The sequence below is a fragment of the Streptopelia decaocto genome, assembly GCF_964273445.1.
Source record: "Streptopelia decaocto genome assembly, chromosome: 4".
Taxonomy (NCBI): Eukaryota; Metazoa; Chordata; class Aves; order Columbiformes; family Columbidae; genus Streptopelia; species Streptopelia decaocto.
Genome location: NC_138658.1, coordinates 49,540,996 through 49,591,640, shown reverse-complemented (window position 1 = coordinate 49,591,640; position 50,645 = coordinate 49,540,996). Strand labels below are relative to the sequence as shown.

Here is a 50,645-nt window from a genome sequence, read left to right as displayed (position 1 = left end):
TCCTGACCTTCATAAAACTGTGCCACCCACCGCAGTAAGAACCCCCCTTGATGTCACACACCATCTTCCTTCTCACTGCATACCCCAGTGACCTGGGACTTCATGCTTGCTACTCCTGGGTTTGGGCAGGCAGAGCAGTTTAGGGGCAAGGAGGGCACTGAGGAGAAGAGAAGAAATTAAGCTACCCATGAATTACAGCAGGCTTCATTCAGGCTCCAGTATACTCTTTGAGGGATCCAGTGTGTTTTTTTGAAAGTGAATTTGTTACATCCTTAATTCCAAATAATCCCTGCTACTGAAATGGGATGCAAACTTCCTCTTCTGTAATCCTGCTTCTTCCTTTACTCCTCAAAATAATTGAGGGGTGATAGTTACACAAGGTGACTGCCTACCCTAGCTCCTCTTGTTCCGCTTATCTCCATTCAGATGCTAATGATGGTTTAAACCAATGTTTGTGATTCATGAGCCTAAAGGAAAGCTTAGGCAGAAGGTCTGTAGAAAGTACAGGAGCTAGCTACTCTCCTTCTTTTTCCTAAGTCAATATTGGGATAGGCAGTAGTGAAAAAAGCCAACATACGGAGAAGGAATTTGAAGCCAGGAGAGCTTCAGAAGCCGTCAGAACAAGCAGCCCCACGGGGCAAAGGGCAACGGAGGGGCACTGGCAGGTGCTAAGTGGGCTGGGGGACCATTTGTCTTCCAGAAAAAAAAAGCACTCGACTCTTCAGATATTTACAATGGCTTCTGTCCACTCAAACTGTTGAACTACCTATATGTTTTAATCTCCCATAAGCACAACTGCGTGCTTATGACTCTCCTCCTAATGGCAGAGGCTACAGTTGTACTTCGGAGCACTATTTTGATCAGCCCCCAGCTGTACAGCTGCTGATGCTTCTGGAGTAAAACGTTTCCTTGCACCCTTCATCTTGTCAAACTGACTAAATCCTGCTATGTTTTGGAAAATGATAATCAGAGCAGGCCTCATAGATTCATTCAGACCACCAGAAACTCTGCTTGCAGCTTTCTTACCAAGAAAGTTCTACAGAGGCGTGGATTAAACTGTACTTTTTCCTTATAATAGTATAAAACATATTGGGAGAAAAACAACTAAGGAGAGAAAATATAAGTTCAGTGATGGATATGAATTGGAAGAATTTATTTGGATTGACTTTGGCTCTACAAATGTTTTCCCATCACAAAGACAGAGGGAAAGGAAATTCTGTATTCTCTGGACAGTGAGGAGAGCACGTTTCTATTCCCTCTGACTATGAAAATAGAAAATAGCAATGAAGTGACCTGTTCCTACTCTATTCCTTCTTTGTGGTGTCATCATTGATTGACAAAGAGAGCCAGCAAAGAGCATTGTTCTAATTTGGGCATTTTTTATATCCTTACAGCTATTTCTTCAGCACGTAGCCTGTTAATGTGGGACAAAGGAAGTAAAACATGGGTGGCAATAGGGTCCACGAAGGTGAGGGATAATCCCATTATTCCTTTCTATGAAAGAAACCTCAAATTGGTAAAATCAGACTGGGACCCATCTTCCTGGCTCTTGCAGTACAGGTCCTTTCAGAGCTGAGGTCTGGACTCTCCCACATTTGCTTCCTGCATCCCTCTGAGGCACCCATGCAGGGTGGAGGAAGGACGGTGGATGAGCTCATTGCATTGGGGCATGACGTGTGTCTCACTGCTCCCTAACTCTACAAACCTGCTCAACAAACACCTGAAAAGGTCGCTCTGTGAAAGAGACAGCTTCACCATGATGTCTTTGTTCACTGATTCAGCAAAGAGTACTTTAGCAAAAAGAAGGCAGACAAGGCTTGGTATTCCTGTATTTTTGAAATAACAAAAAAGATTTGCCTCCTCCTACATCCCAAGCACACTTAAAAAGAGCAAACCAAATTTTCCAAGTCAGTGCTTTTCATACGCCACAAGGAACCAAAGAGAGGTGTAGCTCATTCTCATTTTTGCCCTCTTTTCCTACAGACCCTGAAGACCAGGTTAACCTGGGACCACTCAAGAGAACAATATTTTGTTGGAGCTGAATGTTAGGCCTGAAAAAAATTGGCCAGTGTCTTCTCACCAACTATTATACAATCAAATTATGGTGAAATAGTTTCTATTAGGGACATGGGCCTAAGAAATTAAGTGATATTGGACATAGAAACTACTAAGGAACTTGTTGTCTGATCCACAGGAGCTAGAAAAATGTCTACTAATTTATGGATCTTCAGTTTTTCAGCATTCCTTTCGTGATTCTTTTCAGAGTTTGCTTCCCAGGGACACTAAGCCAGTGTGTTGAGTTTAGCATTCAGATAACAAGGTTTTCACCATAAAAAAACCTGTTGACAAGCGAGGTATAAATTCAGATTCATTGCCATGCCTGTGTTGTGGCTAGAACAGTGAAATGTTCACCAGCAAGAAGAAACTTGCTACTGCCACAGCAGCAATCACATAATTTTAACTGATTTTTTTTTTTTTTTTTGAGGAGGAAACGCCTGTAAAATGATAAACTTCTGTACATAACATATTGTAAACACAGTTGGTTATCAAGGGTTAACTTGGTTAGTGGAAACAAAGTGAAAGTTTTAAAATACTGCTGCCATGGAGAACAAATGCCTTCAAAGCTCCTATAGCATATGTTATTTAAAACAGCACTGAAACAATGTTCTGGTTTGAATTATTTTTCTTCACAGTACTTCTCTAAATTTATTGCCAAAGAAAAGACTTCCAGAGCCAATTTTTAATCGTAATTATACCAGATTCAATCTGGCATATTTCCCTTGAAGTTGGAGTTACACCAGATTTACACAAAGCAGAATCTGTCCCAGTTTCCACACTAGACACTTTCTCAAAAGACAGTTTAGGTTAAAAACTGGGGTATCTGACTAAAATAGCCAGTCCAAGGATCAACATCTACCTACATACTGCTGTATCCTCTCCTCATGAGTCATGCTAGAGGTCCCCCGGCTGAGCTGAGCCTGAGCTGTAGCTTCACTGCCATGGCTACAGAGAAGGGACCTATCTCTGCGTTTTCCTCTCATCTCACTTCTTCATTTCTTCCTCTTCAACCACCTTGCCCAACTGAAGTGCATATAACGGAGTACTCTAAAGGATTGTCAACAATGTGCAAACAAATAAACTTGTAACTGAAGTAACAAGTGTTCCTTGCAGGATTAGAGGAAGCTCGGCATGAAATCCGGTGACCTCAGACAAAAGGAAAAGCCAAAATAGCCTTTTCTAGAAGTGATAAAAAAGAGAGAAACAGTTTCCCCTGACTTTTCAGTATCAGTCCCTCCTGCATCCCAACTGAAGAAAGAAAACTGAATGTGCAGGCTTCAGTCACCGGCACTCTTGGAGTGGCTCTAGGTGTTATTGGCATCTGTTTGATTTCTTCCATCACAGATTACGGTTATGGAACCGACCTCAGTTTTGTGTCTGAGTACAGGAAACACACAGTGCTGCAAGAAGAATAACAATGTGATTCACACCTCCTGCCGACGCACCTCCAGCACTATCTTGGTAAAATGAAGACTTGAATTCAATAACTAAGAGGAATGACTAAATTTGTTTCTAGGTCTGGAGCTTTCTGCTGATTTTGTCAATGCTGATGCTGATCCTTGCAGTTCTTAATGGTGGATTAGGGGTTGGCCTGTATTGGGAAGTATTGGATGACTCAAAACCTCCACTGTTTCCACACAAACCCCAACTCTTCATTCTCTTAGGAGGCATTGATGGCTCTTCTTCCCCTTCATCCCTGGCATGAGGAGACTTATGCTCAGAATCTCCATGCCATAGAAACAGAGGAATAATGTTATGTTTGTCATGGTATTTTAGAGCATGAAATATGCAGGGAGGTAAGGGATTCTTTTAGAAAGCAAATTACAATTCAGAAACCTTGGCCATGTCTCTAGTTATTCTATGGCAAATCACAGAGGGATGTGTTGTTTATCGCCAAGCTTCAGAAGAAAATCTGTCCTGAGAAGAAGCAGAAAAATGACATCCCATGTCTGGAGCATGGGCAATTCAGGGTAGTCAGTAAAGAGGTGAGTCTCCCCACCTCATGATGCTCAGCCTACCTTGGCTTTTCTGTGCCCGCCAGAGGGATGTACAGTGGATGAGGTCAGCCATGGCATATGTGGGGTTGATGCTGACATGGACCAGGGCTGGCCTATGCCCATAGTGTCCAGGGTGACTGTGACCACTATGTCCAGGGTGGCCTCCGCACCAGCCAGGTTCCCCATGCAGATCTCAGGGATAGGTCCCTAAACGCAGCTGCCCGAGGGGGCAAAGCTGATACTAATAGTAAGTAGACAAAGAGCCAAAGCAGCCTGGTCTGGCTGTGCTTGTGTCCTGCTGTAATCCATTAATTGCCGCAGCTTGAAAGAACAAAGGCAGAGATAATGGTCTCGGGATTTACGAACCGAAATCAAACCTGGGCTGAATCAGCAGAGGAGGTCCTTTGATTTCAGAGAGAAAACTTTTCATTTGTGGCGCGGGAGGAATAGCTCTCTGTTCTTTACTTGCAGCATGTCACATCCCGAGCTGCTGAGCCCGGCCCACCACAGCTCGGGGCCGTACAGAGCTGGACCCGCGGGGACGAAGCCCTCAGATTCTCGGGGATGGGAGGGCGGCCCGTCTTCCCCGCCCTTTCCAAACCCAGTCGATTCCTTAATCAACAACAGAGACACCACAGACTGGCGGGGCGCCCGATGCCCCGGGCTCCGCCGGGCTCGCTGCTCCCGCGGGCTCCGCTGCCCTCTAGTGTTGCGGGCGGTGGCGCCGCTGCCCGGGCACCCTCGGCCGGTGGTGAAAGGGGGCTCCGGGAGCTCCCGGCCCCGGGGTTTGGGGGGCTGGGGCAGCGCGAAGGGCGGAGCAAGGCGCTAGTGAAGTGCTGGCGGGAGGAACAACCCGTCTTCCTTTCGCCTTTCTGGGCTGCCTTACCCTTAAACTGGGTTTGGGCCATTTCTGAATCAGAGTGGCCTTTTCATTCTGTCCCAGTTAAAAAGTCAGGGAGGGAGTAGAAGGAAAAACAAATTTTGTTTTTCAAACATTAAGGCTTCCACGGCTGTTTTGGCATCTTTTAATGTCAAGAGCCAAACACAACAATGAAAGCAAAACGCTGCAGCAGCAGCGGCCTCAGTGAGAAAACGATGGGCACGGGGAACTACGTTAACCAACCATGTGGGGAATCAAAATAAAGGTTACTGGGGGGAGAATGGGCAACTCAGGGCAGCCCATAATTTCTTTTGTCTGGCTTCCTGCTCTCCCGGTGACACGGAATCTCTGCTATTCAGAGTCACATCACTTTGAACAAACAGAATAAGGGAATTTGATGTTGTGGCAAGAGGGAAAGAAAAAAAATAACAAACTAACTAAAACACAAAACCCCCCTCCCAACAACTGGTAGGACTGTAAATGCACACAGTGACCTCCTGCAGGCAGCACACCTCTCCCGGGGGGGCTAGGGGGCTTGGCGGTCCCCTGACTTGCTCCTCTTCTGTAGCAGGAAGCCCTCACCGCTGTGTTCTCCTCCCTCCACGGTAGATGCGAGCACAGATTTATAGCGACGATGAGAGGCTGTTCTGCCTCCTTCCTCACTCAGGAGTTTGAGGGGTCTCTGCTCCAGGCTGGAGCTGCTCTTTACCAGGCTGGGGCTCCTGCTCCAAAAGCCTGAGCCGGCTGTAGCTGACCCCCGCACCGTGCATCGCTGCAACGTGGGTAACGATAATCAAACCCAGACTTGCCTTCCCACCGAGACAAAAGGCTGCGGCCCCATGACGGGGCTTCCCGCGGGGCGCCGAGCCGGGGCACCCCATCTCGCTCGCCCACGCCCCGCAGGAGGCCGTTCAGACCCCACATGAGCCACCTATTAGGCTGCCTAATAGCCTCAGGCAGCTAAACGCTGCCCGGCTCACCCTTGGGAGAGAGTTGCAGGGAAGGGCTCATTATTCGCAGCAAATTGGGACTCCTTGAGGATGGGGGGGCGCTCAACTGCTCCCAGCTCCCCTGGAAGCATCCGAGAGCAGAGCGAGCCGCCCTGCAAAAACCCGCCCCGTCGGAGCTCGCTGCCCGGACTCTGCGGGCGCTGCGGGGAGGAACACACCCCCGGGGGGGCAGGTTGGGAGCGTAAACAGGCAAGAGTGGCTCTAGCCCGGTCGCCGCAGTTTTGTTTAAGATGTGCAGCTTCCATCTGTTGCTGCATAAACACACGCTAGCGGGATGCCTTATGCTCCAGCCTTTCGGGGGAGGGGAAGGCGGGAGGAGAGGGGCGAGGAGAGGGGGCTGCAGTGGTGCAAATCCCCCCACCCCCAGCCTGTCCTCTCGCTAACCCCAAGTCTCCCGCTCCTCCCTGGACGGGACCCCCCTGAGCCGCACGGGGCGGGGGGTAGAGCTCAGGAACCGTCCTGTAGGGTTTATTTTAACTACCATCTCCTCTGCGCGGGACCAATCCATAGGCACCGCCGGCATTTCGGAGGGGAATCGGCCCAGCAGCTGCCCGTCCCGGGCCGTGCGGTCTCTCCCCGGTGCGGCGAGCGTGGGGACAGCGCGGCCCGGTCCTTTGCTTGGGAAAGGGTGAAGCCACGTCGGGGAAAGTGTCACTGCTCCCCGGAGAGGCCCTGAGGCGACGGCGACACCACCGTCCCTGTCCCCGCAGAGGCCGTCGGGCTCCCCGCCCGCAGCGCCAGGCTGGCCGGGCCGGCAGCTTTGCCAGTGCCCCAATTTGCAATTTTTGTTTTTCGCCGGGTCTTGTGAGATCCCACGTGGAAGCCGTTAACAACAGCTCGATAATGATCATGACAAAGACATTATTCAAATGAGGCAGGTAATTGCAACCAGAAGGCGCCTCCTCCTCTTCCTTTTGCTCCTTTCTTTTCGTAAGAGTAACTCTTGCATTACATCCCATCCTGACGGTACTTCGCCAAGAATCACCGCCACCACCTCGCACGTTAAACCAGATACGTTCACGCCGGTAAATCACGGCCCGAGCCACCACCTCGCACGTTAAACCAGATACGTTCACGCCGGTAAATCACGGCCCGAGCCTGGCAGGGCGGGGTCGCCTCGGAGCTCCCAGGCAGTTATTTGCCGCCAGTCTGAACCGCACGTCTTCGTGGGCCCTAAATCCATGAGAGCCTGCAACTCTGACCCAAGTCATGAGAGGACCTTGCCCTCCACAAATTAAGGGGTTCAGGTTGCTGGCTGTGCTCGCCCCCACTGCCCAGGTAGAGAGTTCCAGGGTGCAGGGTTGTTTGTTTGTTTGTTTCTTCCCCTCCCACCTTTTTTTTTTTGGCCATGTTTTTGACTCACTGGGAGCCTGTTGTTTATTCACAAGCATTACGGTATCCTGTTAGCATTCCGACCAGGGGCTGCTCACAGCTCCGACTCCAATGATTTCCTGGAGGAACATGTGGAAGCAATAGCGGAGCCGTGCACTCACCCGAGCCGAGGATGCACTAGTGGAGGGCGTGCAAAGGGCCGGGAGCACTGCCGGGGACCCTGCGAGCCCAGCCCGGGGCACCTCAGCCTGAGCGCGCTTTTCACGGGAGACGGTTTTACTTTCTGCCCCCATTCTCTTCGGGGCATCTTTGCTTCAGAGGCTTAATTCAGCTTCGCTTAAGAAAGAGAAAAAGCATCGGATCCTGCCGCTTGACTTCGAGGACAAATTTCTTTTGTTTAATACTAGAAATAATAAAGACTTGCAAGGGACGAGAGGTCGGGGGAAGGAGGGCCAGACTCGGGAGGAGAGGAAGCCGGAGAAGCCCCGGGGCGCAGCTCCGGGGCCGGTGCCCTCCCCAGGAGGCAGGCGGGCAGGCAGGGAGACAGGCGGGCAGGGCCTCCAGCGCTGAGCCTTTCCTGGGGCTGCAGTGCCCCCTCTCCCGCGGCCGCCGCATCGCCCCGCCGACCGCTTTCCGCACAGAGCCTGCAGCAGAAGGGCTGCGAGGGCAGCTTCCCCGGCCACCCCTTATCGCCAGCAGATAGCGACGGCCAACAAAGCAGAGATACCCGGTGCTGGCTCCCCAGCGGGGATCAAAGCTCCGTCTGCAGCGTGTTCAAACAGGACGGCCTCGGACGTGCGCTGCCTTCGCCTCCGCAGGCACCTCCGGCCCTCGCCGTGCCCTCTGTCTTGGTTATTACTGGGTTCTTTTTTGCGCTGAGGAAAGCAAAGGCAGAGAGGAACAGAAGAGCTTTCCCGGTGCCGGCGGAGCAGCGGGGTTTGGGGGGTCTGGGTCCTGTCGAAAGTTACCTTTCGTTGTGTCTTTCATTCCTAAATGTTAGTGATTCGTCTCTCCCCCTTTCTCAGTGCCTCCTGCTCCTGGCTGGCTCTCGGCCGTTCATCCAGCTCTCTAGCCCAAGCCCAAGATCAGTGGTGTACAAAGGACACGAGGAAGCCGCAAATTCGTTTCCAGATCAAACTCCCCATCCATAAACTCACACTGTGACCGTGAACACTGAGCCCGGCGCACGACCCACTGTCCTAGAGGGTTTGAGGAGGGAAGGCTCATTCATGAAATCGGGAGCATTCGGAGTTTTCATGAAAGTTTTTTGGGTTTGGTGTTGTGTTTGTTTTTTTTTTTTCTTTCTACCCCTGCAGTGCAAAACTCTCCCCTTTCCTCCCCCTCGCCCCTGCCATATGGCTAACCTCCCCCCTCCCCTGCAAGGCTGGTGAAATCTGGAGGCAGAGATTGGCCCCCCTGCCTGCGTAAGAGCCTCCCGCCGGCGCGCCCGCCTCCGGCCGCGGGGCTGGGGGCGCCGGGTGAGCCAGGGCGGCTCTTATTCTGAAGGGGCCGGAGGGGGGCTTCATTTCCTGACAGCTATTTACTTAAAGCAAATGATTAGTTTTGGAAGGATGGACTATAACATTGAATCAATTACGGGACGCGGTTTTTGAGACCATTACAGTCGGATCGGGAGGGAGGGCGAGCGGGAGGGAAGGAGCGCGGCTGAGTGGGGAAAGTCACGAAAGACGTGGACATATTTTGGATATTTTACAATCTGCAGGAGTGGGGCTGTGAATTATAAAGAAGAAGGTAAGATGTGAGTGGCAGTTTCTCTACCTTTTCATTTTTTTTTTCACTTTTTCTTCCGCTATTTTCCTCCTCTTTCCTTCTCCACTGTATTTTTTTTTAATTTTTATTTTATTTCCCCCCCCTCAATGCTTTGAGCCGGGCGTGGGGCTCTGTCCCGCTGGGCGCAGGCGGTGGCGGGCGCTAGTAGTCCCCGCGGAGGGAAGCGGCGAGCCGGCGCTCCGCGGACCGTCGGGGCGCGGCGGCGAGCAGCGCGGGCAGCGCTAATGACAAACACATTGGGATGGCGGGGGCCACCGCGCCGCATTCCTGCCGCGGGGGCGGGAGCGACTCGCTGGGGCTCTGCGGGAAGCGGCGGTGCCCGCCCGCGGGGACGTGGAGACACGCTCCGACAAAGTAAGGTACGGTCGCGCTCAGCCGCTCCCGCTCTTCTCGCATCCCTTGCTGCCTTCACCCCGCTACTCTCCCGTCCCTTCCCCCACCCTTTGTTTTTCACCACCTTGCTCTCTTCGAATTCCCCTTCCCACCTCACTCCCCCTGCCCGGGTAGCCTGAAATGCTCCGAGATCTCGGGAGGGGGCACGCACACAAACCTCCCCGCAAGCAGCCCGATCTCCATCTCTGCGCGCCCCGTCTTTTTTTTTACACGTCTCAGAGGAAGGGAAGATGCTGCATTTAGGCAGGACTGGTACCTGGAGCCTTTCCAGTTTACAGCCTTCTCTCGTAACGGGAACGCCAGCTCTGCCGCACGCCCGATGGACTGCTGGAGCCCACCGCCTCCTACCCTGAGGGTGGGCAAAATCTTCGCGGCCACCGTTTGGATTTTTGTGAAGCGCAAAGACTGCAAACTTGCCAGCCTCTGCCAGGCTGGAGTCCCCTGGAAAAGTCCTAGGAGCAAGTAGGAAATGGCTTTTTGGCTGTTTGCGGCGTTGCTCAACATTTTTGGACGCGGATCCCACAGGAGCCGTTCCAGAGAACAGGACTTGGACAGCTTTTTCTGGAGCCAGCATCGACAGATCTAGCGAGGCAGCAGCAGCCCCGGGGCTTGCCCGCACCCCGGCAGGAGGCTGCCCCCCGCGCGGGGGCCAGGTTTCCACCACCCCTCGACGGCATTTTCAGCGCGGTCTTTGCAAATGCTCCATCTCTCTGACGCTCCTCCGGGGCCCGAAGGTGCGCACCCGGGACGGACAGGGCATCACCTCGGCCCGAATGGGGACCGATGGACCTGTTCTCAGGGCTGTGGGCATGTCGCCCTCCCTTGGTCCCACAGCTTAGAGCCAGGGCACAACGTCTGGTCCCCCCGCCGAGACTCCCGCCTCCTCTTCCAGATCCCGCGCCCTCAGGGTCCATGCCTCGCCTGATGGAGAGGGCTGGAGAAGAAACCCGCGGGTAGCAGCGCCAGCAGAATTAGCCAGTCCCGGAGGGGAACAAGGTTTTGCTCTGCTCCTCTCCGTCCCCCTTACCCCACTTTTCTTTCTCCTGGCTACCTCGCATTAGAAAAAAAAAAAAAAAAATCGCTCCAGCTTGGCAAAGGCTTTCCTATTGTTTCCCAGACAAACAGCGGAGTGGCTGGGAGTTGCCATCTCTGCTAGGTTTGCTCGGTGTCCCGGGCAGCCTTTGATCAACAGCAGCTCCAGCCGTCGGGCTCCGCCGAGAGGCCGCGGATGGAGGGGCAGCCACGGCAGCGCTGCTGCCTCACTCCCTGGGGGCTGCTGCCCGGGCTCCCCGCGGGCAGGCAGTCTCTGGAAAGCCCCCGCAGGCTGATGGGGGCTCGAGAGTGTAAACGTAACCCTCCCCATCCTTCTCATGCCCATCCCTGCGGGCTGTAGGCTGTCCACTGTCTCCCCGACGGGGCGCACCAGAGGGAAGGGGGACTTGTTATGCCCTCGGCATCTCCCAGGGCCGATGCAGAGCCCAGTTGGGGTCCCAGTTTGGTTGCCTTAACTCCATGTCCCTGGATGGCACAAGAGATGGGATCAAAGCAAGGAGACAGGCATCAAAGGTTCCTCTGTCATCGGCTGATCAAAATCTGAACTGCTGAGATCCGACTTTTAACTCTGGGTCTGGAAACGTTAGGGAAAGATCTCCCAGCAAGGGACTTCAGTTTTAGCTTCTAGTTAACAAAGAGCATTTTGAAAAGGCCCTCAGCTAAACAGTGGTTTAAGCAACCTCAAAGCTTAAAAAAACCCCAAAAACAAAACTTCGAAGGAAAATGAGACTGCATGAAGCCCTGGGGTTTAGGAGTCCACAAGCAAACCAGCTCTCCCAGCCTGCAGGCGCTCTCCCACCACTTTAAAATGAGACCCCTTGTTCTAGTAGTCCTCTCCAGGCAGCAAGGGGCTGGAGGTGTGCCAGTCTGGCTACCACTGGGTACTGGGGCCATCTTCACTGTTATTTGCTCATTGATGTATGGGAAATCTTTGTGCAGCTGTGAGAATAATACATAGGTATTAGGTTTCAAGAAAGCAGGAAGTAATAAATAGTTTAATAAAATACCACTCTACAGTACTACAGTACCATGTTAGGATTTGAGTACAATGTATATAGGCAGAAAAATTCTTGCATACCCCAGACCTCACTGGTTATTTCCAGCTATACCAGTTGGTCTAAAAATGAGGGTGAAACGTATAACCTTGTACACTCCTTGCCTTGCTTGCATCCTTAGGTCATCATAGCCACAATGGCACTGCTTCTGTGCATGAACTGTGAAAATTTTAATAGAAGATGTTTGCTTCATTTATTTTAAAGACCAGGAAATGAGTTCTGAGAGGTTATTTTTTTCTGGTGGTGGCAAGAATTGCTGGTAATTTTTAAAAAGCAAGCAAGTAAGCAAATAATCCTTTCTCTCCCTCTTGCCTTGAGCTCCTGCTTGACTCATCTCTTTTAAGCCAATAAAGCTTTGCATGCACACCCAAGGGAAAAGTTTGCAACAGCTAGGCTTTCTAGCTCTTGTGGTCAACAGAGATGGATTGGTTTTTCCATGCAATGCTTCTGAGCACTTGAGCTTGGGTCTGAGGTGTTCTTTGGTTTGATCCTGAGAACTTAAGTGAGATGGAATACTTGTCTGTTTGCTGAGACAGTCTGGAAAGTCCTCTTTGGACTAAGTGAGGAAAGTTAAACTTTGCAAATTTCCCTCTACCTTTAGCTCCTTGACTGGTGGAGTCTGTCCTTGAGGGTTTGGCTAGAGAATCAGGCCTGACTGGAAGGCTTGTCGGGCAGCAGCCATCACCGTGTGTCCTGCAGAGCCTGAAGTGCTCTGCAGGAGCCCAGCACTGGGCTAGTCGTGGTGTGTAGTTATTCTTGCATACAGGCTATGCTGGATGCAAATACTTGTAAACGACTGTGGAACAAGCTTCATTTTAGGAAGACATTTGTGCCAGTCTTTTGCACTGAAGAAATTTTCTTTTGTCCTTTGTGCCTTTTCCCAGTGAAACCTTTAGACCCGCCTGTTAGTGCTGTGGGGCAGCCCTGCTCTTGTGGAGAACTAAGGTTGCAGTCTGGGAATTGAGAACCAACAAACGTTTCAGGCGGTCCTGTCTGAACCTTTACATTCAGCTAGTGACATATACCACAAGGTAGAAATGTCCCCCTCTTTTGTTGGGCTGGCCGTAGCTCTTCCTGGAAAAGATCAGTCTTCCCAGAAGGACCGACTGCCACTCTGACAAAATCACCACTGAAATTTTCCAGCCCTCTCATAACAAGCATAATCACATCATTATGTGCCAAGATTTGCAACCCAACTACTGTCCTAACACTTATGTAAATACAGAGCAATAGGGACCAGTTTGGTTTTATTACTTGTTTTTAAATCGGAGAACTCGCATGAAATTAAAATACAAGAATTTTGAATTTTTAACTTGATCCAGGAGACACAGTTTAGATTCCATCTGCTATGGAGACTAGCGTTGCCGTCTGTCTCATTAATGTGGATCAACATTGCCATCTTGTGGTCAAGAGGATTAACTGTAGTGACTGAGTAGCTGGCGGGAGAGAAGTCTGTAGAGTCTCCAGCCTCGTGGTAGGTCGCCTAGTTTACTGTTTTGAAAGAGGTCTCTGATTTACAGCAATATGAAAAAATATAGACCACTGGCTCTTCTTGGTCCACCACCGTACTTTCTCTCTAGGTCATGTAGAGCAATCATTTTCTGAAGACATATTTCCATCGGCTTTCTGGATATTGACTTGATTTTGCCTTCTACGGTGCAGTCAATTAAACCATTCTTGATAGGAAGCCAGCACTTGGCAGTGAGTGTTTAGAAGATTGAGTCTTTGCTGATAACAGTTCCTTAAATGTTCTTTTCCTGTTTTTTCTTTCATTGAAGCACGTGAGTGATACCAACTTTTCAGTCAGTTCCTTTCAAAATCCAGTGGTTAAAGTAGATGCAAGACTCTTTTACCTTGGGCAACGAGCCTCCCCTGCAGAGAATTTGGCAAACCCTTCATGGCATTATCTAGCTTTCACTATACACGTACAGGTTTCAACTTCAGCTAGCGATGTTCAAGGTATGCAAGGAATTAAGGTTGGCTCAAATTTATGTTGTATGTGTGCTGTCAATACTGGGCTTCAGCTTGCATAAATCTACTGGCTTCAGCAAGCTTATGCCAATATATGGTTTGATGGAGTGGTGTTAGGAACTGAACCTGATGCAGTTACTCAGAGCTGATTTAGGACAAAGAATGCTGCTTAACCGTAAGGAAAATAAAAAAGCCAAAGAACTGCATACAAAAAATTAGGTGATAGTAAATAAACAAAACTGTGGTAAGTGTAGCTGTTTGGTGTTGTGGAAATGAGAAGTGTGAAATTGTTCCCACATTAAACCTTGACTCTAGCACTGATGTGCAAGGTTATGCTCTAGATGGGACTCCAGCATGCTTAAGTTGGATGCACGTGTAGTTAAATCCAATTCAAATAGACTTTGAGTACAGATGATGGTGAATCCTTAGTACATTATTCTCTTTCACAGTGTGGAAGTGTTGCTCTGGGTCTTGATGAGATTAGTAGTTTATTGGAGAAAGATCAAAGCTCTGGGTTGTGAAAGAATAGCCAGCTGGAAAACACAGATTTAGTTAAGTCCTTGTGTTTTTAAACTGCAATGGTAGATTGAGGCACTCAGCTCTTACTGATTTCTATGGCAGCCCAACCAAGACAGCAAATTTGAAGTAGCACTTTGGAAATGACATCACCTGTACTTGCATCAGCATAGTCATGGGGCTTTACTCCTCGCTTACATGCACAGATAGCTCTGCAGCAATGGCAAGTCCACTTTGGCAGAGCTTCTGCAGACTGGTGTGCAAGAGCTGAGCTAGGTTTGTTTTTCTCCTTCTGTGCTGCATCACTTGCATTGAACAGCCTGCAAAACTGCACATTGTCTTGCAGATCTTGGGAAGCCAGGAGTCAAATCAATAAAGCAGACCTTGGTAAGTCTTTAAAGATTTACAGTGGGTTACTTTATCAGAAAAAAATAGTTACAGGATGTAAATTTGATAAAAATGTAAAAAGAGGCTGAGACTGAGGGACTTTGATGTCCAAGAGTCTGTTATCAATGGGAGACAGATACATAAACACATGGCAATTATCACTTATTGAAGAATCAGGCAAAATGCCTTTTCTCTGTTGGAATGTTGTCAGCTGAACTTCTGAAGTTGTTTGTACACATTTTTGAGGCTGGTAGTTTGTAAGTCTTCTAATCCTGCTTCTGAGACCTTTATGCCTGAGTCAAGTATCAAATACTTTTTTGCTTTTCAGAAGCATGCTGTCTGCTCCACGTGTTGCAAAGGGAAGGAGGGATTAATTCAGAAACACTCCTTGGCATGTTGTAATCATTTAACTCTCATACGGCACTGGCATAGTTGTGATAACTACATGTACCTGTGTGCTTTCGTAACTCAGCGTCATGAGCTGAATACCAGAGGGTGGATAGAAACTCTGCAGAACCTTTGAGAAGTGGTCCCTGTCTTGGCACATCATCCTTTATTTTGCTCCTTGGTCTGTGTTTCGGATTAGGGACTTTTCAGTGCAGTCTTTTTTTTTAATCTGTATTGGTTTTGGGCCAGATTCAGTTACTATTAAAGTAATCAAAAAAACATCCATTGATTTCAATGGGACCAGGGGTTGTAGGAGATTTTCCTTCGGAAATTATCTAGCAGGCTGCTTGAGGGTTTTAAGTAGAAATGTCATTAGATGGCACAAAAATTACATAAGTGCTTATTGTCATGGTTGCCTCTTCAAGACTGATGCCTTAGGATTATATGTTTGAAAGCTGAAATTATTGTATGTGATCTATGACTCTCCACACTGTTGGAGAGAAGAGATGCTCTGCGAATGGCAGTGCTGGCCTACAGTCTGTCATGGATTTATTCCATTCTAAAATTTCAGCACATGTTTTAAATAGCATGTCTCTCGATCAAGGGAATTCTTGCTAAGTAAGCAATAAACACTATTGTATTGTATTGTATTCAGTAAGCTATATATATACATATGTACAATGGCAAAACAAAAATATCACTCAGGATTGTATGATTTGTATGAAAAGTAGCTTTTAAATATGCTTTTTCTCCCACAAATGCTGCTTGCAGCTAAAAGGTCAGAACTTACTGCATAAAGCCATTGCATCCTCACCAATGCTTGTGAGGGTACTGCATCTGTGCAGGGGGGTTTTCGTGGCTCGGTCCTGGGGTGTTCTGTGGCTATCAGAGCTATTTGCAAGCTGTTGGGGACAGGGCTGTGTCAAGACTTTGCTTCTCTACATTGCCAGTGGAGAGAAGGGGTTGTGGTGCCTCTGCTGCATTTCCCATGCCAGTGGTGTGTCTGTGGCACCATGTACCTCCAGGGAGGTGTTTGCACATGTCTCAACAGACTGTGGGTGTGAGCCAGGGTCCCTGGGCCATTTCTCTTTGTGCCTCTATGCAGAGTGTGGCAGAGCTGTGCTAGGGCACTGCAGAAGGGGGGTCCTGCAACTCTCACACTGTTCTCAGTCCGTTAACTGGCTCCCTCTTGCCTTCTCCTTTCTGTTTCAGTTGTTGGTAGCTATGGGCACTTCCCCACGGACGTTCCTGATCCTGGGATGTTTTCTCACAGGTAATGTTCCTCAGTTCTCTAAGCCTTTCTGACTCTACTCCTTTGTAAATACTTATTTAAATTCACTTTCATTGTGCCTACAATAACAAATATCAAAAGGTCACCAGCTGGCTACAGGCTCAATTTTTCTGCCCTTTGCTAGGCCAAGACAAGAACTACTGAAAAGATGGTACTTTTTCTAGCCTGTGCTGGCTGACTCGGCATCCCTACAGCTGCAATAACCTCCTGCCCGGTTTGTCTGTCGCACAGGGAAAGTGAGCTTGCCTACCTCCAGTTGTCCTGGTCCTGTCCCACAGGGGTTTCTCCAGCAGTGTGGTGCAGGCGAGGCTGCCTGTGTGGGCTCCCTGCATCCTCCCACGCTGCAGCACCTCGCCACAGGGCTGCCTGCCGAACCTCCCGACATCTGCCGAGAGAATGGTGCCGGGAGGGGAGGGTTTGCCACAGAGTGCCAAATATAGAAAGGGTCTGTAGACTGAGGTAACATGTGCAGGAATGAGAAACTGGTTTCAAAGAGTCTGAATTCCTGCTGATGGCTTATTGCAAGGAGACCAATTTCACACTGGGCACCTAAGTGCTTGTTTATCATGAAGTGCCCTATATGTTTTGTTCAGGTCATTTGACAGACTGAAACAGCAAATCTGTCCCTGGTGAATTCCCCATTTTTAGGGAATGGATCCTCTAATTTTCCTTCTGGGAGCTGGACATGCACCAGCCCACCTACAAATTACCTAGGCTTGCAAATCTTTAACTGTAGATTGCAGTACCACCTATAACATCTATTTCAGTGAATTACAGCTTTATTTGATTATAAACATGTACATTTTGGCTAGAGGTAGACCTGATGCACAAATTTTGGATCTAAGCCCCCACTCTGGCCCTTTGCAAGAAATAGAAGCCAGATGTAAAATGCAGGTGTTGGTCTTGGGAAGTGGTTTCTAACTTTCAGTTGTGAGCTTATTTGAAGGCTGACAGAACTGTTGTTTTCCTGATCATTGCTGCGAGGACCTGTAAGATGCCCATGACCCAGCAGCCAGGGTATGGGATTCACTGGTCTGTAGCAGAGCAGTTCCCACATTTGGGGCTGGGAAGTTGAGGTGTGGATTGGGAGCCATCTCTAACTTCACCTCTGTCTTTCACCTCTTGATTTGACAAACAGAAGACAGCAAGCAGACACTTAGCATTTCAAAGTGAAGCCGTTTGCCATCCTTTGGGCAAAGCTCTGACTTTTAACAAGGACAAATTTGCGGGGACATCAACATGTCTGAAATGGTCAGAAAAACAACTGTTCTGGATCCACTTGGTTTTCTTTCACATCCTGTGCTGAGGCACTTCTGTGTGTTCATATGCTATTTATTCATGTCTTTTTGCAGGACCGTTCCTAACACTTTGCCAGCTTCCTCTGCCAACTATTGTTCCCAATAGGAATGAAATGGTGGTACAGCTGAATTCCAATTTCACACTCAAATGCTCCGGAGACAGTGAAGTGAGCTGGCAATACCCAGTGACTGAGGGAAGCCACAGGATAGACATTAGACATGAGGAAAACAACAGCGGCCTCTTCGTGACAGTGCTCGAAGTAGGAAATGCCTCAGCTGCTCATACAGGCTTGTATGTTTGCTATTATAACCACACTCAAGTGGAGGATGGGGAAGTGGAAGGGAAGAACATCTACATCTATGTTCCTGGTAAGTGGTGGATGCCACAGCCATACTGGGAAGTTTGGTTGGGAGGGCTGAACTGTGGATGTTAAGAAGAGGTGTATTTCTGGTGGCAATTTGCTGCCAGAGGAAGATAAATGGCCCCAGGGCTGTTTCCTAAAGTGTAAATCAAGACCAGCCCCTGTGAGTCTATGGATATGTTCCTCTTTCTTTCTGCCAGTTTTCACTTTTTTGGTAAGAGTTTTAGTTCTCAAGAAGAGGAATGAATTCACAACTCCAGGAGTGAGTTCTTCTGACGACCAGGTAGTAGACCTGGTGAGCTATGGGAGCATGTCTAGCCTTCAGGTTTGCCTGGCCCTGAGGTGGGGATTAATGTCAATTCCAGTCCTTCCAGGGGTCACTTGGGTGGATGTTTTGGGACGTGTACTGACCAAACCAGTGCTATGTCTGACACTAAAACAGTTGCCAGATGAGGAAGACCATTATCTTGTTCTTAACCCAAATTAGGCTTGAGCTGAGAATTGGAGAAAGCTCATGTGTGCACAGGGTCTGGGAAGCACAAGAAGTGGAGATGTCTTGGGAGTGGCTGTCACAAGGGAGGGTGAAACGCAAAGTGTTATTGCTGGCCAGTCTGATGCAAGATTAAAAATATGGTGCTACAATGCAGTGCCCTGTAATTTTCAAAGCAAACACAGCCTTCCCAGGCCCTGCGCTGCCTTTCTCTTTAGTGGTGGAAAACCTGTTGGACTCAGAAGAAATGGCATCTCTTCTTTTTGGAAGTACCTATCCCCTGTTTTGCCTTCCTACCCCCTCATTCCGACTGCAAGTCTGTTTAAAGGCTTTCCATGCTATCCATGGGATGAAGATCTTTATTGTCATAGCTGAGATAGGCACCAGAGGCTGAGCCACAACTGATTGCCTTTGTAAAGCCCCGTCTGGATGTTTCCTCGGCATTGGCTGGAGTTCAAGGTATTAAGTGGCACAACTACAGGGCCAGGAAAGATCAAGCCGGTAGATTTCCAGTAAATATTTTGAATAGGAAATGAAAGAGAGAAGAAAAGGTTGCAAATAATCCTGAAAACATACAGTATGTTGTGAAGATGATGTCTGCAATTGCAAGGAAGACTGTGGAAGAGGAAAAAGTCATGAAGCACTAATGGGGCTTGTTTTAAAGGCTATTTGGCAGCGACATTAAGTTTGTGCAGTTCAGAATGTGTGACTTGAGGACAGTGATTCTTCCAAAACTTTTTCTCCATTTTTCCTAACAAATGTAAAGTGTTTGCATTCATTCTTGAAGCAAGAAGATGCTCCAGCAGGGGCTGCAGGCTTTGGCACATGGATCTTGATTTTCACACAGCTCTAACCAAATCACTCAAAGATATTGTTGGTGTTAAGCAGTCTTGTAACTCACTCAGTGAAGGAATATAAAGGCAAGAGATGGAAACTTTCTTCAAGAGGGCTTTTTGGGTTGGTTTTTAAATGCCTACAGACATCAGCCTACCAGATTTCCAGGGCAGAGACACCCTGTAATTTTTTCCACTCACTAACCATCAAGATGTCATAAGTGCAGTAACATATCCTTTTCTTCAAATTATAGAGAATGTTTCTGTTTCCACTATAAACTTTGTCTTTACAATTGTTTTTCCTGCAATGAATTAGGAGGGCAATGGGTGGCAGTAACCCACTTTAGCCAAGGAGGATTACATTGAGACTTCACACAATATCCTATTTTCACTAACAGCACACAGAAAAACAAACTAGGTGAATCCTGTTTCTGTTTTAAATTACAGTGGGAAAATGAATACATGGAGTTGGCAGCGTGTTTGGGATGCAGTGCTGTGTTTGGAATATTGCTACAAAGAGCCTGCCAGTGCAGCAGAAAGTCTATTGTTGGAGAGATTTGGATTGCGATTTATTAAATTTTATTATAAAGCTTCACACAGAAGCTTCAGTCTATCAGGGATTATTTGTTTATTCCGAATGGCCAAACAGAGATAATTTGCTGGCTATGCTTTTTAAGCTGGATATGTTATACAATTATGTTTTAAAGTCAGACTTTGGACTGGCCAGATAGGAAAGCTGGCATGTATTTTGTTGACTTTGAAAGAAATAAAACTACCAGGTATTAGTTTGCTTTTTTTTTTTTTTTGGTTGAATACCATATTTTGAAAACCACATGCTATAACCATAATTAACTATGTCTCATAGCTGTAATGTTGGACATGTTAGAAATGCATGAAGATAAGTACCTTGTACGATTTTTGATGAAATATGGCTTTAATGGTGTTCAACGTAAACAACATGAAAATAATTTATATTTTTTGACATTGAAAGTGTTTGGATTTTTGATTATTTTCATTTTTCCCCCCTGCTTATACTTATATGTTGGTTAGGGAACAGCTGCTATCACCAAAGGAAAAAAAAACTAACTGACAAAGATAAGTGATTTGTGCCAATAAAAGGCAGGCTCTTAAATAATTTTTGTGTGCAGTGAATGTTGTACCTCAACGCAAAATCTTGTGTCATAAAAATAGGATGTTCAAGTCCAATTTCTTCCCTAAGATCTTTGCTGTACATATATCTTTATAGTTGCCTATGATAGTATGAGGGTATCTTTATTTTCATCCCCAGCAATTGCATGAATGTTTTCACACTCAGTAGTGATTTTCTTGCTTTTTATCACTTAATATCCTTTTGCCCTCACTGTAGGAATATCTAAGGGGAATAACAATACTTTGTGGTTTGTTTTTTTTGGGGGGGGCAAGGGTGGGGAATCTTTTTTATTTTTTTATTCTGTATCCTAAAGGATCCCAAGCCCTTTTCTGTTCAGTGCTTAGGTCAAGTGCCTCGCTACATGCCACATCAAATAACAAAACCAAGACCCTGCGTGCAGTTACCATGCCCTACCTCTGAAAAAGTGGAGTAATGAATTGTACTCATTCCAGCTAAAATCTATAAGTAGTTATTGATATCCAGTTCTTGTATGTGGACTTACTACAAACAAGACAGTACTTAATTACCCCTTGTTTTTTACAGACCCAGACATGCCTTTTGTTCCTTCTATACCAGAAGACCAATTCATCCTAGTAGAAGAAGGTGATCCCACTGTTATCCCTTGTCGGACAAGTGACCCAAGTGCTCAAGTGACTTTAACTAACAGTTTGGACAAGGCTGTCTATGCTTTCTATGACAGCAAACAAGGTTTTGTAGGGAATTTCCCTGCAGGCTCATATACATGCAAAACAATGGTTAATGGTGTGGAGTTCAAGTCCGATGAGTTCCTCATCTATATTTTAAGAGGTATTTATTTTTATTCATTAAAAAAAAAAAAAAAAAGGTTAGAATATTCAGCCCAGCTCTTTCCTCACACTGTAGGGACCTTATTAGCATCAGCATAACGGGCTTATATCAGATAATTCCCTGATGATGAGCTCCTTGCTCCTGTGGAAGTTTTGCTAGTTATTTAGTGGCTAGTTTGCTCAGTGGTTATGTACAATTTTCATGAGAATAAAGTGACCTTAACTTCATCTCCTCTCCCAAATGGTTGCAAGAAAAGTCTTCTGTAATGTATGTACTTTCATCCTGTTTGCTGAAACATAACTTAAAAGACTGGTATTTCCCAGAAGCCTCAAATTGTAGGACATCAGGTAGTCTGAAAAATATCATGATTTGAATATATTGAAAACAAGGTTTTCATTGGCCAGCAGTGGATTCTCAAAGAGAGTCGCTGACTAGTAAAATGGGAAGTTGCTTTTATACCAAGTGCCTTTTCACAGGGGAATTTAAGATAGATCATTCTTTGTGAAATTGATCTCAATGCCTGTAGTCTTCATGCTTTAAATACACAAAGTTTATATCCATATACATCAGAAATGTACCCCTGAAAGCACACCATGTGAAAACTGCATACTGTTTCAAACTAAGTCTTCTCTCTGTCTCTCTTTTCTCTTAGCTACTTCACAGCTGCCAGTTGAAATTGAAGCTCTTAAAACTGTCTACAAAACAGGCGAGACCATTGTAGTAACTTGTGTGGTCTTTGACAATGAGGTGGTTAATTTACAGTGGAATTACCCTGGGAAAGTGGTAATTTTTTGTTTTATTTTGTTTGATTTTGTTTACATGTTTGCACTTACTTATTGGGGGAGAAGGTGGGGTTGTAAAAATAGTGAAAAGTAATTTATTTTACTCTTAGGTTACCACAAAAAAAAGTCCCAAAAGTTAGAGCTTGCTGTTAGTAAGTATGCAAAGTACGAAAGGAAGGTGATGTGTGACTAGGAATCCACTCTCTAAGGGGAGGAATGCTGCCTCTCAGGTCTTGTGCTGGTTCAAAAAATAAATGTTATGGAAATAGACATCTAGGAATGTGTCAGACATCTGCATGGAGCTCTGCTGCTGGAGGTCTGAACCTCTAAAACGGCTCTCTTAAACCCTGGATTATTTAGCATAATAGAGGATAATAAAAACTCAGGTTCATAGACTTAGTTGTTCCTCATTATCCAGATGTTAATTAAAATTACTTTGCAGTCAGTCTAATTACTCACTAATGAGAACTGCCTAGTAAGAAAATCTTAAAACTTTTGGAGAACCTCAGAAATTTTCAAACTGGCTTAACATCCTTCTGCAGTGGAAATTATTATTCAGTGAAACTTGGTTAGAGCCAGTCCTGGTCAATGCAGAATTTCAGAGTATCCCATGTAAAAAGTCTGATCACTGAAGGGATGGAGTAGTTTAAATGACTATCTAATTGTGGCACCAAAACCCACCTTTTATTTAAGTAAGTTAAAAGCCCAAGAGGAAAAATGATCTGAGAAGGTTTTGTTCTGTTTTCCAGGTTACACATTGCAATCTTTGCCATATGCCACCTTTCAACACTATCCCCTGCATATTTTTTGTTCCAGCCTCTCATTATAACATGCTTTGCCATTCTCAGCATCGTTTTAGTTGCAGCACTCTTCTCCTTGCCAATAAAATATTTGTGTTTTGAGAGCAGACAGAACATAGCATCTAGCAAATGGTTACTTTTTATCTGGTGGAGGGGATAAAGATTCACCCTATTTCATGGGAACTGAACAAATAAAATTCAAACTAAGCCCCCACAGCGTTAATATCTGAGAAAAACATAGTGCATAAGCAATAAAACACTCTTTTGGACTGCTCAACCAAATTTTGAATGGTATTTTGCTTTGAGTGAACAAACTATGAGCTCTCAATGCCCTCACACTTCTGTGCCTGCCCCGAAAAGGGTGTATTTTTATAGACACACCTTCTGTGCCTGTGGCTGAAAAATACATCCTTGACCGAATAAATAATTCTTCTGCCATACAGGGTTTAGATGGGTGCTTTCACTTCAGTGGCGTCATAGCTCCTCGGTGGTGTGCTTTCAGCTCAGTTACTTAAGTAAGGTTTTGTTTTGTTTTGTTTTGTTTTTTCTTCTCCAAACTACAGAAAGAAAAAGGTTTGATAAAACTTGATGATATCAAAGTCCCATCACAGAAGCTGGTTTACACCTTGACCATTCCTGAGGCATCAGTGAAAGACACAGGGGATTATGAATGTACTGCTCGGCATGCGACCAAGGAGGTTAAGGAGAATAAGAAAGTAGTCATTACAGTTCATGGTATAGTCTGATTTTAGTGTCCTAACGTTATCAACATTTTGGAAAACACAATTTTTGAAAAATGCTGCACATGGTTGTTTACGCAAGGCATTTTCATTTACAGACAAAGGGTTCGTTCACCTGGAGCCTCAGTTTAGCCCTCTGGAAGCTGTCAATCTACATGAAGTAAAAAATTTTGTCGTTGATGTGCAGGCATACCCAGCTCCAAAAATGTACTGGTTGAAGGATAACGTGACTCTGATCGAAAATCTTACTGAGATTGTTACTAGTTCAAATAGAGTCCAGGAAACAAGGTAAAAATATTCTCCTGACCCTTACTTTACCATTTTGACTTGAGTTTCTCCCCCAGAAACCTGGGCACAGCTCCTGCTCTCTCTTTCCACCACAGTTTGTTGCTCCTTCTTCAGTGGCATTTAAAAATCATTTATTTGTTTTCTACTCTAGAGTGAGATGCCTAATTTGCCTCTTCTTATTCCCTTGTTAACATCAACCTCTCCAAACTGTAGAAATCTTGGTTTCTGAGTGCTAAGCCTCTTTGGTCTCTCCAACATGTCTCCACACAAATAACTTCTAGCTATTTCCAATAACACCAGGGCCTGTGTCAGATCCCTGCAAAATATAACTATGCTGACCTGTTTCTCAGTTGTATTTTGGTAGTTATTTACTGTTTGAATAATGATTTTAGTGTAAAGGCATCCTAGAAGTGCCAAATGTCACCACATTATAATCTCCACTTACCTAGATTATATGTTGCACCAAAGCAATTTTTTTTTTTTAATGCCTATCCTAAAATACAAGCAAAACCTCTCATTTTTACAGGTTTCAGAGTATATTAAAATTGATCCGTGCCAAGGAAGAAGACAGTGGATACTACACTTTGGTTGCTGAAAATGAAGATGAGAGTAAAAGCTATACTTTCTCCTTGCTAATACAAGGTAAGGAGCCCCAAAGCCTTCTCCACCGGAATTGATGGCACACAGCAAAGTCTTGATCTACCTACACATTTGTTTCCCTGGAGACAAGACAAGAAAGGCATGAAACAGTGTCTGTAGGAGAGCGTGCATGTTGAGTCCTTGGAGCTCTTGTACCCTGATCCTGGTTTTCACTTTGACTCTGGCCTTGAGCCAATAAGAAACTTTATCCTCCTGCCTAAGTTATTCCAGCTGACAGCAGGGACGATAGCTCATTTAGCGTGACATGAAGACACGGCATAACCGCAGCCCTTCCTTTTCATGGCTCTAGCCTAGGATCTGCCCTGTCCTACAGGAATTAAGGACCTCCTGGATGAGTCCGGGTCTCTGTCCATTGCTAAGATGTCAGCCAAACAATACCTGTCATGGTTTATTTGAAATTTCAGGCTGCATTTGCAGAACCTGATGAGTATTTTAACAAACTCCTGTATCCCTCCCAGTTCCAGCCCTGATTTTAGATCTCGTGGACGATCACCATGGCTCTGCAGGGGGGCAGACGGTGAGGTGCTTGGCAGAGGGGACCCCGCTTCCTGATGTGGAATGGCTGGTTTGCAAAGACATTAAAAAGTAAGAAAAGAGGGTTCTTTGTTATAAAAATACGACTTGTTGCATCCTTAATTAGCTTCACAGTATTAGTTATCCTACCATGCTTTCCTGATCAGTGGCCAATAAGCTATAGATGTTTTTTTTCTTTTTAGAGGCAGGTTGCTAATGTTTTAAGAGAGGTTGTCAGTGCCCTTCCTGCTGCATCTTGCAGGAGAAGACACAATGCATCAATTCAGGAGGTTTCTCTCATAAAAGTCTGGTGTTCAATAAGCAAACTCAGCAGATTTTACAGTCCCAGTCTGAGTAAGGATCTCGAGTAGCTATCCCTCCAAACAGGGAGTTCTTATCACTTCGCATATAGCTCTGTCAGCCTAATTAAAACTCTGGTGTGCTTCTATATTTCCACTTGTAATTATTTACCCCCTAGTTATAATTTTCACCTTCAAAGTATTTTAGGCACCTGGAGTAATTACTGTAATTGTTGTTAGTTCTAGACTGGCTCCTTTTGTGACTGCTGGGAGGTAGGGTTCTCCCTGGGAGGTTATCCACCAGGGAGAGGGAGACCATGTGTGGAAGAAGGCTGGGAGCCCTGGGCACCTCCCAGGTGTGTTTCACTCTCATTGTACTAAAATCTTTTGCTGCCTGGTGGGACAATTGTCCTCCTAGTCCTGCCCCAGGGAGCCTTGTGCAGCACGAAGGATTCAGGAAGAAACAGAGGTCCGTCAAGTACTGTAAGTCTATGGGATACGTAGTGACACCGACATCTACCTATACGAGACTGGGCTGCATTGTCAGGCCCTCAAAGTTGCAGCAGTAATGAGGGTAAACTATTCTGAGGGAAGAAAGACGTAGGCTTTTTACAGAGGTGGTCTTCTTAAGCATTTCTGGTGTTTAAAATGATTGTTGTCAGAAGAAATCAGGAAAGGTGATTACTGTTCTGTTCACTCTTCTTTATCCACACCTATGCCCAACTCCTGTTTCCCCTGTTATTCTTCTCTGCAGGTGCAGCAATGACACCTCATGGACTCTTTTGACTAACAATATCTCTGATATACACATGGAAGCCCACCTGGATGAGAAAAACATGGTGGAAAGCCAGGTGACCTTCCAGAAGGTAGAGGAAACCCTGGCTGTGCGATGTGTGGCAAGGAATGACCTTGGTGCTGTTACTCGGGAACTGAAGCTTGTGGCTCCCAGTGAGTTTGCTTTGTCCTTCTGTGAAATTACAGCAGCCAGTTTGATGCTTCATCTGATGATGAGGCATTCTACAGGTCTTTATGGTGCATCTGTTTTTCACTTATTATGTGGTTCCATGATTCATTTTGTGATTTTATGGCCATGGGCTATGGGATGTTCTTCTAGACAAGCTCTGGTTTTGAAACAGGAAGGCAGAGCAGCTCTGGGCTTGGAAAGACTTCACAGTCACCAGCCCTGGGAACTACTCCTGCCACATCTGCAGGACACGGGATCTGTGATGGTAGGGGAGGTGGGTGTCTTGTGTGTGTGTTATGCTCTTCATGGCTCAGGAGGAAAATATGGTCTTTTTGCTCCACAGCCTTGCGATCAGAATTAACGGTGGCTGCTGCAGTCTTAGTGCTGTTAGTGATTGTGATAATTTCACTGATTGTCCTGGTCATCATATGGAAACAGGTAATGCAGAAAAGTATTCCAGTTTGGATGCTGAGCTCTGCTGAGTTCTGATCTGCTCTGGAGTCAGGCACAGGACTAATGATTGGTTTTGCATTCAATGTGCTTTACAGAAGCCAAGGTATGAGATAAGATGGAGAGTCATTGAGTCTATCAGCCCTGATGGCCATGAATACATTTATGTGGACCCAATGCAACTGCCTTATGATTCCAGATGGGAGTTTCCTCGAGACGGGTTAGTGCTTGGTAAGTTTCCTCTAAGGAACTAATCTCATCCTTCTCTGGGGAAAAGGACGATCAAGGGGAAGTCTGAGATCTGTGCTACTGGGATTTGTGATTGTGGTCATGATGTCCAGAGCCTATGTATCTGTCTGTTCTTCTCATTTCTCCTTCAGCATCCTCTTCTCCAGTGGTGTCAGCCTTGAGGTCCTTGTGTCAATGTCTCCTGGGCCTCCATTCCAGCTCTCCTCCACATGCCTTGTGTGCAGTTCCCACCTTCACGTGGCTTAGGGGGCCTGTCCCAGCACTAAATGCCCTCTTCAACATTCACTACTGCTGAGGCAGCCACAAGAAGTGCACCAGCATTTTTATTTGCAAGACATTTATATATTTATGTGCAGAGGCCAATGGAAATCTGCAAGTAGTTATGTAGTTTTATAAAAATATTTTAAAAATTATTAATCCACACTGTGCACATATCAGTGCGGAGCAACTGCATAACTTATTTTTGTGGCTACTGTACTTGTTCTTTCCCCTTCTGCTTTCTTGCTTTGCTATTCCTGCATTGGAGTTCATACAGAATTCACTTGTAATTACTTCTTCAAGGATGGCCCAATCTGTCATTTGTATAAATTGAAAGTGTATTGATTATAGACAACTTTAATGTTCTATCCAGATAGTGTTTTAAATTACAAGGCTTCCTTCTCTTGGAGGTATCTGGGCACCAAGTTGTATCACAAAATACAAGAGAGGAAGATGAAATATGTTTTTTGGTTGATATATTTCAAGAAACATACTCCCCTGGTGTAGTTCTCTTTCCCCCATCAGAGAGAAAGAATTGATGTTAATTCTTGAAAGAAGCAGCACAAAAATTTCTGGTTCAGGAATGATATCCTTTAATTAAATTCATGTTGCTAATTGAAAACTAGAGGAGGGTGGATATTTAATTGAATTATTTTATTACAACCCAGACTTTAATTATATGCCTAAATAGGATTTGTCAGATCTGAGTTGTTAACAGACCACCACTGTGACTTTGTCTCCCTCTGACTCAAGAGGAGTAGCCTACTTTGATGCCTTCCTGTTTATAAGCACATTCAGGATAGTCAGTGCTTTAAAAACTAATGCTACATGTCCTTTTAGTGATCTGGATTGCACAAGCATTCTTCTTGACACGGTTAACATTTACCCACTGGCAGCTTTGCCGTATGAAATGCTTTCTGGTGGGCACCTCTTATGTGTCTAGGGTGGATAATTCTGGTTTGTGTGGGTTTTCTCTTATCTGAGTGGGAGATGACAGCAAAATAATTACACCTTTAGCTCAGGGAGGCTCTGAAGCAGGATACAAACTCATTTTGGCTCAGCTAGATGAGCATTTCCCATCCTAGCTGTGTCAGCCAGCTGGCATTTATTTGTTTTTTCTAGCTAGTAGTGCCTGGAGTGTAATTCTGTGTTAAATGCCAACTCTGAATGCTGGCTGGCTGGAGTTCCAATTGATAAATTTGGGTTATGCTGCAAATTTCCCATTGCTATTGCTCCTGCACAATGTGTGTAGCGCTCTGCTGTTCAGAGCACCCAGCAGCCAGCACAAGACTAGGAGATGTGTAACAGAATGAGAAATGCAATATCACAGTGCACTGCTTGCTTGCCACTGTCTTCTCCTGGCTCTGCTGATGAGCAGCAAGGTCCCAGCAGGAGCTGGTCCTTCTCTTTCAGCTGAGATGGCCTTTTGAGGAGTGGAGTCTGAGTGCTGTCATTTCTCATGATCTTGGGGTGGCTGCAGACTGTGGCAGAATTGCTCCTATCACTTCCCAGCAAGCCACCCATTTATCCTGTTGGCCTTAATAAAATTGAAATGCTGGCCTGACACAGAATCAGACCCATACTCATTTGCAAAAGGCAAGTTAAGACACAAGTTACACAGTGTTTAAGGATGTGATGCCTAATTTCTTATGAGTCTAGGAACTCTATGTGGATTATAAAGCTTGTCACTTGTTTGGCTTTTGTTATAGACCAAGAGAGTTACGGTTTAATTTGGGGTGGACTGATCATCCCAGTTCAATTTTAGCCAAAGAAGAATCCCAGTTCGCAGACTTCAGCTTTGTATTTGTGTCTCCTTGAGCAGAAAACCAGCACCTCTCTGACAGTCTCAGCAGATAGGCTCTGTGGATGGGTACAGAGGCTGAAATAGCTCTTGCCCCTCCAAGCACAATCCCTCGCTTGGGGAGGTATAAACACATGTTAAAATTTTGGGCTCCACTGAAGGCCTCGACATCCAGAATGTGATGGCATTACAGATGCCTCCAGCTCTTAAGCAGTTAGCTCCCTCCTTGCTCCAAATTTCAAGTGTCAAACATATGGGGCTTGGGCTATGTCTCTGGAGAGCGGTGAAAAAGGGGAAAGCGCAGAGCTCACTATCCACCACTCCGGAAGCGCTTGCACTGTCTCCACATGCACCCCAGCTCAGCAGAGGTGATGGAGAGGGAGATGTGCGCCTCGTGCTCAGCCGACAATATGGTTTGGGGAAGAATTGGCTTGTGAAGACAAGAAGATCAAGGAGCATCAGCAAATGCCATCACATTCTGAAGGGCTGCATCCTGCCATGTGGCTCACAGACCCTTGGTCTGAAGAGTTTCAGTGGCCAAATTTCAGACTCAGGTTGTTTGAATTAGCTGGAAATTTAGTGGGAAGCTTTCTCACATCCTGACTGGGAAGAATAACCTTTGGAGCACAGGAATCTTGAAAATAAATTGCGTAGTTTTTGTGTGCATGACAAACTATGCTGTCATATTCTTGGAGAGGTTCTTCAGTGTTAACTCAGCTAAGCATGCTTTAGCCATTTCTTTGCTTGTTAATAATGTAAAGATCATTTGGCTGGAAATTTTCTTTTAAAAGTGTGTATACAATAAAAGTGTGAGCTGTAGCTAGAGGATAACAGAAACACATGGCATTGCATGCCAGATAGCACCTTCAGAAGTGTAAATGGTTGCAAGTTCTAGCTGCAGACAAATGTACAAGACAAAATGCTGTATATCTCCATAGTAAAAATCACTACTCATTCTTAGTGTGCTCGAAGATAAAAGTAACATAAAATAAAATATGGAGCTTGTCAGGAATATGAAAATATCCTGACATCTGGACCTCATATATAGGTTTGTTCACTGAGCAAGCATTGCCTTAATGAACTTGGTTTTCAATATGGAACCTATGAAATATAATATCTTGGAGTATATTTGTACAGTTCATATTTCTCTAAAATCTCACTCAATCTGCACACAATTCTTTTGCATACTGTATCAATGTCAGGATATAGGATATGATAATCCAAAGTTTTTGTCTAAATTGATTTGTGGGAAGAGTAAAGTGTGCATAAACATTAGCCATTTTGTTACAGCACTTGGAAATTTGCAATAAAACTTATTCAAGCATATGAAGCACACTTGTACATTAAACTTCAGAGAAGTTTCCCCCCATATGTGATCAACATGTATTTCAGCTTCGTGCAGAACACTGATGTCCTGCCTGTCTGTTTCTAAACGCGTTGCTGACGCGCTTCAGTCCATCTTACTGCTAGATGTATCTAGCACTGACGTAACAACATTAAATAACAGCTAAGGAGTTCAATTCAGATTTTTTAGGGCACAAGTGTACTGTAGTCAGGTGCTGACTGAGGCAGAGAAGTCCACTTAATCAGAGGAGAATCAGTGTTGAGAAAACATAAAATGAGGGTGACAGGGCAGAGTGGGAGACAAATTTGAATGAGTTGAGCTGAGTCCCTTTCCTACAAGCTCCCATGTGCAGATGTGATCCTGATGTTTGCTTACTTGTTTTTATTTAAGCATTGCACTTAATGACAGCATTTCTTTAAAATATATTTACCTTTTCTGCTTAACAACAGCAATAATAATGAACAATCTATGGATAAATGGCAGCAGGAAGCGAGGGAAACTGCTGTTCCTTTCTGAAATAAATAACGCTTTCCCTTGTGTTCAGGTCGAATCCTTGGTTCTGGAGCATTTGGAAAAGTAGTTGAAGGAACTGCTTATGGATTGAGTCGCTCTCAGCCAGTGATGAAAGTAGCTGTGAAAATGCTGAAACGTAAGTTGTTGCGGTTCCATTTTCCAAGCTAGGTAGCGCATTTTTCCCACAGGGTTATTTGAGCACTGACTGTGTATAAATAGATTCTACATATCTGAAGCTGAAAATGAACTGTGGAATGAATGAAATTTGAAAATATACTTTAAATTACTTCATCGTATTTCAAGACTGAAAGTATCCAGGCTTCTGAAAACATCCAAAGTTTGTTTTTAGCTGTAGCAGTCACAATAATTCAGCAAGTTCAGAGAAACATGAAATAACCATGAATGCTTATAAAAAAAATGAAAGCCATACAATAAAGGAGGAATTGTGAGAATCTTAAGTTTACTGAAGATTTCCCAGTTCATGAGCTGAGAAGCTGATGCAGTAATTCTGGAGCAACCACGAGGAGCTTTCTTGTGTTGAAACTGGCAGCTTGTAAAGTGCCTCTGTGCTACCTGGGCAATCCACTGTACCCCTGGAGAGGGACAGACAGGCTGGGTCAGCTACTGAGCTGCATCAGATGAGTTGTTTATTAGTGATTTGTGACTCCTCTGCAAGTCTTAAGAAAGTCCCTTGTCAAGTAAAGGACATGGTTGTCTGCAAGAACCCATGGTAGCAATGCTTTAATGTGGCAAGGAAGGAGAAATTGTTATTGTGAAAAAGGTGATTGCTCTCACTGAGTGGCTGGTGTGTTTTTTCAACAGCTACAGCTAGATCCAGTGAAAAACAGGCGCTTATGTCTGAACTGAAGATAATGACACATCTCGGCCCCCACCTGAATATTGTGAATCTGCTTGGAGCTTGTACAAAATCAGGTGGGTTTGGCTGACAAAGTGGAGGTTTGCTGTGGAGCCATCATTCACTGTTTAACAAGCACACAAATTTCAAGTAAGGGATTTAACAACAAATTTAAACAAAAGTTTTCACAAACCTACTTGACATTTGGTAGTAGTTGCAGTCATAACTTAGCAAAAAAATGTATTAATCCACAATACTTTTTGTGTTTTATATTCTATTTTCCACTATTTTTGGAGTATTTATTTTAAATACTTATCAATGCAGTATTTTGCTTTATTTCATCAGGTCCTATTTACATCATCACTGAATACTGCTTTTATGGTGATTTGGTGAACTATCTGCATAAGAACAGGGACAATTTCCTGAGCCGACACCCAGAGAAGCCAAAGAAAGATCTGGATATCTTTGGGATGAATCCAGCTGATGAAAACACCAGAAGGTGAGGGGAAAAAAAAAAAAAAAAAGACAATTTAAGGAAATATCATTGCTAACCCTTACTGCATTCCTCTCATTCATTGGCTTAGAACCCTCCCTAATTCTTTGAACTTTTATTTATTAGGTTTCAGAGGTATGGCAATGTTTCAGCACTTTTTGTTCAGTCTCCCTGACATGTGTCCTAGATCCATGTTTCTCCTCTGTAGTGATGCCTGCAGTCCCAGGACCACAGTGGGTTCTCCATAGACATCCTGAGGTCACAAAGAACATTTCTATTAATAAAGCATAGTTCAGTATTCCTCTTTCCTCTAAAAACATCCTTTTACCTCTGCCCACCCAAGTTTTAAAAATAAAGCACAACTACCTGGTTTCCTTGTTTCCCTGCTTGAGGAATTCCCACTGTCTAAAACTCCTTCCCTACAAACAACCTGGCAGAGTTTGTTCTCCAAGCTCAGTCTCAGTAATTTCCTTATGGTTAAGGTTCATCCCAAAGCTTTTTCCAGATTATAGTGGAGGAAGCGTGTTGTCATACATTCGGCAACAAAATAATGTTCTGAAGTTAGTCAGGATTTAGAAGGTGAACAGAGATTCCTTCAAAAATTCACTCAGGCAAATAGATCAACTGACTGGGTAGCTGGATACAGCCAGGACTGTTCATCTGAGCATGTATTTGTTCAGCAGGACTGGATTTGTTGCTAACTGTCTAGGTGAATAAATTGCATCTGTCATTTGGAGCACCTTGAACTAAAATCCTTAGATAGTAATACTTGAATTCAGTGAGATTTTAGGAACTTAGACAATATGTGTTTACACACCTGACTATTGACAAAAGGATAAGTTTGAAGAACTTGTGTTTGACTACAATGATGCATGGTGACATGTACTAATATGTGAGAATACATGGTGATGTTGTAATACATGATCTTTATGTATTCCCTATCAAGATACCAGCTCTTATATTTCACAGCAATACAATTGTACACCAGAAGAGAACTGTCAGATCTACAAGATGCTCTGGCAGGGAAGTTACCTAGGCAATACTAGCTGATACGCCTATATTTTTTTCCATTTTCAGTTATGTGATATTATCATTTGAAAACACTGGAGAATACATGGACATGAAACAAGCTGATACCACTCAGTATGTGCCAATGCTGGAAAGGAAGGAGGGATCTAAATACTCTGATATTCAGAGGTCTGTTTATGATCGGCCTGCTTCATATAAGAAGAAATCTGTGTCAGGTAATGTAGAACTGTCCCTTCTGCATACATCACTAATACAAATAATTCTTGTATAAATGCGTGTTTTATTTTTGCCCTCCATATGGACATAACTACTCAGCCGTGTTCTGCAAGCATGTAAGTATAAGCTAGAAGCTAAAATTCACCATGCTCTGGAGTGCCTGCTCCCGAAGCAGAAGGGGTCCAGTCGTGTTTGCTTCTGAACTGAAGTGCTGAGGGCTGTCCCCTGCCATGGGGCTGCAGGCAACCTTTGGAAGCAGCAATTTTATCAGTCTTGTAGTTGGCAAGATTTTGAGCTACAGCAATAAATAATAGTAATAATAATAATTTATATTGTTCTGTTTCCACTTACATTTCATGTTAGCTGACACTCACCAAATGCAGAACACTCCCAAATACTTTCCTGGATTATGTAATGAAGATAATGAAGTTGTCTCCCTTTCCCTGGCCCTGTGCTCAGACACCAAATATGCTTTGCTTTAAAAATAGGCAGCATCACTTCTGCCTGCAGGCCTCGGAAACTGAACCATATCCAGTCCCAGATTTACATGGCAGACTAATATACTCATATTGTGCTCTAGGACAGCTGGGGTAAATGAATCACTGGATTTTGACTGCTTTTTTGCTGACATCTTTCATAAAAAAAATTAAGAACTGTTGCCATAGAATTCCTGACCCTTTTTGCTGGTATTGGATGAATCCCAGTGAATACTTGCTGGGAAACATAACAGTGTTCAGCAAAAGTAAACGGATAAGAATGTACACGCATGCACAAAAATCTAATGAAGGCACCACCTCTAAATAAATGTTTTTGTACCACATGCTGAATATTATAAACAAACTTTATAAGACTTCAGTGGACCTTTTTAACTTCACCCTTTCCTGCAGTTTTCTGGGAAAAAAATACAGTATACATACAGGAGAAAAACCAAAACTTATATTTAATTCTGGATGTTTTTAAGAATGCAGTATGTGTCAGTGACTGATGTAGACACTAAAAGTGGTTAGTTATTATGAAAAGGCTGGTTTGGACATGGTATTCTGTTAAAGTCATCAGCTCAGAATCATGATAGGTAGGGAGAAATGAATGCTGCTTTCACACTCCACAGCACAAACACATTTTTCTCTCTTTTTCAATAGAATCGGAAGTCAAAAATCTTCTTTCAGACGACAGCTCAGAGGGCCTCAGCCTACTGGATTTGCTGAGCTTCACCTACCAGGTTGCACGGGGAATGGAATTCTTGGCTTCTAAAAATGTAAGTAAATAAAAGAGTAAGTAAAATGTAAGAAAGTGTAAAAACATCTCAATCTCCAACTATGGGTTTCAATTTAGATTTTGAATAGAGGACACAATGTAATATTCTTTCTGAGGCTGTAGACAGCTTCCTCTCTTACTTGGAAGCTGAGATAACCATGGTGGAAAAATCAAGCACTTCTCATGGAGTGAGCGTGCCAAAGATAGTAGTGGATCTAGGCAGGGTCTGGGTGGAGACCCTATACAGCTACAGGCCAGCATGGTCAGAAACATAGATGTATCATTAGTACATGATTGGTAGGAGGGGAAAGGGTGGAATCACTTTTGTTTCCACCCCATTGTAGTGCATCCAGATGAGACCTCACTGGTTCTGAGCACTGGTGTCTCCCTGTCCCTGTTAGTGGGGCAGTACAAGTGCCTGTTCAGCAGAAAGTCTTATTAAGACTGTGTCCAGAAAGTCAACAGACATTTTCAAGGGATCTTTGTAAGATAAATGACCCTCGTGGAATTAGCACATCATTGAACAACTTAATTTTTCTCCATACAGTGTGTGCACCGTGACTTGGCAGCTCGTAATGTCCTCCTTGCTCAAGGAAAAATTGTGAAGATCTGTGACTTCGGGCTGGCTAGAGACATCATGCATGATGCCAACTATGTCTCCAAGGGCAGTGTATGTACTTTGTAATCTCCTGAGCTCTGCTTTAACTGAAATGAGAAGTGTCAGTTTTAAATGCTGTTTAATGTTCTTGCCATTCAGTGTTAGTTACACTAATTGACAGTTGGGATGAATGCTCCTGAGAACAATTTTTCTTCAGTTCATTAATTCCTGTAAATTTCCTACTTCTCTTTACAGCTGAAAAGCACTTGGCCACACTTGGTGTTTCACAGACTTACATTTAAACTGGCAAGTCTTTGACTGGATAAATTATTAAGGAACTGTTGCTATGATATGTAGAGCAGTGACACATCAGTCAATGACGTATCAGACCTAGACGGGCAGTGCCAGATTTTGTATCATACCTTTAATCAGCCTGTTTTTTGCTAGTAGTAAAATGAATACAGTTACGACTTAATTAGTTTTTGCGGGGAGTAAATAGTAGCATTCCTTATAATCCTGGTACCTCTATGTTAAATGGAATTAAAAATACACACGAGCCAAGTTAGCACAAGCTTTCTTGTTAGAGAGAAGTTAATCCTGGCTATCAAACAACAGTTGTAATGGAAAGCATTTCTTTAATCTGTGTGGTTTGGGGTTTCTTTCTTTTTGCTACAGACTTTCCTCCCAGTAAAATGGATGGCACCTGAAAGCATTTTTGACAATCTGTACACAACATTAAGTGACGTCTGGTCTTATGGCATTCTGCTGTGGGAAATATTTTCTCTTGGTATGTACTGTGAACTCTTTCTTATGTGTAGTGATTAAGCTTTTTCAGTTTAAGCTGTTTTACATAAAGTATTTCAAATTCTATAGTAAAAATATATGTGTGAAATTAACTGTTAGTTATCCTTCTATATAGGGTTGAAGTATTGGTGTGCCAGGCCAGGGTGGATTTTTTAGCTGTTATAATACGAGAAGGACAATGCTCCTCCCTTGCAATGGGGTGCCTGGGCTGCAGCCCAGCCCAGTGGCTGGTTTGAAACAGTCTTTTCATGCACGTTTTGAAAGAGCCTGTCTTAGTCCCATTACAGAAAGAAAACAAATGTCAGTCTTCTGGGATGCTGATTTCTCATTTCCAGGTCAGCACTGTTCACACAGTTGGTTTATGGCAGCATAAAGTGGTTATGACAATGTATAGCAGTTACAGACAATATACAGTTCCCAGCTGGGATCAGCCTGGGTCTTTCCTTCGCCTGATTAATGAGCGTCCTGTGCGGGTGGGTTGCCTGCTTCAGTGAGCGTGCATTGCCCAGATCTACTCTGAGCAGAGTTAATCATGCCTATATGGTATCTGCTACTGCCCCGCTGCAAGTCCAAGCCTAAAGTTATTTTTTAGAATAAGCTGTAATATAGCTACTTCTCAGAAAACAGCAGTTGTGCCATTCTTTATGGTATGGTTTACTGTAGTCTCTGGGCTTCGTTAGATCCTGAAAATATCCATTCACCAGCATCCTTGGGAGGCACGGGAGTGCCATGAGATAGCTCAGGAGCTGAGGCACAGCTAAGCCTGTGCTTCACTGCCCTACCTGTAAGGAAGGTTCTGAAGCCCAGTTTTAGGTGAAAATCCTGCTTTTGAAAGGGCTGGGGTTTCTGGAGTAATATTATGGTATGTCTCCTCTGCCTGAGAAAGCTGCTCTTTCTCAGAAAGCAAAACAAATCCTCAGTGGTGTTTATTAAGCAGGTCAACTTTGACATCTTGCTGCAACACTGACTTCAGCTTGAATGATCCTTTTACATGTCAGTGACAACTGAGCACAAGTGCTCTGATGTCTATATGCTGCAGCCCCAAATGGTCACTTAACCTGTCAGCGCAGCAGCTGAGCCCCAACTTTTCAATAACCCGTGCAACCAATACATTAGCTGTTGTCCAAAGCTGGTTGCTCAGGTGGGAAGACTTGGCTATGGCGGAGCCAGACTCACAGCAAGGCTTTGGCCTCACAGCTGGGATGAGGTGAATGACTTGGGTCATTTGACTCTCAGCTGTCCTACAGGTGCCAAAGGCACTAAAACCAGATGGAGCAAGTGACTTGCCCAAGGTGGCACAGAAAGTCAGGGGCAGAGCAGAACTGTGATCTCAGGTCTACCAACTGCAGGCTGATGACCTGATTTAGGTATTATCCAGCCTCTGTGCCCCCTCAACATACTCTACTAACACCACAAATGGCTTTTTTTTCTGAGTAGTACCCACGTCAATCTTTCCTAGTCAATATTTCATGTCAGGGCTTAATGTGGCCAAGACAATAACTCTGATGTGAAACACTGGCTAGGGAATATTAATTTTGTTGGCATGTCAAATTATAGCGTTAAAACTTTTTGACATGAACGGCAAGACTCTGCATGGATAGTCTAGTATAGAGTAATGTTTTTTCTTCACTTTTACCTGCAGGTGGCACACCATATCCTGGCATGATGGTTGACTCTACTTTCTACAATAAGATCAAGAGCGGATACCGAATGGCCAAACCCGATCACGCTACCAATGAAGTGTACGTGTGCATTTGGCTTTCCCACACCTGGCCAGTCTCTGGACACTTTCGGCTTTAGTTTTTGCTTGGTTACTCATTTTCCTTTGCCAGCTGGATAAATTGGTTTCCATCTTATCTGCAGGTATGAGATCATGGTGAAGTGCTGGAACAGTGAACCAGAGAAAAGACCTTCTTTTTACCATCTGAGTGAAATTGTGGAGAGCTTGTTGCCTGGAGAGTACAAAAAGGTTTGCTCTTTGCAATTGTCTCTGTGTTTTCTACATACTGGTTTAGAGGGAACTATAACTGTTGTTCCAGCCATCAGAGCCATGAGCACTGACTGCCACACCCTAACGTATATGAATTACATTATTTGAAGAGGAACCTGGCATGTTCAGGGAAAATTAAATTAAGGTCACTGAGAGAAACAATTCTGCAGTATTAGCTGGGAAGCAGAACTCTCAAATTCTAATGAAATCCTACCAGCTCAATGTTTCTACTGGAGAATGAGTTTTATACACATTTCATGGGATTTTCTTGTCAGTGAAAGAATTCTAGAAAGGGGACAACTTGGTCCATGTGTACAATCTCCCTATCTCCCTTTTTGAACCCTGATACCAGCAAGTTTTTCCCTCATATTTCTGATACCTCTGGACGTGTTCTGCCTGCCACATAATTCAGTGTTTCATTTTCCCACCCACCTTTACTCCTTTCCCCCACTCCCTGCCCCTCTTTCACATCCATTTGCCTGCTCTGTGCTGCCACACTCACTCTTGCATCTCCTAAAACTGGCTTGTCTTCAAATTCCCAGTCACTTGAAGATACTGGGCTTCTCCATCCAGTGTTGCTGGCTCAAAAACAGAATAACTGCTGGGTTAATGAATCACCATCTGAAGAAAGGCAGCCTCAGTGAATAGCATCTAATGAGATATTTGAAATTAATATTTTCAGAGCTATGAGAAGATTCACCTGGACTTCCTGAAAAGTGATCACCCAGCTGTCACACGCATGAGAGGGGACTGCGACAATGCTTACATTGGTGTCACCTACAAGAATGAGGACAAGTTAAAGGACAGAGAGAGTGGATTTGATGAGCAGAGGCTGAGTGCTGACAGCGGGTACATCATCCCCCTGCCTGACATTGACCCTGTTTCTGAGGATGAGCTTGGCAAAAGGAACAGGCACAGGTATGTGAGATTTACAGACCACATAGCCCACAGTCACCATTCTGGATTATGTTTGGTGATGTGCATTAACAATTTTTAGCATCATATTCTGCAAATGGTTTCTTTGATTCCGTTCAAACTACTTATTGGAAGGTCCCATGTAGGTATGACATTATGACCGGCCACACTGTTTTCAATCAGAAAAATCTAATTTTGCCTCTTTTTCTGACTGTCAGGGGAAAGGGACTACTGGTAGAGTGCTCCTGTATGTCACTGGGACTCCTTCGTTAGCTTGCACAAGTCACAGTGGCTGGCTGATGGCTCTGTGGGCACATTTTGCAACACATCTTGCCCCTACAGCTTGGTGCCTTAGAGCTGCATATGACATCTCAAGGGATTGATTTGTTCTGTGTAAGACCAGGTCCAAAATTTGGGAGAAGTTGTTTTTAATATCTTTCATAGTATTCTTTTGTATTTTGTATTCTTTTGTATTTCATAGTATTCTTTTGACTGACCATCATCAGCAATTGAGACCATCATCAGCAAATTTGCTGATGACACCAAGTTGGGAGGGAGTGTCGACCTGCTGGAAGGCAGGAGGGCTCTGCAGAGGGATCTGGACAGACTGGAAAAATGGGCTGATTCCAACGGGATGAAGTTCAATAAGGCCAAGTGCCGGGTGCTGCACTTTGGTCACAACAACCCCCTGCAGTGCTACAGGCTGGGCGCAGAGTGGCTGGAGAGCAGTCAGACAGAAAGGGACCTGGGGGTACTAATTGACAGGAAGCTCAACACGAGCCATCAGTGTGCCCAGGTGGCCAAGAAGGCCAATGGTATCCTGTCCTGTATCAAAAATAGCGTGGTCAGCAGGACAAGGGAAGTGATCCTTCCCCTGTACTCTGCATTGGTGAGGCCACACCTGGAGTATTGTGTTCAGTTCTGGGCCCCTCAGTTCAGGAAAGACATTGAAGTGCTGGAGCGAGTCCAGAGAAGAGCAACAAGACTGGTGAAGGGACTTGAGCATAAGACCTATGGGGAGAGGCTGAGGGAGCTGGGGTTGTTTAGTCTAGAGAAGAGGAGGCTTAGAGGTGACCTCATCACTCTCTATAACTACCTGAAGGGAAGTTATAGCCAGGTGGGGATTGGTCTCTTCTCCCAGGCAGTTAGCAATAGGACAAGGGGGCATGGGCTTAAACTCTGCCAGGGGAAATTTAGGCTGGATATTAGAAAGAAATTCTTTACAGAGAGAGTGGTCAGGCATTGGAATGGCCTGCCCAGGGAGGTGGTGGACTCACCGTCCCTGGAGGTTTTTAAACTGAGATTGGACATGGCACTTAGTGCCATGATCTAATAAACGGACTAGAGTTGGACCAAGGGTTGGACTCGATGATCTCTGAGGTCTTTTCCAACCCAGTCGATTCTGTGATTCTGTGATTCTGTGACAGCAGGGTATCCAGGATTTTTTACTGCTCCCTTGTCAGTCTGCATAACTACTTCCACTATAGCACCACACTGTGTATCCCTTACTGTGGGTGGCGGTGGTTTAATTCAGCCCTTCATTCATAGTATATAGAATTAGCAACCTAGAAACTTATTTGTTTTGATATTTTTTGTAATTTTCAAATGAGTGATAAACAAAGTCTCTAAGAAGCACTATCCAGGTTAAGATTTATTACCTCTCTCTCTACCTCTCTCTCTTTTTCTTATTCTCTGTTGTTATTTTCTTATTTTCACCTGACTTCCCTAGATTTACCTGAATGACCTATTGTCACAACAGTGTCATAAAGCTATTTCTCTAATGAGTGTCTGGCAGAAAATACTTGGAGGAACATATGAACAACCTGCTCTTTTAAATTACAAGGCGGTTTCTTACTCGAGATACAAGATGTGTCATGCCTTAAGAAACGGGTGGTCAGTCACCCAAGATTGTGCTGTGGGTCAGAAAGCATGGAGGGTGGTAGTGTTCACTTCTGCTAGAGGCTGGAGTACTTACCTAGCCACATTTGCCACATTTTTTATCTCTGAGATGTTTGTCTCTTCCAGTTCCCAGACATCTGAAGAAAGTGCCATTGAAACCGGTTCCAGTAGCTCTACTTTCATCAAGAGAGAGGACGAGACCATTGAGGACATTGACATGATGGATGACATTGGGATCGACTCCTCAGACCTGGTGGAGGACAGCTTCCTGTAAGCCCCAGGACACCTCCCAGCCCTGCACACGGGGAATTTTGCCTTGTTGTCTACAGACTTCTGCTCCACAGAGAAAACCACTTTATTGCAATGTCAAGGATGTGAAGAGGAGGTGGATTTGTACAGAGAAACTCCCAGCAATGGGCAGAGGAATCAACCTGACTATGAACGAAAGAGACACGTCAAAGATGGATTTTTTTAGTGTTGCTTCTTGCAGTACTTCAGTAGCATCTCAGTGTTGTTTGCTATTCAGACTTTTAGGAGGACAAAAGAAAAGGCCACAAACAGACCGGTTTTGTGTTTCAAGGGCATTCATATGACTTTGATGGATCAAATTTCCACTACAGCAATACTTCGCCATTGTAATTATGTAAATAACTGTCTACTCAACGATCTTTTGAGGTGCACATTGAACATATGCCATGGATTTTGGAAGAGATTGCTCAAGAATTTTGTGTACTTCCTCCCTCAGTCTCAATGTCAGCTGCTGTTGAACTATCATGTGAATTGAAGAACATGCAAAAACCACTTTTGGACCAAAAAGGTCTAAAACCACAAGGGACTGACCGGTACTACAAAATGTTACTTTTTACCATTAATGCAAGTAAAGGGGAATAATAATAACAATAATAATTAAACCCAGTCTATAATAGGTGTTAGAAACCTAGTAAGTCTATTAACTATAGAAGATAGTTTTTTCAAAATAATACTACTACTGTTTTCAATAACACTAAATGTATATTTTATAATTCATTGTCCTTCAGTAAAAGCACAGTCTCAAGAAGCCTTTTTAGAGTACAAACAAAAAAATTATGACCTAAAATTTTTATGAAACAATCGTTTTATTTGGCTGCACACAGAATCGTAACTGCTCTGGTTAGCTAAAACTACTTTAACATGGAGAAAAATTTAAGATTTAGTTTTCTATCATAAGCTGAGTAGTTTTTCTAACCAGATATACTAGAAGCAATTATTGTCCTCTGATTAAATGAAGTTCTAAAAATTTAATTTAAAAAAATTATGTCAGATTTCCAAGATGCTCAAGAATGGAAGTTTATGATAAAGCACCAGCGACATCACATTATTAGAGTTTCATGGGTACTCAAAAGAAATCTTGTCCTGGGGTTAGTTGTGAAGAATTGATTTGATATTTAAACTGCACAAGGAACAAAGATATGTCTCCTAGACTGGAACTCCAGATTAAATAAGCAGAAATAATTCTGCAGTGAATATTCTTGTCTTAGTTTTCAGGTTTAACCAGGAACAGAAAATTCTGACTATTATCTTTGCAGACTGTTACTACAAATGGTAATTGTATCCAAGAGTGTTTTTCAGAAGGTGCATGAAAACAAACCTGCTCTCAGCCTGCAATTGTTTTTTGACACCACTTACATGAACAAAGTACTATGATTTCTGCTATCACTGTACAATGTATTTTTGAGATACGATGCTTTAGAAAACTTACATGTGAAAAAAGGTACACCACTGCCAAGGGCCCCATCCTTTCTGGTGCTCAACCTTCAAACTAAGCCTTAATTCAGCATGATGAGTGCCTCACAGGACATGCTCAGCCTCTGGCACAACACAACTAATGCAAATGTGGTGCAGACTCATCCCTGTGTTGCAGTATTTTACTTAGGAAGCGTGAAAGATGGACCAGCAGTGACCGACATAACATGCTGCTGTGTTAAACTACAGTTTAATGGCCCTAAGAAATGCTACGTGAGTCCCCTTGACTTCACTTGTAGACAGTTGTGGATCAAATGGCTGCAAATGTAATATTGTCAGGGTTACAGGAAAATAATTCTGGGTCTGGGCTTGAAAATGTCACCTGGCTGAGGCTACGTTGAAGCATACTGCAGATGTGAAAACAGGACCTGAAGCGAGGCACCCGTGTTTTCAACCCCGATGGAGCCTGACAATCAGAAGGAACGGCGAGTGATGGTGCATCCTCCATTTCTTGCAGTCAACAGATCAAAACTGAGTGTCTTCCTGGGAGCCTGTGCTTTAGCCAAACACATGTCACAGCTCTGTACGGGGGCAACTGTGAAATGTAAAGACTCTTGATACAGCCAGAACGGATGAGGCGCTGTAAAGTCTTCCTCTAACTAAGAACTATGAACTGAGGAAACACAAATTGTCTATCGGATATCCTAGATATCTGAATGGCCACTTGAGACCACACGTGCCTTAATTTGCATGTGTAGTCATTACAGCTATACATTCAAATTAGGCAAGCAATTTCACCTGCATTTTTGCACATGGCCTAGTATTCTTCAGGGTTTGAAAATCAGCCCCAGCATGTTTTATTATACCAGTTACTGGAATCTAAGGACATTTTAATGTGGTCTACCCTTCCCCTCACTGGTTTCATTCTGTATCTCGCAGTGCATCTCAGGGCTAGACCTAAGCAGTGGACATGAACCAGAGCTGGCTCACTTTCCAATGAATAGTTATGTTGATTCTTCATCCTGTCATGAATATTGTGTAGATGGACTGCATCCATGGCAGTCCATCAGCGCAGTGCAGGCTTGGAATCAGATAAACTGGCCTGAAAACTGGAATGAGAAACAGAGGAAGAGAGAGGATTTGCTAGAGAGGGAGAAGTGTGAGAAGATGTTTCATTTAGTTTTACAAGATTATCAGTATTACAAGCTTTTTTTTATGGCTTAATTTTGGAGAAGCCACTGGAAGAGATACTCCCAAACCTTTCACTACGGTAATTGTATAATGACAATCAGTGTTAGCCTATGAAACACAGCTTTTGATTTGGAATGGCCAAACAATTCCTTACAGCGCGGTCTGCAAATTGTACAAAATGGTCCTATTACATGATGAAGGACGTGAGATAAGGTGATGTTATACATCAATATGTATATAAGTATTTTTATATAGACTTCTAGAATACTGCCAAAACATTTATGACAGCTATATCACTGCCTTTGTTTATACTTTTTTTTTACTGTGATATATTCCACAGGCACGTTAACTGTTGCACTTTGAATGTCCAAAAGTTATATTTTAGAATAATAAAGAAGGAAGTGTTTCCAAAATGGTGGCTGTTGTGACATATTTGAAGAAGGGCAAACTGGCCTGAGTGATGGTAGGCACAAAATGTATTTCAAAATGCCCCTGCTGATATTTTGTCTTTGAAAAAAAATCCTGTAAATTAAGATCTCTATATTTCAATAAATGATATATAATTTAAGGATATGTGAGGGGTCTATATTCACTTATTGAATGGTGCTTATATAGAATCAGTCCTGCTTGGGAATTTTTTCCTCCAAAATGTTTTTTGGTTAACTGAGTACTCTGCAGAGGCATTGAGCAGCAATGACAAGCAGGTGTCTCAGCCCTTCCAATGGGTACAGTGGGGAAGTGCCCATGGCAAACGACCTGGATAGCGAGTGACACCTGTGGGGAGCTATGCTGTCCCCCAAAACATGGCAGATGTGGTGCTTCAGTCACTGCTGCCCAGTCATTTGTCCAGGAGGGCACTGGGCTCCCCACACAAGATGGAGCTCTTCTTGGGCTTGGCATCATGTCTGCTGGTGGCTTTGACATCTGCCAGTCGGCACACACCAAGGAAAGGGGGCGCAGGGGATACAAATGGACACACTGTGCTGTGTGTCCAACATGTATGCTCTGCACACTGTGTATGTTTTATGCAAAGGTGTTTTTTTTAAAAGGGACTAAAAGGAACCTATATCAGACTTTAGCCTAAAGCTCTTGATGATTACAGAGGATTAGACAGCCTCACCTTTAAATGGCCATGGTTTTTCTGCCTCCAGCTATGGCTGCAAGCTCCTCTTATTTATTAACCAAACTAGATTTTGTCCTACGGCTCTGTGCTCTCACAGTAATTAATGTTACACAGTGAGTATAACTGATAGTGAATTTGAGTTTGCCAGCAGGAGCTGGGCAAGGCCAGCCATGGGAGAGCCCTGTGAACAGGCAGGTTAGCAGTCTCCTGTCCCTGGAGCAGTCACCTTTGTTAAAACATATTAATACATAATACATTAATTAATACATAATTAATAATAATAGAGACATTAAACATATAATAGTTGGAGATGAACTCTTCACCTAAAATCTCCACCTCCTTCACCACTTCATTGCAAAGCAAAACCCTCCTCTCTTTGAGCAGGGTGCAGCAGCCCAGGCCCTTGCCTTAGGTGAGAGTTTAAGCAGGTTCTCTCTCCTTTGTGTCCTTGCTGAAGAGAAATCTTTATCCTACAACACCGCATGGACACACAATGCTTCATGCCACCTCAGGGGTTTGGGAAAGAGTCACGGCAACACTTGTGTCCTTACATCTGTCCTGATCAGGCATGCACCTGCTCTTCTGGAAGTTCAGCAGCTGTGTGAGGCATGAGGACTGATGGACTCATTATTTCTGTTGTGCACAGTAAAGGCTGATGGTACCAAAATCCCTCCCTGTGCAAGAACCTGCAGCTGGGTACAGAGCTCATATTCAGTTCTCCATCCTCTTTCTCCTCTTTGCAGAGTGGGAATGCAATCTCCTGTGTGTAGAGTGTGGCTGTGGGTGCCTATGAGGGTGTGTCTACATTGGGGAGCATGGACGGTGAGTATCTCACCCTTTTGCGGAGGCAGATCCACTCTGAGCCAAAACGTAAACCCTCACTGCACTGAAAACTGCAGCCCGGGTGTCCGGCAGGAGTCACACTCATTGTCTTGCTCCTTGGCTCAAGGTATCTGCAAGTATTTGGTTAGAAATGCACGGGGACAGCGCACTGGCACACGGCAGGGGCAGTCAGCCCAAGAGAGAGGAGCTGGGGGGAGAGCAATACTGTGCCTGGAGCAGCAAAGGGGGCTGGGTCCTGGCCAGGATGGGAAGTGAAAGGTAAGGAATGGCTTTCCACATGGGCCCTATGAAGGAGATTTAGTCTATGCAGGTAAACAGACCTTTGGCTAAGCTTCTGAGTCATTATGAGTGGTGCACAAAGGGGAGCAGCAGGTTCATCAGCCAGAAGCAAGTCACCCAGCCACCTCAAGGTGCTCCTGGCGGTGCTGGGAACCTGAGGCATGGTGCCCTTGCAGCTGTCTCAGTGAGATGGCCACATCCCATCACCTTATCCCCATCATTAGAGGGTGTGTGGTACAGGAGCTGTGTGCTGGAGTAACCCCCGAGAAAGGCTAGAGGAAAGCAAAGGAAAGTCTTATCTGTGCTCGAAAATGAAGAAGAGGAAAAGTAATCTCATGGACCTGGGCTGGTCCATGAAGCCAGAAGTTGGAGAGGATTCATTATGCCATGGGACTCCTATCACCGATGCCCACAGCAAGGCAAAGGGCTGGGCTCAGTGCTCATGGGCTTGTCCACCTGCCCCCACCCCAGTCCTGTGCCCCTCAGCACAGCCAGGGTGAGTGTGAGGGCACGGGCATGAGCCCAAAACACAGCGGGTGGCAGAGGAGACACCAGCCCCTTCCTCTGCTGGCACTTACATTCAGCGCCTTTAAAATGGAAAACTTCATCTAACCTCATCTTCATCCATGTAACTGGAGATAATGATTTGGTACATCTTTAAAAATTCTAATGTAGCCTTACCTTTTAAAATACTTTTACTGAAATCAAGAGCCAAACTTTCCTTTTCTGAGTTGGCCACAAGATGGAAGCATCAGACAAAAATCTATTAAATTGTTCTTTTCCTCATCTCTTTTCTGTGTTTGTTTTCACAGCAGCACAGATGTGCTGCCAGTGTAGAGGCAGAACAGCTGGAGCCTTTAGAGCAATAAGAAGAAATACATACATTGTCCATCAGCTCCAAATGTCCTGTTTGGAAGAATTTTGAACCTGTTCTGATAACCATAATTTCCCATAGGATGGGACCTGTGGTAAACACTCCTTTTTACAAAAGAAATACATGCTCAAGTCTACTCTTAACAAAGGGAAAACTAAAGGAGCATCATAGAAGTCAGGGAAGTCGCCTAGAATTGTTTTGGGCCACAGTTGTCCATTTTGTGTTACAGCACAGAGCCCAAATTCAGCAAAGTCAGAAACTTCACTGATGACTCTCTTCTTGCTTTAGTATTGTGCTGACTGTAGATGAGGGGCCAGAAGCACTCCTGAGCTGAAGACCAGACCCATGTGCCTTTGTGATACTCAAAATACCAAAGTAGTGTGACTAGTCTAACAGAACCCCTAAACTCTAACCCTCAGAAAGCATGCAGGTTTGAGGGTTGGTCTGGGTTCGTAACTACTCCAAATTCTGCAGCAAATTCTGATGTACTTCCATATCTACCCTGCCTTCAGCACTGCTGCACTCCACCAGCAGGAGCTTCACCTGCTTCATCATTTTTACATAAAAGTGATGCAAATTTTGTAAGAAGGGGCATGTGATTTATTAGAGCAACTGATAACCACTGAAAAAAAAGAGAAATAACTCAGGTCGGGACTTGAGGTAGGGCTTGCATATTTGAAAACTGTGTATTGTTGAACTCTAGTAACTGGCCCCAAAAAAGACATGTTTTGCATATTACTTGTGGGTGGCTGAGACAACAGCCATTGTGTTGCCATCAGTAGCATGTGTGAGCTGATGCGTTAGTCTTAGAAATGCCTACTTAAGTACAGCTCTAAGCTTTGAAAGGGGAACCACCTTGTCAAAGGTAAGCCAAGCATGCACACACTACCAGCAGCAACTCTGCAGAAAGGTGGCTCCCACTGGCAAGTGAATTTCGGTGTATCTGTATTTATACCAAGTGCATTTGTGAGCTTGTTGATTGATTGCTTTCAAAGGTAGAATTTTGTTTTGCTTACAATCTATTTGACATGCAAATTGATGGGTGCTTTGGTAGGTAAAAATGCTGCTATATTGATGTGGGAACAAAGTCAATGCTTTAAAGCCAACCTTCAATTATAAAAAAAAATAATCTAGTGTCGTCACTTGATCTGGCACGCTGTATGACACAGACCAGAGGGTTTTCCCAAACTAATTTCCATTTGAACCAGAGCCTGTCATCTAGAAAAAAAGCAGTCTTTTCTCATCTCTGTGAATTCTTGTGTAAATATCAGGTTTTGCAGCTGCTTATATGTGAGACGAGTGTTATTAGTTCAACACTCTGGGCATGCATCAGACCAAGACTTATATTTCCACACTGTTTTCTCAGAGGAGCTCAGAAACCAGTTAGGCATCATTTCTAGTCTGATCAGCTGGATGAGCGGGGGAGTGGGATTTCATCAACACATTTCAATCACTTTCAGTGTAGTTTTTGCTGGCTGCCTTTGGCAGTTTTGGTTATGTGTGTACAATATTCTGATGCTCTGTGTATGAAACAGGAATTCCTCTGACTGGAAGTTAGTGGAGGTGGATTGGCCTGAAGGAGGAAAGATGCCTGTAGCCAAAATAGTGGTATAACATTCCTACCCAGTAAGAAATGTAGGTGGATTCAGTTAAATGTGTTTTTCCTCTCTGTCCCAAGACCTTTTCTAAGTTGTGTCTCCCCATTTGATGGTCCAGGGAGATTGCTCTGAGCAAAGCAGGAGGAGTGCCACTGCCCCCTTCCCCAGGGCTTCAGTCCAGAGCTGCCTGCCCTTGGCTTTTACGTGTGCAAAAGCAGGAGCGGACAGAGGACACTCTATACCAATCCCAACTACGACATAATACAGCAATATGGAGTTTTTTGCTGGTGCCTTTGGCTGCAAGCACAGGGGACTGTCCCTGTTCTGTTACAGCTGTGAGCTGGTCAGGAGATGCTCTCCTTGACTTCAAAGTTGCTGGTTAAAACCTTGGCACAACCAGTGGGACGATTCTGGGGCATGACATATTCTGCTTTTTTTTCTACTGTCTTGCTAAGACTGCACAATTTGTTCGAAGGTGCATTTGACTTGGCTGTTTTTCCTCCCACACACCTTTTTCAGCTTTCCCCCCTGGAGAAGAGGGCTGGGAGCTCTGCCGCATCCCTGCCCCAATTCAGACTCAAACAACATCACAGGCTGGGGTCAAAGGAGTCCAGCACCACTCCAAACCACTCCTGAGAGTCTGCATTGCTAACATGTTCCCACAGCTCCTCCTTGGATCCTCGGCTGTTCCCCTGGCAGTGAGAAACCCACAGAATAAAATACTGTGAAAAAAGTGTTGTTGAAAATGTGTAAGAGAAACGGCATTTTGAGAGAAAATGCATTTGAAAATGTCAGCATTCTGTAAAAGAGGAAGAAAAAAAAACGGTGCGAATATATGTTGCTTTACTGTCAAAAATTGAGCAGCCCAAACCTGTCCTGAGCTGCCAAAAATTAAAAACTTTATTCTTTGGCTCGAATATTTTGGTATTCAAATTTTCTCTTGAAAATGCCATGTTCACTATGGAGAACGTAGAAAGCAAGCTTTTATTTTTTCTTCCCTGTTGAAATCTACTTTTACTTCCTCCCTCTTGAAAAGGACCCCCCTTTCCATCCCGGGTGTTATGACATCTTGTGCTGACACCAAGACTGCGCTGCTACAAGGACCTTTCATAAGAACAGCTGTAAGAAGTTTCCTTACAACTCCAGGGGAGTATTTATGAGGATTTCTCATCCTAGCAGCTTCCAAAAAAAAAAAAAAATCTGGTGAAGGACAGGAGTGCAAGAGCTGCTCTTGCTAGGGTGCCACTCAGTGAGCGGGCAGGGGACTGGTGCAGCCTGCCCAGGCATGAAAGATGCACTTTGTTCCTCTGCTCTGCCCTGTGGCAGCCAGCTGTGGAAGCTGGGAAGATCCTCCTTTCCCAGGGGCATTGCTGACGCAAGGGATCACATGTGTCCACGAGAACATAGTGGTGCCTGTGTCTGGGCACATGCCCGCCTGCCTGCCTGCCCACAGGGCAATCACCTTTATGGCCCAGGAGCCATGCAAAGGAGGGGTCTGAGCCCCACCATGGTCTTGCAACCTCATGCCAGTCAGAGATGTTGCTGGTGCTGCCCGGGTTTTACCAGCCACCAGGAAGGGCTTATAAAAGGCGTCATGTCTGTCTGTGAACCTGCCAGACTGTCTCAGCTAGGGGAGCTCTGCTGCACCAGCACTGAATTTTGTCACAAAGCTGCTCAGGTCATCTTCTTCTCCTGCACCAAAGAGTGAGCATGTGGCTTGTGAGAGTGCTAAGTCAGAAGAAAGGGTTTTCTTACATATCTACAGAATGGTGGTGATGTATCTCATGGCAAACCTCTCTCCCTGTCTTCTTCTATCTTCTATTGACCACCACACTGTCCCCAGCCTCCTGTCATTAATGCACTGCTGGTCCTACTACTGAAACCCATCTGACTTGTGCCTTGGGGGGAATGGTAGCTCTGGCCAGGAGACCCCTCCAGCAACAGGAGATAGCACTGGGTCATCTGCTAGTGAGGGAAGGAGATGAGTGAGAATGGGACCATATGAGGTGAGGGTAAATGTCATCATCTAGCACACCCTATAGGCCCAGCAAAGATCAAACCCTGTCACCATTGTCCAGGACAGAGCACTTCAGTTCTCATTCACAAAGGAGCATTTCACAAGGATGTGGCCAAAAACAATTAAGTCCAAAAGCATGACGCTCCCAGACCACTTAGAGGGACACAGGGACAAATAAGGATTTGGCCTCGAAAAAGTCACCAGAAGAACTTCAGGAAACC

General features: G+C 44.6%; 1 protein-coding gene across 5 annotated transcripts; it reads left to right on the top strand.

The window, feature by feature from the left end:
- The first annotated feature begins 8,916 nt into the window (after nucleotides 1-8,916).
- Nucleotides 8,917-44,263, top strand: PDGFRA (platelet derived growth factor receptor alpha). Of its 5 annotated transcripts, none has more exons than XM_082050561.1 (23): nucleotides 8,917-9,029; nucleotides 16,043-16,103; nucleotides 17,474-17,788; nucleotides 20,798-21,061; nucleotides 21,714-21,844; nucleotides 23,207-23,378; nucleotides 23,482-23,671; nucleotides 24,198-24,313; nucleotides 24,790-24,916; nucleotides 25,898-26,091; nucleotides 26,451-26,545; nucleotides 26,656-26,788; nucleotides 30,755-30,859; nucleotides 31,546-31,656; nucleotides 31,925-32,078; nucleotides 33,150-33,316; nucleotides 34,457-34,572; nucleotides 35,119-35,241; nucleotides 35,845-35,956; nucleotides 37,616-37,715; nucleotides 37,837-37,942; nucleotides 38,646-38,881; nucleotides 40,904-44,263. In XM_082050561.1, exons 2-23 carry the CDS (start codon nucleotides 16,055-16,057, stop codon nucleotides 41,049-41,051), a joined length of 3,264 nt encoding a protein of 1,087 aa, XP_081906687.1. In that variant the 5' UTR covers nucleotides 8,917-9,029; nucleotides 16,043-16,054; the 3' UTR covers nucleotides 41,052-44,263. The 5 variants fall into 5 exon arrangements, with proteins under 5 accessions (XP_081906687.1, XP_081906689.1, XP_081906686.1 ...); XM_082050563.1 differs by having other exon boundaries at nucleotides 8,975-9,036; XM_082050560.1 differs by lacking the exon at nucleotides 8,917-9,029 and adding an exon at nucleotides 9,151-9,427.
- Nucleotides 44,264-50,645: the final 6,382 nt, after the last annotated feature.

Bases quoted from the DNA above. Each gene is read 5' to 3' on its own strand.
- PDGFRA (XM_082050560.1), top strand. From the start codon at position 9,293: ATGACAAACACATTGGGATGGCGGGGGCCACCGCGCCGCATTCCTGCC. The intron at 34,573-35,118 runs GTAAGTAAATAA...TTCTCCATACAG, and splicing joins AATTCTTGGCTTCTAAAAAT to TGTGTGCACCGTGACTTGGC. The intron at 37,716-37,836 runs GTACGTGTGCAT...TCTTATCTGCAG, and splicing joins GATCACGCTACCAATGAAGT to GTATGAGATCATGGTGAAGT.